The sequence below is a fragment of the Hippocampus comes genome, unplaced genomic scaffold (assembly GCF_001891065.2).
Source record: "Hippocampus comes isolate QL1 unplaced genomic scaffold, H_comes_QL1_v1.1 scaffold156, whole genome shotgun sequence".
In the NCBI taxonomy this organism is placed as follows: Eukaryota; Metazoa; Chordata; class Actinopteri; order Syngnathiformes; family Syngnathidae; genus Hippocampus; species Hippocampus comes.
The window spans coordinates 4613591-4685679 of NW_017805744.1; the positions used below are offsets into that span (position 1 = coordinate 4613591).

The 72089-nt window shown below is 42.3% G+C and overlaps 2 protein-coding genes and 1 long non-coding RNA gene across 12 annotated transcripts in view; 1 reads left to right on the top strand and 2 right to left on the bottom strand.

The window, feature by feature from the left end:
• Window positions 1-6029: 6029 nt before the first annotated feature.
• apln (apelin) lies at window positions 6030-30886 on the top strand. Its single transcript, XM_019884113.1, has 3 exons — window positions 6030-6235; window positions 24541-24713; window positions 27409-30886. Exons 1-2 carry the CDS (start codon window positions 6169-6171, stop codon window positions 24705-24707), a joined length of 234 nt encoding a protein of 77 aa, XP_019739672.1. The 5' UTR covers window positions 6030-6168; the 3' UTR covers window positions 24708-24713; window positions 27409-30886.
• Window positions 24678-27462, bottom strand: LOC109524333 (uncharacterized). Its single transcript, XR_002169940.1, has 3 exons — window positions 27388-27462; window positions 26232-26963; window positions 24678-24770 (listed from the first exon to the last, which is right to left on the bottom strand). It is a non-coding gene; the product is annotated as an uncharacterized LOC109524333 (long non-coding RNA).
• Window positions 30887-64773: 33887 nt separating the features above from the next.
• The window catches only part of LOC109524258 (proteoglycan 4), a 40900-nt gene continuing 33584 nt past the window's right edge, over window positions 64774-72089 (bottom strand). For all 10 annotated transcript variants that reach the window (XM_019883974.1, XM_019883973.1, XM_019883976.1 and 7 more), the window contains 10 exons: window positions 71474-71573; window positions 71166-71391; window positions 70619-71081; window positions 69671-70399; window positions 68995-69640; window positions 68280-68383; window positions 67930-68083; window positions 67726-67844; window positions 67433-67526; window positions 64774-66710 (listed from right to left, as the gene is read on the bottom strand). In XM_019883974.1, coding sequence (XP_019739533.1) covers window positions 66229-66710; window positions 67433-67526; window positions 67726-67844; window positions 67930-68083; window positions 68280-68383; window positions 68995-69640; window positions 69671-70399; window positions 70619-71081; window positions 71166-71391; window positions 71474-71573 — 3117 coding nt within the window. In that variant the 3' untranslated portion in view covers window positions 64774-66228. The remainder of the gene's footprint in view (window positions 66711-67432; window positions 67527-67725; window positions 67845-67929; window positions 68084-68279; window positions 68384-68994; window positions 69641-69670; window positions 70400-70618; window positions 71082-71165; window positions 71392-71473; window positions 71574-72089) is intronic.

Sequence of the window (72089 nt, forward strand, 5' to 3'; positions counted from 1 at the left end):
AGACACATCATGTCTTTTTTCTTCGGGGCTGTCGTCCCCCCTCGTACCTCCTCCCTACAAAACATTTGCTTATCTCTCGTCTGTCACGTCACATCTCTCCGTCCCGGCCTGAGTCGGCGAGCCCAGGCCCTGGCACGCTCAAGCCCCCAGCCTTACAGACTGCGTCCACAAAAAAACAAATCAGCCATTTCTAAACGGATCACACGTCTGATAAGAGCAACAATATTGGACAGCGAGAGAGAGCGCCGCTTTGGAGACAACGCCTCCTTGGCTTTAGTTTGTTTTGACTGTTTGATGCCGTTTTACAATGAAAAACAAGGCTGGATCTGCTGAGAAACAATGACACCAGCACTCGGGGAAGCTTGAGGTTGGTGTGTTTTCCTGAAAGGCTGTTAGGAGTTGCCCGAAGCCGGGACGTTGCCACCGGCTGCCCCCACCGCGGTCGCATACCGACGCACACGGGTGAGGTTAAAGGCCGAGCTTAAGATGGTTGCTGACAAGTGAAGAGGCAATCAACGGTAGCGGAGGAACAGGATGGTGCTGCTATCACCTGGCACCTGAACACACACATACACGCATGAGATCCCGTGTTCCGATTAGACTGATTCAGTGGCTATTTGTTGTTCTGTAATATCTGCCTTTGACACGCGCATGAGGGTCTGCAGCAGGTTCTGTACATGCTCATTGGGATGGAAGTGTATGTGTTCATTTTTACAGCGGGGCCTTGAGATACGAGTGACCCAAATTACGGCGCAGTGGTTTTGAATGTCAGCCTCGGCATTCCTGTGTGGATTTCAGATGTTCTCCTCATGCTTGAGTGGCTTTACTCGAGGAACTTTGGCTTCCTCCCACATTCCAAAAACGCTCATGTGAGATTGATTGGAGCCTCTCTCTGTTTAGAGGCTAAAATATTTAGTAATATTCTTATTGTAAAGACAGATGTGGCGAATGAAATGCCACCTTTCTTCAAATTTAGACTCAATTCATCCGTCAGGAAATAATAGAAAGTGAACGACTCTCTTTCCGGCTCAAAATGTTGTCATCTATAAAGGGCCTATATCATGCTAATCTTTCCGCAGTTAACTACAGGCATATATGTAATTGTATGTTACCTTTAGCACAATGGTGATTTAATATCTAATGAAATTCGAGTTATTTTTGAGGGTAGTTTTCTCATCCGGAAATAAAGCGGCTAGCTCATGAGATCCCACCTTCGCTCATGATGTCATCCTAACGCAGGCTGCTGCGAGCACCGCCTACTAAACAGGAAATAGTATTAATCAGTAAAGATGAAAGAACATATTATGGAGCCTGATGCCCTTGATCCAGAGTCAAGTGACACTCTTCATACAGCATTGCACCATGCACATAGTACTGATTTTAGTTTATTTTTGCACCACAAAATACGTCTGGCATACAGTATCGTGCTTGACAACAAAGCTAGCGAATAACACATGATCATTTAGCTGGCGGTTTAATTTACTGAGAGCTCTGCCCTCTCCAGCACGTATGATTGTGGGAATTGCGGCAGTTTTAAGGTTTAATCTCCCGTCCAATCCACTTAAGCACTGGCCAAGTTTCACCAGGCCATCTTCTGACAAATGACGATCACAGACTAACAGCTGCTGGATGGTCTGTCGCCGGGGAAGCCGGCGCTGCGGCCAAGATGGCCGCTCATAGCAGTTCTCTCCCAGATATATTTGTCCAGCATCTCGATGCTGGCTCGGAGAAAGTGGCTGTGTGTTTGGTCTGCAGCAGCGGAACGGGTTTGGCTCACGCAATCTTACACGTATAAGATTGAGTACCTAATTATTTTCTTGGATTGGCTAGAGCTGGTTATCAGAGCGCAGGAGTAGCGGGAACGCTCAGAAATGGGCGAATGGAGGAAAACACTACTTGGGGGGTGATTTTGATGAGGAATTAGAATTTTAACATGGCTAAAAGCTAAAAAAAAAAAAAAAAGTGGATTTTGCATGATATAGGCCCTTTCAATCTTTTATTAACTGTGCAGGTGGTCTTTTAAGTACTGTACAGTAACATTTTTCATTATTTACTATCATACACATGTAAAATATGTTAACTGTTCCTCTCCTCCCCAAGCATTTTCCTGACACAGTCCATCGGGCAGTCATCCAAACTGTATTCAATAGTACACTTAAAACTTTTCTTTCTGTTCAAATAGTCAGGGATGACTCAGGCTTGTCCTGTGTCGTCTCTTCGTTCTGCTGCCATAAAGCTTCGACTGCTGGGGGATCCTCGATGAACTGAGCTTTGCAAAAGACTGCGAGTTCTTGTGCAACTTTCGAGGAATAATGGTCACCAAATGCTTAAAATGGACTTGTATGACCTTTAGAAGCTATGCTGTCCTCCAAGACATTTCATGGCTAGATGAAAGCAGGGGACACAGTTTCGCCCTCAGAAGTGCAAAACACCACAAATGAATCTCCCGTCTCATCAGGAAAACGCAGTATTTCAACCATTCGAGAGAAGATGACTTTGTGTCATTTCTCAAAAGACATAATGAAAGACCTGACGACAAGTCATCACTGTTTCGATATCCAAATGCCGCCCTCCAAATAGTGGTGGAGGTTTTTCACTTTTTCTCAACAACAGCATCAACGTCTGTCTTCAAGTCAGCAAAACAACAATACGAACAAACATCCGAATTCTTCATTAACATTTCCGGCAATCGGCAACTTTTTATGGAGGCGGAAAATAAACAGGAAAAATCAATTATTTGTGTACAATCATGAGCTCATGCGCTTCATTTAGCCATCGCCTGAATCGAGGGGCCACCTGTTGACGATTCCTGCTGCGGACATTGACATCGGAAAAGAGGAAAAAGATGCCATTCTCATCATACAGTACGTGTTACTTGAGGAATGTCTATTATGAAGAAGTCAGGAATCAGGAAAGGTCATCAAATGCAGACATCCACGACATTCCTTCATGTGCGCTTCCTGTAAACAGCCAAGTGTTTCCTGTGTTGAGGCAGATGTTTGGCCCTATTGCTGCCTTCCGACCTCAACCCGTGTCCTGTTGACCCGAAGCACCCCGCTCCCCCGCATGTAAACGTGCAGCCATCCCCTGGCTTAGGGTTCAAGTCATGACAGACGTCCACCGACACACAGTGAGGAAACGCCATCTGCTACAGTTTCATTACACGGCTTTGCTCCGAGCTAAGACAATTAAAGCTAATAGAGTGCAAATGTCTGAGCTGGTACTGCCAACTTTACAATGTCGGCCATATTCTCATCCATATCCATATAACTTTTTAATGACTGCTAAGGCCACAGTCATGAATTATTAAGATGGCGGGTGTGGGTGGGGGCGACGGTTGGCGAGGGGGGTGTTCAAACACCTGGATTGGGCGCAACTGTTTAATAGCCCACTCAAGCACATTACTGTTCATTTGAAATATCTGCTGGCTCGCTTTACAATCCTTCATGACTGTTGGATTAAATTGAATTTGGAATTACTCCTAACTACTAAGTGGGCTGGTAATGGCGCCGTAATCCCCATCTATCCACCATTAGCGACGATTGGGAAGGATTTCTGTCAGTGATCAGTGAGCACATTTGAGAAGATGTCGTGAACAAATTATTCTAAAAGCAACCAAGCTAATTATCTCCTGGCTAAGAAAAAGGGCTTAGATAAGCATCTTGAGGGACCCCAAGAGGAGCTCAACACATGAACGGGGGCTGCCTTCAAATGCTACGTGTAAAAAATGGAAGGTGCTCCTCTTGTTGGATCTCCAGTGGGTGGCACAGACACTGTTGCCCCTACGGGACCCTTGGCGCAGACAATGGCCGGGTTGTTGTGACACAGGAGTTGGAGAGTTGAGGGACACAGGGCCCCTCTTCTTAGGTCCACACCACTAAAGTGTGACTGTTTAGTCACAACACAGAAAAGAAGCCTCGCTGATAGGGGGGGTTAGGGTCCGGAGGGTGGGACCCAAACGCGGCCCATCAATCAAGTGTCACTACGTGCCTTTGGGGACTCGGATTTACAACCCCAAATGTGAGCAGATCCCATTTGAGCTCACTTAATTAGGTAGATCTTCACAATGTAACATCTAATGCAAAAGATTAATCAAAAGGTTGATGATCATGATAATGCTCAATTCCAATGTACGTTAAATTGATACAAATCAACCAATGTAAGGAAAACAAAGTACAGTTGTGTCTTGAAATACGAGTTACCTGATTTAAGATTTTTTTTTCTAGATACAGTATGAGCTGTCAGTCGGATGATTTTATTTTTTTGCTTTGCAAACTTGAGATATGAACACTGTATGAAGGCAGTGAGCTCAACTAATGTGCTGAGCCTTTCAGTGATGCTCATTTTATACCCAATACTCACCTGTTTTCAATCAATCAGTTCACCCTTAGAGTGTTCCAAATGTGTAAATATATATTTTTTATCCATTTGACACAGTCCCAGATTTTTTGGATGCGAGAACGTTTTGGAAAAAAAAAAAAAAAAGAGAAAAAAAAACGTTCATCAGTTTGAACAATATCTTGGCTTTGTAGTGTGTTCAGTTGAATATAAGTTTAAATGACTATATAAATCAGGATCTGTCGAAGTGTTCACTATCTGTCAAGCTGCTGCTTCTGAACAGAGTCGAAGCGCTCGTACCTCAAATTTTAGCTTGCAAGTCAAAGTAAAAACTCAGTCAAATGACAACTCATATCTTGAAAGACTGGTAAGTCGGATCACTAAGTTTCTAATTATTTCAGTGAGTAGCCTAAATAACGGATTAAATTTGTCCTTTTTGGGCAAATGGGTTTTTGTAAGTTGATTGCAAACAAACGCAATTTTGGATACTTCATTCTGTCTTGGCATTTGTTTCAAGTGGAACCCTAAACAAAAATATTATTTTGGCTTAAGGTGCATTTGTGAGTTGTGTTGGATAGCATTAAAAGTTTGCCACATTTTTCCATGTTTCGACTCGACAACAGCAACAAGACGACCAGCCCGATGATGCAAATCAAACACTGCTAATGTTTGACATATTCTTCATTTTTGAAAACAGTTTTAGTGGGGAAAAAAAATACCGATAGTGGAGGCAGAAAGCATGTGGCCTTGCTGTCGCTACATGGCACGATGCGATAAGGAAACTCCCAATTCTCACAATTCATTGCAATAAAAATCAACCTTTCCTGTTTATTGTGTGGTAAACAAACGAAAACGAGATAAGTTGGTCTCTTATCGGCCTTTGTTTGCGAAAAGAATATAATAAATGTCAAAAAATGACTGCTTAAAGGAGGTGGGGAGCAATAATTGATACGTTTTTTCCTGCAGTGACTCCCCAACTGTCACGGTGGCCGACTTCAAACGGCGCGTGGTGATTTAAGCCATCCATACCTATTTAGCCGGAGGCACGCTGCTGAAAGAATGGAGCGAGGGTTAGCGATACAAAAGCAGGAAGCTCATCTCGCACCTTCCCTTCTTTCATCCGCGATAGCTTGCTCGCTTATTTTCATTCCCCCGAATTCCTGGCATGTCACCCTGCTTTGCAATTTCAAAAGAGTTTTCAATAAGAGCATCTGTTGGGCTATTATCATAAACCTGCACGCACCCCCCACGCTCCTTCCTCTTCTTCTTCTTCTTCACACCCCTCCCTCCCTTTTTGCCAACTCCCAGCCCATGCACACTTACTGACTTGGGGGGGAGGTGGCTTTTCTGTGACCTAGTGGGTCTGAGATACATAAGCCACATGACCAGACAGCCTCCTTATCCGAGGCGAGCAGGACTTCCAGAGACACTCACAGCTCCGCTGAACTTGGCTGCTCATTTTCTGACACACACTGTGGGGGAGCTTGGATAGAGACGTGCTTCCTCCAGTCATTGGAGTGGTCCTGTCACATATAACACACACGGATACACAAATACACATTTAGACAACACTCATTTCTTACACGCGCACAGAGACACGCGCACACACACAGAGCAGAGCAAACAGTCTCCCTCACTTGCTCTCTCTCTCTCCTCCCTCCCATCCACACACACACACGCACACACACGCACGCACACACACACACACGCACACACACACACACACACGCACATACACACACACGCACACACACACGCAATCACACACATACACACACCACTACAGTATATCAGCGAGCGACTAGCGGCGAGCCAGAGGGGAGTGCAGAAATGAATGTGAAGATTCTGACGCTGGTGATTGTGCTCCTGGTGTCTCTGCTGTGTTCTGCCAGTGCTGGTGAGTAGAAGCGAGGCACCGCTCATGCACCTTCTCTTCTTTTTCCTCCTTCTTCTATTTCTGTCCTGTCTATGCTCATGCAGGCTGATCTGTGTTTGTATGTGTGGTTGATCAGTTACCCAGCATGTGTGGGCTCTCAGCAGGATTATAGGAGCACCTGGCTGGGTACAGTACTGCACTGCGGTGGTTCAAAAGGCTTCAACTTGAATGTTGTTCTCCTGGCATAGGTGCATCATTATTGTCCCCTCATGAATCCCCCCGTCTCACCTTGATGTGAAGCCAAGCTGCAAATGGAAAACTGAGGGCTTGTCTGTGTCGGGTGATGGATGCATGGCAGAGTGTTGTTATGAAATGTATGCTATGCATGGCACATGTTCCACAAGCCCAGGAGGTAATCTGACAAATTGATTACTTGTGTTCCATCTGACCTGCATTGCATGATGATTATTCCATGACTTTGATTGTGCAGTAGAGCAACACACTGCCTATAGAAGCATTCTGTGGTGATGGTAATGAGGACTGTATAATTGTTGGATGGGTCGGTGAGGAGAACACACACATCCTGGATGCGTGGATCCTCTCTCCCGGGATTCGGTCTTGACGCCTTGTCAGAGTACATTTCCGTAAAGTGCCACTTTAGCCACTGTTGGACTATATCTGGATGCCTGTGAAGTATAATGTTGCATATTATTGCCTTGGGAGGGTTTAGGGGTGGCTTTTTTGGGGAGGTGGGGGGGGGGGGGGATGGGCCAAACCTACAGATGTGATGCAGGTAACACTATGGTGTGAAAAAACAACAGTTAGGCCTTGTGTAAACGTCCAAGCCATTCTTGGGATGACCACTTACCTCCCAACTACATTTGCTGGGAAGACAAAAACAGGTTTTAGGTGATTAGGGTTTAGACCGTGAGGTGTGATTGAGTCCATTTTGGTTGCAGTGATAAGCCTACATGCCTGAAATTTTAGACTTAGGTAGAAAAGAGAGGCTGTGCAACCAGGGTGCTTTCCATTCTGCGTATCGATCCACCAGAGCGGCACCTTCCACTTCCCCATGCTTCCCTGCACATTTTCCGTACAGCGACACACGCTATTTTTGTCCGACGCTACTGAGTGCACGACTAAATGAGAAGCAATTATCTAGCATCATGGCCAGTGTCGTTTTTCGCACCCCTGTGTGTGGCGAAGCATGTTCGCCGCCTCGCGTAGCCCCACGGAGAAAAAACAGCTTTTCACCACAGCTTATCCGTCTTAGTGTTTGTTCCAGTCATGCCGCTTATGTGCTTCCCATTCCTAGCCCTCCTAACCCCCGGGCTGCTACCGTATAGTACCAGAACTCCATTGATGGCGAGGAAGGGAGAAAAAGGGAGCTGGTAGAGCTGAAGGGAAGCAAGTGTGTTGCGACGGTGCTGGGTGTGGAGAGGGATACTAGCTGGAGTGTGTCTGCTCGGCACAAGCAGCATGCGCCGTCACGGAAAGGTGTCAGAAGAAGCTCTTCCATGTAGGCAGTGGGTGTGAAGTCTTTTATCTTGAGACAAATGCTCTTCCGATTCATTGGGCATCTGTCTAAGCCGTGTGTGTGTGTGTGTGTGTGTGTGTGTGTGTGTGTGTGTGTGTGTGTGTGTGTGTGTGTGTGTGTGTGTGTGTGTGTGTGTGTGTGAAAGAAGAAGGCAAAATGCACAGGGAAGCGACGCTGCATCCAAGGAATTGTAGTGTTGAATTATGAAGTGAGACTAGATTTTCAGGTTTATACTCATGGTGGTGTTTAAGCCAGAGGATATATTGACTGGAAACTTTGCATCATTTTGTCAATGAGAGGTTTCAACAATGGTAGCATCGTTGACAAAACGTTTTCCCTGCGAAACCGACTGAAAACACTGTAAGCACGTGACCGGCCAATCGTCATCGACTTCAGTTTGTGAATGAACACTATGTGATGGTTTGAATACAATTAGTCAACAATTTTTTGTATGGGAAGAAATCAATTTAGGACAACAATAAAAAAGTGCCATTCATAAAACCGTGTTTTTTAACCCCCCCCCCCAAATAAATAAATAAATCAAGAATTTGCCATATTTTGAAGGTTGTCAAAGGCTTTCTCAAACTACGTCGCTACTTGGAGCCACTGGGGGGACACAAAAACATGTTTTTGTTGGCTTATATTTGTTTTAACATGTTAAACAGCTCTGCTTAAAATTAATTTGAACAAAACCTTGCAAAAACATTAGCAAAAGTCTGGAAAATCGTACAAGAACAGCTGAAATTTATTGTGGGCTAATCAGAGGATGCTTTATCTTTAAACAGTGTCAGATGTGTGCTGACTCCCAAAAAACACGTCCCATATGAGGGTGTGCATACTTGTGCAACCGCATTCATAGAATTATTATTTATTTATTTTTATTTATTGATTTGTACACGTTATAGGTCACGTTAATGGTATGAAACGTTTTTTTACATTATATTACTAGGTCTTATTTTTTTGTAGTACAAAAACCTGGCATTTGAACAGGCTTTTGTAGAATTTTTGTATCCACTGCAAATATTTATCACCTCACTTGAGAAGTGATCTAAGGACAAATGTGACAAAAACATTGCGGTCCTTTTATTTTTCATCTTTTTTTTGCTTGTCAAGTGCCCATATAAGGCTTCATTTTCATTGAGAACCTCTTTTCGAAAAGCTCCACTTTAGGGAGCCTTTTCAAATGTTTACCCTCTCTTAAAAACTGTTGCCATGAAAACTAATGGCCAAAAAGACACTTGTAAAAAAAAAGAACTCAATCAATTTTCAGCTGAAATTGGTGTTGTGGAAATGGTAGCTGAGCACCTTGTAAAATTCAAAATCATCGAACAAAAAAGGAGCAGCCTTCTCCATGTAATACTGCCATCCTCTCGCTGTGCACTTCAATTACCCATCCTTGAAAAGCACTCTGGCTCAAGAGTCGGCTCCAGCTTTAGACATGAGGTATCCATAATTCATCCCTGTGGCCAATCGCTCTTTCTCACTCTGAGTCTTAAGACGTAAACAGTCCTTCCTTGTGTCTGTCGCATGAGCAGCCATCCATTTCTCTGCATCCCATAGCAACACATAATGACAGCTTGAACACACACACACACACACACACACACACACACACACACACACACACACACACACACACACACACACACACACACACACATAGATGTAATTGTTCGAGCTGGGTTACACAGGTGAGGTAGTCATGAGGCCCTGATAGGCTGCTTTTATCTGAACGAGAAATCGGCTGCCTGGAAAGCGGGCGATATCATGTGAGCCTGTCAGCGCTGCTATTATTCCGTATGAAACTTTGATGTATTGTTGGGGCTGGATGCACGCATAAGGCACCGCACTGCAGCGCGTTCATGTGCTCAACTGAGTGTTACAGGTCAAAATACAGCCCAAAACAGGAAGGCATCTCAGAAGGGGCCAGAAAACAGCGCCTGGTCTGGACTGATTGGCAAGTGTAAATCATTATGTGGGGCGTGCTAATGCAAAGAGGGTGTTTGTGCCTTTGGATGTGCTGACGGTGACTTGAGGAGAGAACAAATGTAGCTAAACGTTTCCAGATGCCTAGCAATATCTTCATAAGTGCTGGATGAAAGTGAGGTGGCGCTTTGGAAGAATGTTATCATGGGATTATTGGAGAAATGAAGGTGCTGTGAAACATATGCACTGGATATCATGTCACTAATAAACATAGTGGGTCAGAGCTAGTCCACTGCAGGAAGAATACAATTTTCCTCAACTAGAGCCAGCAAAATGGGTTGCATGGCAGCCAATAATTGACTCGGCAAGATACGCTTACACAACCATTCATTAGGTACACCTCTAACCAATGAGATCCAAAACAAGAGCAAGAAATTATATTATGAGTCTTGTTAGCATTACTTAAAAGTGTTTATCACTGTAGTTGTTGTGAAAATGCATTGCTAATATTTTGCTTCTCATGTAGCTAAAAAAATTATTAGAAATGGTGATGCAATATGTGATGTATAGTACAGCAGTGCCTTGAGAAATGAGAGAGCGGACCTTGCAGGTTTTTGGAGATTTGAGCTGATGTTCGCAAACTTGACATATGAGCGCTATGTGGTGGCAGTGAACTCGATTCCAATCATTTTGCATCATTATAAGTAGTTCAAGTAGGAGCACTCTTCTTTGTTTGTGTCGGCATGACTGTACAATAATATCCTGCCTCTCAGTGGCCAAGTTGGGTACACCAGAAGGAGCAGCTGAATGAATTTGATTGCAACATTAAATCATGATGCACAAACTGTTTAATTGTTATTTATTTTTATACAGTACATTGCTATAGAGTGCTATTTTAAGAGGAAAACTTTCATAAAAAATTGCCTAAATCCAATTTCCAATAGCGTGATACGATTCATACCAAGTTTCATCATCATCGTCTTTGTAAATGCAGGCTTGTTCACCAGCTCTTGCATTGGATGGCATGGGATTGAGACCAGGTGTACCCAATATTGTGGCCGAGTGTTTGAAGTAAAGAATGGGTTCCCAATGGAGACGTTCTGTGCTCAAATGAGCACATTTTTAAAGCCATGCAGACGTCTGTATAATACTGGCTGACACAAGCTTTGTGAATGGCACCCACCGCTGCTCCGGTGCAAGTGGGAGTTAAGGAAATGATTTGAGAAAAATCATAAGTCATTTGGTCGGGATATAAGGCAAACCTTTGGGTCGACGCACCCAGGCGATTCGTGAAGACTTTGGCATATGTGACTGCCGGGTCGCCATATTGCAATTCAGAACCGTTTGAATGAATAAATCTACTCACTTAGATATTCCCTGGAGAGCAGATGCAGCGGAAAGAGGGGGTGGGGGGGGGGCAAAGACAAGTTAAAGAAGAAAAGCTTAGGAACATTAAAATAAAAGGGTGGACTGGAAGGAAGCAAGGCTATGTGGGAGCTCGGAGGGTTGTCTCATCGATAATCGCACAGATGGTTCTAGCCAGCAGAAAGCTGACATTGATTTTGTGGATATGTGGTGCAGTCTCGCACCTTGGAGGACATACAATGTTCATTGAGACGCGAGTTCCATGATCATACTCATAACTTAAAACACTTATATCGCTAATCATGTCTCCTCATTGCAATGAAATGAAAATTCCATTCATCTGCTCCAAACAATATTTGAAAGGTGTTTTATAATAAATGAAGCACTCTCTAATATTCTTCTTTAAAATAAATAGAGGCTGTGGCTTAATAACATAATTTAATAGAAAGTAAAATATTTATACAGTTTTTGCATCATGATTTGATGCTTCAAGTTACTTGCAGATCTTGAGCCATGCGGTGCGTTAGGTACGTTACATATTTTTGGTAATAGTATTCAAAAATACTTGAACACGGAAAGATGTGATTTGTTCCATTCCGACCGTTGAGGAGTTGAGGTTTTATTTAATCTATATTAAACGTGCATCGTCCCTGTCATTTGATACACTGACCACCCTCTGCTGGGACACAGCAGTTAAGTTTAGTAAAGTGCTAAACGACATTTGCCTGGGTGTGTGCACCGACTGAGGAGCTTCCATGACATGTGAGGAAGAGACAGGTAGGACCTTTCTTCAGTGAGCGGTCAAGGGGCTGGAAGCAGGTTCTAAATGACAATACAAAGCACCTGTGAAGTGTGGTGCTTTGCCCTGGTGCATTGAGGGATTTACTGCTGACAGCAAGCAAACATAATGTCTTGATAGTGCACCGTATTTTCATGTAATATCACACAGTGGTCAACTAGTTAGTTAGCACGTCCGCCTCATGGTGCAGAGGTACGTTAATGGAACACACTAAATTAATTGTCCCTAGGTGTGATTGTGAGATGTTTGTCTAAGTGCACCCTGCGTTTGGCTGGCAACCATTTGAACACAAATGATGCAGCAACACATGGAGACAGATCATATAAAAATACTCTGTAGACAATGTAGGCTATGAACTGTCACTTCCACGGGTAAAGATGCCTGCCATGTTCTGCCCCCGTCATCTGAGCAACGAATCCAAACTCGCCATTGACCCTGACATTGTCACCCATTTACATGTGGCATGCTTTTCAGCCACATTCCAGTTCTTTGGCGTATTTTGAAAAAAAAGCATGACATGCAAACTATTTTAAATTGTGAAAAAAGCTTATACAGGGTTGCCTTGATTTTCGAGTGCCCCAACTTGCAAGTTTTTAGAAATATGAACCGTCACTTAGTCTTGTTATTATTCTTATTCTTATTATCATTTATTTATTTATAAACAGATTAACAGCATTTCAAGTTCAACAGGGAATTATTTCATGTACAAGTACATCAAGATACAACTCATAAATCCACCTTTAAAATGGAGAGGGCATAACCTGAGCTGGGCATGGGGCCGTATGGAATGGAGAGGGTCAGGTTCTGGCTAACCAGACCTCATGTGATCATCAAAACTTTTCCTTAGGGCCTGCCGTTCTCCCTTAATTAGAGCCAGATAGTCACCGCGCTAACCGCTTTCCACCTGTGCCCAGTGAAAATATTATTTACGACCCTCTGTTTAAACATTACGTGTTTATACGTTTCTAGCAGTAGTCCTGGCAGATCTAATTCCTGATCAAGATCTGAGTGGACACTTTTATTAACAAGCTACCACAGAATAAATATTGTGCTCTTTGGGAATGCAGGTGCTTTAATTGCTCAATTGAAAAAGACGTCAAAGAACTGCTTTGGGCATGCCGTTTTTGGTCGAAGCCCATACATATTTTTCATCAAGGCTCACCAATTCAGATGTGGCTAAAATCGACGCACAGCCGGTTGATTTGGGACTAGTCTGAATTGGGACGAGAATAAAGACGCGGGCAAAGAAAGGAGATCTCACCATTGTAGTGGGATTCGGTCTCAATTTTTCAAGTTTCCCCCGCGGGGGATGTGGTGTGACAGGCTTTGGGCAACGTGTTTCCATCACGAAGCTACTGTGGCGCCTCTCAAGTGGTTTCAAACTGTCATGTTCGCAGTGTTCTCACTTTGAATGAAACATTTGAAAATCACAGCATCCCTCCCGTTCCCCACGTAACTGGAGATCACTCACCGGAGAATGAAATCGTGCATTATTCATCAGACTCATTGCAACGTTGGAATGCATGTGTTGTTGTATGTCAGGTGACTATTTCACTGTTTAAATCTTGTCAGTCAAATGACCTGCCACTGAATAATAGTGGAGGTCTAGCCTATGCGCAGGTGGTTCCCCTGGATCACTACTGGGCCCCTTGCCAGGAGAATGGAAACAGATGTTTATAAAATTAGCAAATCCATTTATAAACATTTATCCACATAATGGAAACAGTTTATTCCAAGGGAGACCTTGTGGTTCATCTGCAACGCTGGTGGCTGTCACTGAGGTAATCTTACATCTCTAACCATCTATTTCATAGCTTTTTTTTTTGATGTACACAATCATCCATGTCAGTTATAGATAACCATGACTTCCAAAGATAATTGGGTTCGGTTTGATAATAAGTACAAATACATCAATGTGTATGGTTCAAAGCAACACAGCATCTTAAGCCCATTGTGTCCAGGTTAAGCATCTGAGCCAACAATATTCCTCTGGTGACGCAGTCTGATGCAACGTGGCTGCTATTTCCTGTCATCACAAGTGTATATACAGTGTGCTGTGGGGAGAGCCAAGGCCCCTGCATAGTGACATTTCCCTCCTGTTTCTCTTCCTCCAGCCTGTCAAATGGGAGAAGGCCGGTCCACAGCCCAGAGGGAGGTGGGATGATGATGACACAGAGAGAGAGAGAGAGAGAGAGAGAGAGAGAGAGAGAGAGAGAGAGAGAGAGCGGGGGTGTGTTTTCCCTTGCCCTTGACATGCCGTTTTTAAGGATGCTAGCCTCTCAGACAGCTGAAGAATTCTGGATGTATTGGGACTGCAATCCTGTTCCTCAAGATCCAACTTACACTAATGTGCAGTGGTGCCTTGAGATACAAGTGACCCGATTTACGAGTTTTTCGAGATAGTAGGCTTCATTCTGTGTAGTTTTTTGCTTTGACTTGTAAACAACAATTGCACATTGTAGCTTTGCCTTAGCAGAGTACGCTTAGCTTAATGCTAGCAAACGACAGAAAATGTCATTGGCAAAAACTATTTCTCATCAAATGTGATTTTGGAAGCAATAGATATTTGAACAAACATGATGGAGCAACACATTTAGACAGATGATATATCTATATATATACTCACAGACATATATTCTTTATCCTCTGCAAAAAGTGAATAATATGACATCATCTTTCTGGGCGGCTTATTTTTATTTGCAGACGTAGAGGAAGAAGTACTATTCTTCTTTGTTTGTGTGTGCATTACTCGTATCATGCTGCGACTAGGTGGCCAAGACACACCAGAAAGAGCAGCACAATTAATTGTATTGCAGCATTAAATTGTGATGCGTAACCTGTCAAACTCGTTTCTCCATGGTAACTATTACTCCTTTTTCTCGGGCCAAAAAGGGACATGTAGCTAAATCTCAAGAGTTCACCTGTGTGAAGAGTTTTTTTTTCTGTGAAAAACGGACCTATTCCCATTCACAGGGCTCTTTCACTTACGAGTGCAGTCAATGCTCTGGCCAATCGGAAAGTAGTAATTGGTGTCGGAAAAGTATGTTGAGGCGATACATCTGGACTGAGAGACAAAGATCTTTGTTTTTTGGGGGAGGAGCAAAGTCTAGCCGATGTAGTTACAGAGAGTCTTTGCCCATTTGGTGCTTCATTTTCAAAACTAAATCATCTGCAAGACATTTGTTTTGAAGCGTAACATTAGGAGTTTGAAATGGCATTGAAGTGTTTTGGGATGACAGCTTGTGGTACAGTTATTCTAAACTATTAATACAGGCATTTAAAAACATTTTCTGGGCATTGTAATTCATAGTTTCTGTCAGATTTCCTGTAATCCCCATATTGCAACAGCTATTTGCACACAAAAACAACTGCTTTGATTCAAGACCTTTTCATCCATCCATTATCCAAACCGCTTATCCTGACGAGGGCAGCGGGCGTGTTGGAGCCTATCCCAAAGTGAAAAATGGAGGATATGAGACATTTCATGAGAACTTTAAACAGCGGTCTGTAATCACATATACCCACACAGACTACAATTACCACATTGGTTCCATCCACAGAACCAAGGAATGGTTGCTGGCCTCGTTGGTGGATAACTTTGGTCTTGTTTCAATTTCTTCAGTCTTCCTTTTGGTGGTAATTATGCATATTTTTCTAAGACTGTAGACTTTAACTGGATCCATCTTCCATCACTGCTGTTTGGGCTTGCAGCAGGTGGAGCGAATTCAGATTCGATTGCCAGAGAAAAGTTTTGAGGAGTTACTTAGTCCTGCTGCCGGAGTACAAAGGCCCCCAACCTTCAGTAACCTTGTAGCCACAAATTCACCCTTCCAACTAGAAGTGTGACTGGGAATAAAGCGCCAGGCAGAGTCAAGTAGCGAGGGTAGTCGAGAGCTTCATTAGCCGGCTCAGTGCTGCTGCCGGCGGCCCTTTGAACTGGCAGCGCTCTGATCATCGGCGAGCACGCCGTCTCACACCTCATCATTTCATACGCTCTCTAATTCGGGCACAAGGCAGGCAGGCTGACTCAAAGGGACATCTGCAGAAAGTAGCGGGCTGCTTGTTTTTCATCTGAATTTTCTCTGAACCGTCACTCTGTGGGTATTATGGGGGTTGAGTTAGAAAGCTGCAATAAACGGGAGAAACTTTTCATGCACTTTGGTGCCCTAATGGACAAAGGCGGCCTTCAGCTTGGCCACAAGCGCAGCATTATCGCAGCACAACAATGCTGCATATCAAACAGCTCCCAGCAAAAATCAAAGACAACACAAAACAAATCCCCCTGAGGCTGCAGAGGAGGCTTAACATCACAGATAAGATTAATTCCAACTGTAAGGTATGCCGGTACGTTGATGAAATCTATGAGTTTAGAACAGTGGTGTGGAAACTCCTTTTCCACGTGCCAGAGGTGCAGACTGCCCCTAAAATTTGATGCAGTGCAACTAAATTCATCATCCATTCTCACTGGTGCTACCAGTACACCTGCTGATATAGAAAAACAATAGTTGTTTGTGAATATTTTTAGTTGGTGTTGCTGATAAACTTTTGCGATACCTATATCAGATTCAGTTCATTTCCATAAGGTGAAAATGTGAATATTCACTCTGCAAGGTGATTTGTGATTCATGTGTGGCCCTAAATTTTGTCCTTGCACCCCTAAAATTTCAGGTTAGCAGGCACTGTGCTCCTAGTAAAAAAATTTGAGAAAAAACATAGAGAAAAATCGAAGGATGAAAGGGCCACTTCTTCACCTTGAAGACACGAAAATCCATCCATCATTGTAGGTAAAGATATAAAAAGCAATTTTTAAAAATGATTAATAATTATTTTTATATATCACAACTGTCAGATAAAAATCTCACAGACTATGGTCAATTTCATATTGCTTTACAAAACAATACTGCTGGTCTCATGTGTACTCTGTTATTTTTCCGCATTATTAACCAATTTAGAGTGAGGATAACAGCTTGAGGAAACAATCTATTCACGCTCTTGAATGATGCATAGTCTGAGGAGTTTGGTAAAATTCTGCCCCTTCCCTCACTTGTGGGAGCAAAGATTGAAAGTAGTCCAGACTTTCAATCGAAGCTCGCACAAGTGAGCCAACAACAGTAACAATAATAACAACAATAATTTTAAACTATAACATGTGAAAATAGTTAGGTTAGATATATTTGAGTAAGCCTGTTTTGTTAGATATGTCACTTTAATTTTTTGATGAAGAAGGAACTGGTCAGCCATGAAGGTAAGTGTGAAGATTCAATTTTGCCTTTTAAACTGCTTGGTCAGCTCATCATTTGAATTATTATAGAACTCATGACTCTAAGCAATTTGAGAAACAATTTAGGAAAGGCTGAAACCAAGGTTGTTCAAGACTTTATGTATAGTCAGGGGGTCGGTGTGAGTGCAGATTTTGATGACTTTGAACAAAATTAAGAACAACCTGAACTAATCTGACCTTGACCCATTCACATCGGTCGAGATTTCGAATTGCGTGACTGCCGATGTGAAAGATGAGAACACATGTGCTCTTTTTGCCACCAAGTGCAGAAAGCAATTAATGTAATGCTAGCAAACAACATCGGCTGTGTCAATTGTTAATTATAGCATGTGGAAAGGAAAGCTAAAAAAGGATAACGAATTGCAAATGCTCCCTAGGCTGTAGTTTGGATACCCATGGATTATAACTTGGATGACTTCAACCGACAGTGTCATTGATTTTGCTCCGAACTGAACGTCTTCATGGTGGCTGCCATGGTAACGTGGTCTTAAAGTCAGCAATTGGTACCACTTTCTGCCGAGGCCCAGAATTACTGAGGGAGGTGAGGGGATGAGCGTCTGCGATGAGCATCATATCTGACACTAAATGTTGGATTGTGAAGAGCTCCCTCCTTGTTTCGACACCTTCCCATATGTGCAGGATGAACGTGTACGGCAAGACCTGGCAAATCCCTCATTGCGAAGCTGTGACAGCGTGAGGGCTTATTAAAGGCTAAGAGAATGTTAGGATTCTTCGAACACAATTAACACTTCATCCCGGCTAAATCATCCTCATCCGCTAATGTGCTTACTCGGTGGCAAGCATCTCAGGCCCGTCTGACTGTGCGGGTTAGCGTCTTTGCTAACGGTGTGGATTCACCGGCTAATGCCACTCACCTCCTTTTAGTTAATGAAGAAAGGGAGGCGAACGGTAGAGACAGAGGGTCTGCTCCTCCGACGTCACGCGATAACCATGGCTACACCCTCCAGGGAACTCATTCTTCCTCTACACAGTGAAGGCAAATGATGTTTGTTTACCCAGAAGGTTTGCACATTGCTCATATAATAGGCTGCGGCCACAGAGCGTGTTATTCTCTTGTTTATTTATCTATTTTATCATCGACAACAATTGTCAGGAACAAATTGTAATTGTGCAGTTGGAGAGAGACAACATTGACACTCAATTCTATTGTGTGACCAAAATAGACTCTTTGTACTGACCATTTTTATCCTTCTATCAAAGGGATCTAAAATTCAATCAAATACCAAAATGTATGCCCCATTTGAGAGAGGTGAGGTCTGATTTTTACCAACCCAAACACTGAACGTTTTTTTTTTTTTTTTTGCTTTTGCAAAAGCACCAAAGGCGCTCAGGAAGGCAAAAGTAATATCATTCCACCATAGTTCATAAGCTCGGGAGGAATCATTGCATGACACGTGGAGATGGCTATTATATTTATGAACCAGTGTTGTAGTCATCAACTCATTGTTACGAGGGCCGGCGTACTGTATGGTCTAGTGAACCACTATTTTTATCATCGGGGATATGTTTGTTTTAAATACACAACATGTAATTCTCTTCTCAGTTTAGTTTGACAATAAAGTACAAATGGGAGTGGAATTAAACAGCTGAAAGCTTCTTTGTTGAAAGTGTTGACTTTCGTTCTTACTGAATATTCCAATGCAACTGACTCGTGATCAGCCTAAAGCAGGGATGGTCTACTTAAATGATGGAGGAGGCCACAATTTTTCATCAGCGCTACTTGGAGACCACATAGGACCACGCACTTCCTAACCGGATGCACGACAAAAAGGCCATTGCAGGGATGGTCTACTTTAATGATGTAGGAGGCCACAATTTTTCATCAGCGCACGGACCTCGCACTTCCTAACCGGATGCACGACAAAAAGGCCATTTGAAATAAGGACAAAAAATGTGCTCGCCAGCCAACAGTGAAAATCCATGTGTAATTCATGGCCACTGAAATCAATGGACAAAAAATGTGAAAATCCATGTGTAATTCATGGCCACTGAAATCTATTGGGATTTTTTTTTGTTTGTTTTTCTTGTAAATTCCCCCAAAATTCTACAATAGATGTTGATAAAACTTCAATATGCATTTTCCACCAAACACTGGGGTTTGGCTTGTTTGTTTTTGTTGTAAATTCCAAAAAAATTCTACAATAGATGTTGATAAACCTTCAATATGCATTTTCCACCAAACACTGGGGTTTGCTCCCCAAAAATAAAACAGAATACACACAAAATAAACATTTTTGGAACATGAATAGAATCTAAACCAAATTAAAATATTGGAAACAAATCCGCATGTGTATGCTGGTGTCCGCTACAGTAGAGGAAACATGTTTATAATTTGGGCCCCAAAAAGTTTTTGGGGGGGTATGGTGGTGGATTACTCAGGAGTGACTCAGCAAAACAGGCCGCGGGCCACCAGTTATGCATCGCTGATCTTGAATGTACAGAATAAGAATGTATTTGTTTTTATTTATTTGTTTATTTCTTGACTAACATGCCAAAGTGCCAAATCACACCTTCTCTTGGCATTATAGCCACGCCACATTTGTCAAATAGCTGCTTGAAAAGTATTTTTACATTACGGCCACCAGTTATGCATCACTGATCTTAAATGTACAGAATAAGAATTTGAATGTATTTGTATTTATTTATTTATTTGTCAAATAGCTGCTTGAAAAGTATTTTTACATTTCACGCGGTGCCTAAAATCAGTACATAAAGTTAAATACACCCTGATGGCAACATTCCTTCTTCTTCTCACAGTTTGATCACGCACACATCTCTATAATCTATAGTCTGTGTCGCGGACGTGTCAGATAAACGATGTGACTTAGAGTAAAGTGAACGCAGCGGAGAGATTAAACGCTCGTGAGGAGCTCATCCAACCGTGAGATTTGATTTGATCAATGCGATTGCGACACGATTGATTCACACTTGGTCCGACGCAGCAGAGCGACAAGCAAGGCGGGTAAACAAACGGCCATTAAAATCCAAGAGACAATCAATGGGAGAATATGGAACATGGATTAACCGTCGGTGGCCACGGTTTACGGTGCTTGTTTTCATTTGCTGCGACGTTACCTCCGAACACAGCGGCCTCTGTGTGCTCGCCGCTATTGTTTCTCTCGCCGTCTTGTGTCTGTTAATCTTTGCTGCTCTAATGACAGAAAAATGTGTGTTGTCGCTCCATTTACGAGCGCAGTCATTTGTTATGTGGTTGTTTTGGCACTCGGTTCACACAAATCAGCTTTACGACTATTCATAAGCAGCTCGGGCCCATTGACAGCACTGTGATGTGCAGTTTGTTCTCACCAGTCATGAGGGCAGCTGATGAACTTGGCATTAAGCCAGAGAATGGCCGTTTTTTTTTTCCTTGGAAGTTATATATTATATGCCTTAATGCTGTGGTGCTGATGACAGCGCAACAAGGATGAGCTGTCAGCATTCTTCTTTGCACCCAAACCGTGATAAGATGGACAGCAGGCCATTTGAAGAAAGGAAACACATCGCCTCGGGATGTGTTTCGAAACCAAAGCGGAGAATCAAGCAGCTCCTCTTTTGCACCGACAACTATTTGCCACCCTACTTAAACTTAATTTGCATCCTACCACACCGCACGCTGTATCCATCTCCGCCGAAACAACCAACATTCTTCAAATTCTCCATGTATGAAACTTTAATTTGAGAATTAGCAACGGGAAGATAAGAGTTCAGAGACGAGAGAAGAGGGTGTCCAAGGTCATCAGAGAGAAGAGCTAAGAGGTTTCTTGATGTCAGACATATGTTACCCGGCGAGCTTCGTGCTTTTGCAGCTTAAGAGAAACACGGGCATCTCTCCTGGGAAAAAGATTAAAGCAGATAATAAAGGGACTGCTTCCAATTTCAGTTGTTTGTGGAGATAAACTATGCATATATGTATATATATATATATATATATTCTCACAAACACACACACACACACACACACACACACACACACACACACACACATATTTTTTTTTCCACGACAACAACCAAAATTCCTTATCCCGTTTCTCGTCTGTATTGCACAGGGCTGATATGTTGCTGTCTGTCAAATAAGTCACTCTGTAATACTTTCCTCACCGGTTGCACGTGTTTATCTATATTGCCAAACTGATCACTGGGCTGTTTTGACGGAATGGATTTATTGAGATTGGCCAATATGTTCCTCCCAGTGCACGGCGGTTGCTGACAGGCTGCTGTGCGGGTGGACTTCTAAATTGTCTCATTGCAGCCTTGGGATGAGATAGTATCAGTAACTGGGACTGCAGATGAGTTTTAGTGGTCTGATTGTGTCATTTTGTTGATCCACTGGACATAAAGGTGTGATGGCAGCTGTAGGCGCAATACCAAATCTTTAAATGATGGTATATGTTATATTTAGAATGTGTATTTCTTCCCCAAATCTGTGATAATCTTTCTAGTGCCATCAAAACTTTCCTATAAGAAAGGTCGTCATTGCCACCATTAGCTATATAGTTGTCTGACTTTTTTGCCAAATCCTCAGGTAACACCAATCAAAGCAATTCATCAAGTGTGTGTGATCAATATATTCATTGTTTTGACATTTGTCTTTGAGGCACAAGTGGACACCTTAAAAATTTTGAATGGTGCAAGCATGTTGTCTATGTGATTTAAAGGTGACTGTGCCTAAATAATGAGTTTCTTCACCAGACGAAAGGCTAAATCCTTCCAGGATGCTTCAATTTGCCCTAAAACCTAGCTAAACAAGGCGTGTATTAACGTTCAGCCTCATGGATTGGAAAGAAATGAGCAAAATATTTTAAGAATATGCAAACGTCCCTCTTTTATTCTGCATCGAGGAACAATAACAAAAGGATAATGTGCAGATTACAGCTCCTTGCGGCAAAAATGGGCTTTAGAGGCGGAAATGTGCAACAGAGATTTTTTTTTCCCTCCCCCAGTCTATGAATTAGCCTAGTGTTCTGCCGCAAATATAGCGTGTAATATGCTTGCTAAAGGGGATTAGTGTGGAAATGGAACTCGAGATGCCTGGCATTTCAGGGATAACGTACAAAATACTCAATGAACGAGCTCAGTGACACAGTTCATGAATGCCATTCAAATGCTCCCAGTTGTTCTTTTGACATTTCTTCTTCAGATGGTGCAGCTGAAGGTTGCTAATCATAGAAAAAGCTTCAAAAGCCTTCTAACCACTCATAAAATCAACCTTGGGGAGCTTAGAGAAGAATGTTTGGAGAGAATGAAGCTTCCACTCGCATTTTATATGAATGCTAAGTGTGTGTGTGTGTGTGTGGGGGGGGGGGCGGGGGGTCCACCTTCAAAATCAATCTACACCCTCGGACAGGGATGGGCAACTGGTGGTCCACATGCAGCCCCCACCCATCGTCTGAGTGAACCTTTACTAAAACCTCATATCACCTGAAAAAACAAAAGTGTGAATTATGAAGCTGTTTCTTTTCAGTTTTTTTTTTTTTTTGAAACTTTTATTTTTGGGAGGGTTGTTTGTTTTGTGTTGTTTTTTCCTGTTTTGGGAGGATGGGCAACCCCCGTTTTCCCTGGGAAATTCATATTTGTGGTTTATCATCTTTTTTCTGAAGAATTTTTAGGGGTTACAAACAAACAAACAAACAAAAAAAAATCTCATACATTTCACTGCGTTTCAATTATATGCGGATCTTCGCTATTTGAAGGCTGGCGAGATCCCTATCTCTCACGAATGCGAGGGATACGATTTTAAGTTGTCATGTCACCATTCGCCACTCGATGGAAGACATCGCTTGGTTGCGCTTACACTGGGCCTCATACCACCCTACACAGGAGTAGGCCTAATAATTTTGGAATGACATGCATATACAAATGTTAGGTGAGTTTATTTTGCAATTAGTATTAGTTTGCTACTCAGCAGTTTTGTGCTGTCCTTGAATGGTAATTGTGATACCTTTTTGCACAAGAAAAAAATATCACGATTTGTGGTTATTTTTTAAATATTTTTTTTTGTTGAAGGCTGGATCTTTTATGTATGCATTGAGAATGACATATATTAAGATACCGGAATGCTCTTTAGCTGAATACAAAAACATGCAGGTATGTTGTCCATGTTTAGAATGGCATCACTATTCTTCTGAATGTAAGGGAGGAAACTGCTGTGTGTATCTCACCAAAGCACAAATTATAAGTGGATCGGAGGAGACTCGCCAGGTATAAATGTTGGTAGAATACGTACCCATTAATGAAAGGTTGGCAACTTGACACCAAAAATTGGGCAAAAAAAAACCAACCAACCAACCAAAAAAAAAAAACCCCACAACATCCCAGCTACTTAACTTTCAGTCATGTCAATTTTATGAAAAATGCAGCAGTGTTTTTGTTGGGGTTTTTTTTTAAGTTTTTTTTTTTTTTTTAACTTCAGGCAAACCTTTTTTGTGACTTGAGCTGCTGCTTCCCTTCCAGCCTCACCTCTGCAGTCCACCCTGTGTCTTATCTCAAGCTGTGTCCTCAAGCGAGCCCTTGTAAAGCTTCCAAAGGTCACACTTTGGGAGCTCTAAAAATGGTGCCAGTGTCTCTGAGCAAACAGGAATGTCATGACCCCTATGTCAGTACTTTGAATCAGCTTTTGACGGTGCCCAGTAGGAATTGGTGTTCCCTCTGTTTTTGTTTTGAAGAAGTCTTAGGGATGCAGAGGAAATGGGCGAACTAAAATTGAAAAAAGGAAACAGAGGGAAGACTGAACTGGTTTCTAATAAGAAGAAATTAGACATCAGAAGAGAAACGCATCAATCATTTCAACAATTTATCCTCACCTCAGCTCAGTTGTACTACTATGTGTTCTATGGGGTGATAAAAATTTGATATGGAGTCAATGATTACTATAAATATCCCATTGCAAATCAGTGTGTTTTCAGTTTATGACATTTTGAGCACTTCGAGGCACAACAGAGGAGGACCACAGGCTCTTACACAAACCAGGCCAGACTTCAGCAATGGCTAAGAACATCTGGGATTACTCTCAAACACACCGACGTTCACGCGCGCGCACGCGCGCGCACGCGCGCGCACACACACACTCAGCCTCATTTCTAATCTTGGGACCAAACAAAGCGACAGGGTCCACCTCGGCAAGATTCTGTCACTGTGAGGTGTTTATTAGAATCTACAGGCAGAGTGACCGTGACATGAAACACAAGAGATGAGCTGTTTAAATTTGCTCTCTATTAGCTCCCGCCACACACAGTTGATGAACAATGATGCGGGGTAGGCTCAAAAAATGAAAATACCTATAGATTTCTCATGGCACCTCATCCGTTATCTCCTTGTTTTTTTTCCACATTCTGTTCGTAGAGCATCATCAAAATGTGATTGGAATTTATTGGTTGCGTATCTGTGTTTGGATCTTGCAGGTCCAATGGCCTCCATGGATCACGGCAGAGAGCTGGAGGAAGCAGCTCCAGTGAGAAAGCTGGTGCAGCAAAGCCCTTCGAGGGGCGGTCAGAGCCACAGGCCAGCCGGCTGGAAGAGGAGACGCCCACGGCCCCGTCTTTCCCACAAGGGGCCAATGCCGTTCTAGAGCAAGGTGAGGTTCAAGGCTCGTCACGTTTCTTGGGCAGCGTTCAGTCAGTTTGAAAGGTTCCTGAGCATAAAACAGTCAAAATGTCACAATAGTCCCGGAAAGTCTGAATTCACCAAAAGAATGCTATTGTTGACTTGAGAAGAAAGGGCATGTCTCAACAGATTAATGAACTTGCTTGCCTTTATTGTATGACAGAGGTGGGTCCTTCGGCAATGTCATTCATTTAACCATATGGGAGATTGATATTGTTAGAAACTTAACCTTTGGGTTGATTGCACTGGAATAAATGGGTTCTGTCCAGCGGACTGAGTCAATTATAAATAACTCTTTAACAGAGATAACACTTTCGAGAGTTGGGTTTCTCATCTTAACCTCCGGTGCTTAAAAGAATGTTTAACTTTGCTGTCAAGCCAAACAAGCCGTTGTGTGAAAAATCCCTGATCAAAAATCTGAGACAATATTTTACTTCTCACCTATTCAGTTTGATTTTCTGGGCTGAACCAAAGCAAACTCCCTGTATTTCAAAAGAAAACAGACGAGGCGTCACCGAGAAACTAAAACATGCTGAGGCAACATGATCAAATGTACAGTGTATACACATGGTTGGCCTATGCACTCGCCAGTGTTTGCACATTGCGCAATGTCTGAATGTAAAGTCACAGCAACATGTTCATATGTATGCGTTCAGAAATACCCAAATGTGCTAAGAAACAAGAAACATAGGAACAATATCCCCGCCTTCCGCCACTCCCCAGGAGGTTCCATGCAAAAAAAAAAAAAAAAAACACTGACCTGCAGAGGCCGACCATAAATTCAAGCCCAAGTGAGTCGAGGCTGCAGCCTGTTGATGTCTTGGCATGGTTAATCAGTTTCGAGGAATGTGAACGGTGAGGCGGAGGTTTTACAATCCGCAGAGAATTATGATCTTCATTGTGTTTTTCTATTTTTTAGTCATAGTTCCTTTTAAGTTGATCATCGTGCCTTCCATTCAGGACTCTCAAGGGCGCAGAACAATACTAAACAATGAGTGACATTCAGAAATAACACGCATTTGACAGAACCTTAGTCACCCGGTATTCTTGGTCGAACCATAAAAAAGAGAAAAAGGGAAAACCCTCAGAACCACTTGTGAGTGCTCAGTGTTTGCAACACAATAAGAAAGTGGCTCTGAAAAGTGAATGGTTCAGCAAATCACAACGCTGTCTCTGCAAACATCATTTAACACCCCTCTCTAGATCAAAGTCTGCTAATTTACAGACTTATAGGAAAAGGTTAGTTGGCTAGGGGTGGGGTCGTAGAACTAGCCTGGTAGTACCAGTAAATTTGTTATAATAAGGACCCTATAAGAGACTAAATCTCATTTGCTTCCGATCTAAAGTCATCACTGAGTATTCCTCAATTTTAGGACAAATAGAGAATATATTGCCTGCATCCTTGAGTCCGTTTGGCTGCAATGACTTCAACGCCAAGAATGCACAATCACAACCACTTCTAAAACCACAGCCGAGTCAAAAATTGTACCTGTAGTTTGAGGTGGTGATGGTAGTGGTGGTACCCATCCACCCTCTGAGTGCCATTGAGCAGCATCTCGCCACCCGAATATCCGAGGATCTTTGGACAGATCATCTTTTATTCTGTGAGATGCCGCGGGCAATGTGAACGTCTCATTCTGACATGTTCCAGATGTGAGATGAAAGACATCTTCTTGATCGCAAGCTCTCACATTCAAACATTCCGTTCGGCCAATTTGATAAAAGCCAAGCGTCTAAAAGCCAGGCAGACGACAGGATATTACACATTTTGAAGCCACGGGCGATTTCTGGAAGCCCTACGACGGCCTTTGTGAGAAAGCTTTGTGCTTAATGTTCCAGTGATTTTGTTTTTTTTCCCCCATCAAAAATGAAGAGGCGTTCTACAAGTCCTCCTTTGGGATAAGGGGTTCGGTTCCCTCTGTGGTTGTGAGTGTGAATGGTTGTTCGTCACTATATGTGCGTTGCGACTAACTGGCGATCAGCTCAGGGTGTAGTCTGCCTTTTGCCCGTAGTCAGCTGGGTTAGCCTCCAGCACCCTCCGCAACCCCATTCAGGATAAGCGGTGTTGAAAATGGATGGATGGATAAGGGGTATGACCTCAAGCAGCAGTAGTGACATCATTCTGAGGACCCAGCAAACAAAATAGATAGACAACTCTCTGCAGATCAGATCCATGCGCGTCAATTCACTGGGCATTACATGACTGCAGAACTATGCCAACCTGAAAGAAAAAAGAATGGGCCCTGATCAGTTAAAGCCACTTGTTTTCATGCAACAGAGCTCAAACTTATGGGGAATCTTGGGAAATGATCACAGGCTGGGCGAAGATAAAACGCTAAAGGAAGATAAAAGATATCCTTTTGGAGACGCGCTGATCCCGTGTCGCAGGTGTAGAATAAAGTTGGGTTTGTGTTGGAGATGAGACATATACTGTGGAACTCTTTACTAAAGGCCTTATGAAATCTGGTTGAGACATGTCTGGATAAAGCTTTACATCACTCTTTCTTCAAAGCAACACGTGGTGCCGCACAAAGAAAGTTCTGTTTGATGTCGCTCAACAGGACGGGAAATTGACATGTCTGTGTGAGTCATGAACAAAAAAAAAAAAAGAAAGAAAGAAACAAGAAGGCACGTGCCGATGAGACTTTTGTGTTTCTGTTTTGTAGGCACTGCTTTAAGCGCCCTCCCCCAGGTTCTGATTTCTATGCTCTTCCTTTGCCATGGGGGGCCTTGCTGCTAAAGGGCCTCTGCTTGCCCGGCCTGAAGAGTGATGTCCATAGCACCTGCTGGTTCTTCAAGCAACTCTGTCCACAAGAAAAAAAAAAATCAGGACAAGCCGCTCAATCCTTAGCTCGAAGGAGGAATGAGAGAGGGCAATGATTGGAGGGCGAGGGGAGGGGGGAGTTTTTGAGCCCCTAGCTATCTGAATCTATTCCTCTGTCACCTTAAATGACTTGAGCTCTCTGTCTTCTCACAAATGTTGTTTTTTTTTCCTTTTCCTATCATTTACTTTTTAGACACCGATCATAGCCGTGTCTTACACACTTAGCATGACATGGTTCAGACGCTCTCTCTTACAGCATCCGCCATTTCTCCATTGTGTCGTTTTCCTTCAGTCAGTGTAACTTGAGGTTACTGTGGGCCCCCGATTTTGTCACTGTGTAGCAGCTTAATGGCGATGGTTAAGGAAGAAGGCGCTAATCATACAATGGTTAATTAGGCATAGATCATTTTTATCATCATTTGAAGGTCTGGATTTCTACTATTACTTCATGCGCGATGATAAAAGCAGGAGTGTTGCATCTGACTGTGCTTTGCATCTTCGAATGCCATCCACATACAGCTTCATTTTCAACTGGAACTATGTCACACATAATATCCAAATGGTCTGTTTAAATGACAGAACTTCTACTATGTTTAGGAGATTCTGAAACCTGAAGCTTGTTCGGTGTTCGGAACTGCCCTCAAGCTCTGTAGCAGCATGCATCAACTCAAATGAGTCTTAAAACTCAAATCTCATTTTCAATCCTGACTCCAAAAGCCGAGCACCTTCCTGCCACACGACTGTTAACTGGCAGGGGGGGTCTGCGCCACGGACAGACCCGCCATGCCTTTTAATGAAGTGCCAAATAATGGAGCCTCTCCACAAATGCTGACTGCTTGTGAAAAAGTTACCTCTGTTTTTCGAGTTTTGAAACACTGACATGCATTTGAAGTCAGGGGTGACTCAAAGTTGACCTATATAATTTCAATTAGACTAAAATAATGAGAATGGCACGACACCCCTGGCCAAAATACTCCCGGTTTGGATCAGTTGAATTCTACACCTTCAAAAACAGTCATCTTCTTGATGCCTGGATTTATTGCCCTGCGTTACTTGTAAGAAAACCACACAAATGAGAAATCTCGCGGGATACTCACCCACCTTTACTCCATTATTCCTTGGTTTATGCGCCAAATCTAGATTAGTCCATCACTAATGGTCCTGCTGTCTAATCCTATCTCGCCTTTTAAACCTTTGATCAAACAATATGCCTTTGCATCATACTGGAATACATCACTGTTTATCTATTCGCTTTGTGTTTCAGTCTTTATTTTTTTTCCTCAGGGTGCTAGCATAGAGGCTTTTACTAGAGCAGTCTATCATATAAAACAATCATAGAGTTCGCAACATTTAAAGCTTATAATCGACATATTTTCGTAAACAGCATTATTCTCATTGCGTGTAGTACAATATAATCATGTATCCACGCCGGGGCCCTTTGCAGAGGTGATCTTTTGCCTACTTCGAGTCGGGTACAGTTGCCTTGCCAGTCCGCCAGCTCTTCCACAGCACAGGTGGTCGAGGCTTTGATCCTTACCCTCATTAAAACTCGGAGTTAATCTTTCTCAGATGGATCTGCTCGAGGCTGACCGGGATCTCGTAGACTGAATTCGTTGGTTAAATTGACTTAGACTGGAACCCCAGCATTCACCTCCAATCCCTCAATGCCCTCCGTCACTGGTTCAGTGTGTAACCGTGTCAAACACAAGGACCTTTCATCGCCATTTGTTAGGCATTGAGGACCAAAGCGCAAACTGTACCGTACTTTGAACTGTACCGTATTTTGAACTTCAAGCCCAGTCCTCCGTTTCAGTTTCGTTCTTTGTCACTGCGTCTCATGCAAATATTTTCATCAAATGAATAGGCTCATAAGCCTTGATTAAGAGAGCACCAAAAACCACCGTGGTAGTCAACACTGCCAAGATTATACCATGATGGAAAATATATTCAACCCTCGAGCACTGTGAAGCGTAATAATTCCAGTTCCACCGTAATTATTTTTTTTTCATATCCTCTCAGACAGAGATGTAGATTTCATTAACGCTCCTAGGGTGTGAGGTGTTCTATGATGGGGGAAGATAGCTGGGGGACAAAAGTCCTGATGTTGGAAGTTGTGACAAGGGGTTCGTATTGATATCCGCCACACCCCCACCCCATCTCGGAAGTTATTGTAAATGGAGCCGAACGTCTGTATCCGCACTGTTCGTCATGAATGTATCCTCACCATCTGCACCAGCCGCGCTGCCCTTCAAGAGACCCGAGCAAACCGACGTCAGCGCTTTTGGAATCTTGCTGGATCCAAAATTCAAAGACACGTGTCACACAGATCCAAAGTATACGGTTTGAAGTAATCTCAACAAATAAGCGTGGCTTTACGCCAAGGCCTCTCTGCATGGGCTCGCCAGGTTGCACTTTTGCAATTACATTATGCTGCTGGAAAAATACACCCTGAAAACAAGAGTCTCTTGGTTTGAAATGGTTTTCCAGTGTGTTGTGACAATTTTATCTTGTCTGTTTTGTTTTTGTTTTTGTTTTTTTTTTGTCTAGCTGGTTGTCCAAAGCTTACCTTTTTGACTACAGTCTGAAACGTTGTATCTTTTGTGGATGTAACAATATAAAAAAGTAGTCTGCAGCACAATATGTCATGGAAACGTGAAAGCTTTCAGGCATCCTCTTTTTTTTTTTGTAGATCGTAGCCCAGAGCACATCAGGTTAATGGGCCTTGTGGTGAGGAAGGACAAGCATGTTTGGGCTCGGCCTGAAACGGTAAACCAATACATTATGCTCGAGGAGCTAAACCATTTGCCGTAATGTTTTTTTTTTCCCAGAAAGACTTACACAAGAGAAACCCTACTTTGTCTCTCACTGTTCTCTCCGGTTCTTCATCTCTGTGACCGAGTAATGTTCCTATGCACTTGTTAGCATGTTTTCCTTCTCGAAAATGTTTGTTCTGACACCTTGCCCCCACGTTTTTGTTGTTCATATTCATTTGATCGGGAGTGAGAATTTACAATGATTTGTGTGTTATTAGTCAAGTAACACAACTTTCACTAAGCAAATTTGTTTTAAACCCAGTATCATTTCATACTTCGGCTTACAAAATAATGCAAAATTAGAGACAGAAGCTCGCACTAGACATTCCATCATTTTACCGAAACACATCATGTCAGCCTTCAGCATGGGTACCGTTTAATCCTGTGTATTCAAATCGTTTGGGCCACCCCAAAGGATAACTAGTTTTTTGTTTTTTTTTCTCCCGTGGGAAACGACTATGAACTGACATTATCTCGGAGCTCGGCAAATGAGACTGCCTACACCTAGAATAGCACACAGGCCCCCCTCCTGCCCTGATTGTGACACATTCTCAATCCATGTGAAAAGCGTTACGCCCACCGCGCGGGGAGACTTGCGGGCTGGCATAACAGTGTTACTAGGTCTCGAGCAGAAAGACAATGTATTACTCCTATATTCTGTTTGAAGGTGTGTGCGCAATATTACTCACCAGGCCAAATGTACAGTCCCCTGTCTCTGTTTTGATGTTGAACTGGGCAAAATTAAATGACAAATAAAATAAAACAAGTGTATCAGAAATGGTTGAAATACTGTGTACATATTTGAACTTTTGGTTTCTAATTTATAAAAGATAAGCTTTAGCTCTTGGAGTACTTATTTTATTTGATTTTTTTTCCTTTCATGCGTAGCTTTGTGTTTTTATTTTCTATTTCTGTAAAGTGTGTAAATATATCTTTATGATAATAAGTAATATTAAAAATCTTATTTTAAGAAAATATGGTGTGGAGTTGTCTTTGGCTGAGAAAAAAAAAAGCAAACAAAATGACATGGTCCCTTTCATGCAAGTGCTGAGCAGCTGATAGAATAGCTTCACCTAGTTGGAATAGCAGTAAGTTAAAAAAACAAAACAAAACGAAAAAAAACAGAAAATACATAATACAGTAGTTAACTGTTGATGGTGCAAAAAGACAATATTGCCAAGTAGCAGCAGACCCTCGTATCCCCTCCAAATTTAGCTTAGCTTAGTTTGGCATGGTTTGTTACTTCTATCAATTAGTGGTTGACAGAATGCTTTTGGAGTTCATTCCTGCATGTTTTGAAATGAAGTCATGTTTAAAAAAAATAGTGGCTATATGACTAACTTAAGCGGGGTATACACACAGATATACCGATACTCAGGCCAAAATATACCCCCCGCCCTCCCTTCCCAACTCCTATAAAAGTCACTAAACATCCGATTGTTGAATGTCTCCAAAAGATTATTCCAGTAATCATACTGTGGTTTGGGGTGTGTTAAGAGTTATTTTTACTGGCGTTTTTTCCACATGAAACAGTCATGCTTTACGCGTTATTTGTAACCCATAATTGTAGTGACTTAAAATATGTAACTATGAACACTGAACAGTGTTATGCTGCTGCATATCATGCAATCAATAAAGTGAAAATACTTTAATAATTTCAAACATTGGCAAATTGAAAACAATAGATCCCTCCATCCATCTTCTTCTGCTTATCCGAGGTCAAATCCCGGGGGCAGCGGTTTAAGACATGAAGCCCAGATTTCCTTCTCCCCAGCCACTTCTTTCAGCTCTTCTGGGGTGATCTCGAAGCGTTCCCAGGCCAACCGGAAGACAAGGTGTCTCCTGTGTGTCTGGGTCGTACCTGGGGTCTCCTCCCGGTGGGACCTGTCCGGACCCCCTCACCAGAGAGATGTCCAGGATGCATCCTGATCAGATGCCCAAGTCACCTCATCTATCAATGCAGCTCTACTTTGAGCTCAGATGACTGAGCTTCTCACCATATCCCGAAGTGAGAGCCCGGACACTGTATTCGGGAACGTGTTCTTTCGTTCACGACCCACAACTCATGAACATTGATGAGGGTCGGAAAGTTGATCAACTGGTAAATTGAGACCATTTCCTTGCGACTCAGCTCCTTCTTCACCATGAATGTTTTTAACTGTTCTGTTTGCAAAATAAAGAGTAAAAACAAATAAAAAAATACAAATATATGAATTTTTGGATTGCATCTGCAAATCGAATACACCAAATAATGTTTTTTTTTTGTTTTTTTTTTTGTCACGCTACTCTAAAAAGTTTATTACAAGAATAGCTATTCTTGGACTAAGGAGGCAAAGGCGATAGAGTTCTCATTTTGATGAACGCTAAATAAAACTTAAGTGAGCGCTATAACATGCCCCTGCCTCACCAGCAAAGAGCCTGCGCATTAAAATTCACTCCCTATCTTTTACAAATGTAAAACAACCGGGTCGGAACGCATCCCATGAAGACAGGTAAGCTGGTCCAGCATGTAAAGTGCATACTAAGCATACTAAGCATGTTAAACTGTGCTTTCTAATAAATGGCAGCTGCTGAGAGTACACTCACGCCACTGAGATGTCTACATGTCATACAGTATCTGGTCACCGCTTTAAACTGACTCGTATTGCATACAAATAACAGACCAAGTGAGGACAGCCTATAACTATAATTTTTGAAAAAAACGCAAATTGGACGATATTTGGACCTATGAGGTTTCCGTTGGACAGCGACAATATTGTGCAGCTATAAATCTAATGAGGTTTTAAAGATGCATGAAGTGAATATAAAAATTCAATACAACCGTGTTCAATTGCCAGATTTTTGTGATGTAAAAAGAGAGAGAGAGAGAGAGAGAGAGAGAGAGAGAGAGAGAGAGAGAGAGAGAGAGAGAGAGAGAGAGAGAGAGAGAATAAGACAAGGAATTTCAAAACGTTTTCCACCATTAATATGACATGCAGGCCAGTGGGAATTTTCGGGAGATTCCCGAATGGCCAGTCCATTGTCAATTGTGCACCCCAAAGACCAACCCCCTTGTCCCTCTCAACTGATGATGTGGCTGTATTCAGAATTAACCAATCGCATTTATCCATCCATCCCTTTTCTGAATCGCTTTATCGTCACAAGGGTCGCGGGGCACACTGGAGCCTATTGCAGCTGTCTTCGGGCAGTAGGCGGGGGATACCCTGAACCGGTTGCCAGCCAATCGCAGGGCACACACAGACGAACAACCATCCGCACTCACACTCACACCTAAGGACAATTTTGAGTGTTCTCTCAGCCTGCCATGCATGTTTTGGGAATGTGGGAGGAAACCGGGGCCTGGGACCTGGGGAAAACCCACGCATGCATGTGGAGAACATGCAAACTCCACACAGGAAGGCCGGAGCCAGGATTGAACACAAGGTTGACGCGCTAACCACTAGACCGCCCCGGGGCCCGGGACCTGGGGAAAACCCACGCATGCACGGGGAGAACATGCAAACTCCACACAGGAAGGCCGGAGCCAGGATTGAACACATGAGGATGACGCGCTAACCACTAGACCGCCGGGCCGCCCCCAATCACATTTAAATCCATGTTAAATGAGAGCCAGCACGCAACTGCCAGCATTTAAAATGCCTCTGAATAACCTCAAATACTTTTGAACTGCTCTAGTTGACTTTTCCTGTCATTTCTAGCAGAATCCAACAGGTTTTATGATAATATTGACCGCTATTTGTTATTTTTTTCCACAGTATAAAATGGATTGTGTTTTGTATATTTTATGTATTTTTTTCCATTAAAAGAATACATGTGAGCATCACTAAAAAAACAAAAATACGAATCAGGGTTACAGTTTGTGGTCTTGGGAAGGGAGGGTGGGGGGCGCTATGGGGGAAGGGGGACATTGCTGCGAGGCCAAACGTCCCTTGAAAGAGTTCAAGGTCCATCTGGCATTGTGACTCGGGTCCTGTTCACTGTCACTGTTGGAATGCGTGTCGCTGCCTGTCAGCCACTAGACTTCTGCTGAGGGGAGGGATGGCTTGGCGGTCCATGTTTGGTTGGCTGGAAGACAAAAATAAAACACTGGGTCCTCTACAGTGTAGATAATAAGACACAGTTGCAGTGTAATGGTTGACATGACACATTACACACATTATTCTTCACGCGTTAACTTTCACAAGTCAGCACTGTGTCTCTATTTCTTTACCCCCGGTATAATCATTGTCATGATTATTATTACAGTGTTGCCTTGAGATACGAGTGACCCAAACGAGCCGTCATTCGGATGACTTTGATTCGTGACCTCAAACTTGAGATGTGGGTGCGGTATGGTGGCAGTTAACTCATCTCAACTTACTTCACAAAAAGCAGCTTGGCATCTGGTCAACAGTTCTGCAAAAAAGAGACTTTAAGCTTTTTAATGTCACTCGTAGTTGACAGGCTTGCGGTCAAAGGGATCAAGAAACTTTCGAGATATGGGAACATTCGTCCTATTCCTGATACGTTGGCTTGTCATTATAATTTTATGATTGGTTGTCTTTTATGATTTCATAGCCTCAGTTTTGCTGCAACTGCAACATACAGTGACCATAAAGGCTTTCACTTCTATTTATGTTCATTCACTCATTCTGTACATCTCTTAGTTACAGTTGTGTCTCATTTGGGGTCTACAAACAAAGTTGAGTTGAGAGTTCAGCCAATGTCCTGTGCATCCTGTATCGTGGGAGCTGAGCCCCTACTTTCCACAGGATTTAGTGACAGCCCTCAGTCATGCAATCATTTGCTAATTTATTAATTTAACCCTTTCAGGGACAGCGTTTACTACAGTGGACAGCTTATCATGTTATCGGGTTTCAGGGTGCATAAAAGTGTTAATATTATTTCTACTGTTCTTACTATTATGATGTGTTTCATAGGTACAATGCAGGTCTTCAATTGGAAAATGACAGAGCTGGGTGATTCGTTGGCTGGCTGAGGCAGCGACAATTGAGCCTGATGACCAGCAACAAGTGGCCACTTGAGAAAAAAAAATGTCATCAGGTTTCATCAGTAAATGATGGGCACAGTGCTAACTCTACCACCTCTTTCCTCTCTATCAATACCACCCATACCTTATCTCTGGTACTACATTGCCAACAAGCAGTGGAATGAGTCTGAGCAGAGTTGCATTTTCATGTCCATTACCTCTGATTGAAGAAAGAAACACTTTGGGAAGTGTCACTTTGGGAAACACTTTGGGAAGTCACTTATATCAACTCAAAATCCTTCACAATCTTTCCTCATTTATCCTACTCATCATGTAGCATCCGGAGCAACTCGAGGTTCAGTAGCTTGCTGAAGGACACGAACATGGTCAGTATGGATGAGAATTGAACCCCCAAACTCTGGTTTGGAAGATGACCACTCTGTCCATAAGCCATGCTGCCCCCGAGTAAAAAATTAAAGTCACAGCTAATTGATATGGCAAATAAAAATTGTCTTGCAAATTGAATTAATATTGGGCTAAATTTGTTTTTCTAAGAAAGTAATGGTTTATCTTTCGACAGCGAAACTGGCAATAAAACAGTTACCCTGACTGAGGTAACCATTTTGCTTTTTAATAAGGACTATTTTAAATAAATGGCAGTACCCTGTTAATGGTGATAAACTGTTTAAAAATGTAACATTTCTCATTATAAATTTACATCATTAAATGTTCAGTAAGGTGAACGGCATCCTAATCTACTTCAAAATCATTAAGCATGGCCAGTGCCTGGTCCTCACTTCCCTAGTTAAAACCTTTTTCTTAACCGTTAGTGTTTTATTTAATCTAAAGCAGTGTATTGGATAAGGGCGCCCTCCTGTGTCTAGAAATGTGTCTTTTTCGTTCCTTTGTCAAGCAGAAAGGGTGGTCCTCGCTTTGTAGGCCTTTTTACTTGGTCTTCACTCTGCCACAAGTACAGGAACGCGTGTGTGTGTGTGTGTGTGTGTGTGTGTGTGTGTGTGTGTGTGTGCGTGTGTGCGTGCGTGTGTGTAGCTGAAACAGATGCAAGAAGAAACATCTGGATGGCTTTTGGCAGTGACTCCCGGAAACAACTCCTGCCTAATCATAAAAAACTTTTAGTGTTGTTGGCTCACCCGTGGTACCACCAAAGACCGACATTACACAGCTAGCCGAGCACCTGTACAGCGAAAGTTCACGAGCCCAGCGAAGATCAATCACATGTGGCACATAATGACCAGCAGGTGTTGCACGCAGTTCTCTTTTTGTGTCGATTCATGGCATTTTGACACTGTTGTAAAAGATTTTTTTAAAAATCATCACAAAATATCATGTGATGTCTAAATTTTAGTTTCACTCCATTTTCAATATAAATACTTTGGCTCTCTCCAATACCAGTCTAGCCAGTAATAATCAAAAGGCTTCTAAACAACATACCGTTACCCCAAACTATTAAAAGGGTACTGCAATGTATTTAAGAGTGTAAACTATGTATGTTCTATTAATTTTACTGCAGTATGAACAACTTGGGACCTCACCTTCAGAAAATAATCCTTATCAAATTTTACTGTTCAGATTATATGAGTCAAATTTGTCCCATGCCTCAAATCACTTCCCATTAATTCGCCCCAGACTTTTAAAAAAGTGTTGTTGTTTTTTAAGAAATTAGTATAAATATTTAAATATTAAGAAAAAATTAAATAGTTTTTGTCACACTTTGCATCACTTGAATGGCCATTGTACTGCTTCAAACCATGGCGACCTCAGACAGTCATAAAGAGTACTCTACATGGACTATATAGACGTCTCAACTCCTCTCACTTGGCTCGACTCCACGCAGAGGATACAGAATATATTACTGTGAGTACTGTTATATTAAATGTCTACATGTGTTGGTGTAACATGTGTGTTCAAAGGTCATTTACTTAAGCGCTTATTTGCTTATATTTCCCCATTCTTCTTAATATTAGCATTAAGCTAGCAGACTAAAGGCTAAGTTTGTTTTGAAAATGTGCGATTTTCATTGTTTTAAGTGTAGTTTGACAGTAAGTTTCAACTGGGGGTCGCAAACAGCTCGAATCACTTTTTGAAGAATTGTTCACTACAGTATTTGTTGAAGGACTGGCTGCCTGTTGTGAAGTGAGTTGAGTTTCGTGACCTCATACAAGGCTCGTATGACAAGTTTGCACTCACAAATCAAAGCAAAAAAAAAAAAAAAAAAAAAAAAAAAAAAAGTCGAATGATGGTTTCTACCTCCAAAAATGCGTAAATTGGTTCACTTGTATCTCGAGGAAGCACTATTCTTGCTTTAAAAGGGAATGTCGTTTTTAATGTGTGGATAGGAACACAGTATGGGTCTCTGAAGTGTGAAATTAAACAAACAAGCACATCTGTCGTCCGCTGCCTATTTATGAATGAACTTCGTCAGATTTTGGTGTAGAGTTGCATCTAATTTACATAATACCACCACATGCCGGTTTCTTGGCCGATGACTTGTTAGCTAGCTAATCATTATTTTCGCTGAAATTGTCACCGGGGTACACGTGGTTGAATTTCGATTACAGGACGGTGCCGAACACTACACTCCATTTATTCTTTACCGTTTGCAATTAAATCTGTTTTAGTATTTTAGCGTTTCCAGGCAGTACAAATCAGTACAATTTAGTCAGGCAGACGTTGTTCAAAGCAGTTGGCTTTTTTTTCACCATTTCCAAGCAGTTCAGTTTGGTAAGGATTACCGTTCTCAGAGAATTACTTCTATGTGCCAGTGGAACGTAAGAATGCAAGTAAGGATTTAAGTAGCTGACTCAGTATCTTTCCAGAAGATCTCCAACACGATCTCAGGGTTTTATTCATCCCATATTGCCACAAACCAAACTGAACTTTATCACTCAGAGCTGCAGAAATGGCTCTCAGTTTTCGGGTCTCTCGGTTTAAATCCTCGGGGCTTTAATTGTTTTCTTCAAATTTGTAAGAAAAGCGGCTTGTGTTTCCTCGTCCATAGGTCTCCTTGGAGACTCATGTAACCAAAGTCGGTTGCTAATGTTTCCGGGTTTAAGAGGAAAGAAAGTTCCCAATAAGAGGACACTTGACTTGGGGCTCGTGGGACGTATAGAGCTTTACAGCGGAGGCCTGTCTGTCAACAGGGTGTAACATTGTCATGATGGCAAAGTTATGAGGCTGATTGAGTTAAGTATTTTCCTTCGAGCTGCCCTTCACCATCTCCTTCCTATGTTGTGTTTGCCTAACCACGCCGCCTTTCCCCACATCTATTTTACGATTCGTCGCCGCTGACGAAGCTGCCGGTGTCAACACAGGTGAGGTGCATTACACCGCCAATTTGTTTGTATGTTTAACTCAGAAACCCAAATAATTATTGCGATGCACCTTTGTGGATGAAAGGGAAACCAAGTTAACTGACAAAAAAAAAAGTACTGTGGTACCTCAAGATACGAGTGACCCAACTTACGAGTTTTTCAAGGTACAAGTTGTGATTCAGCCCTTTGCAGGTCGCAATTTGATCCCTTCGCACAAAATGCATCCCTCCTCCCCCAGATGTGGCCTTCCACACAGTTCGCAAACCGTGTGTTTGGAGAGCGGATGTGACTGGCATGACGATGCCTTCTCTGTGCGACTGCTGCCATGATCAGGTTTCCACAGAGGAGCGCCAATTTGACATCAAGCTTTCTAAAATTGTTAGTGGCTTCACTCAAACTGCGTGTGGAAATTAGCGCTGGTGTTAGTTGATATTGTTTATCAATGAGGCTCATTTGCATGGAGGTGGGCAATTTCAAACCTATGCATATTACCTCAAATAAATATGCAGAAATACCATCAGCATTCTGCTTGGCACTGCAGTCTGTAAAGCATTTCACCATCTGTGTGTGGTTTGTAAATGAGATGCCTTTTGTTTGCTTCGTTTTTATCGATTACCATCACGCAAAAGCCATACAATCCAGTCCACCCATGCTATTTTCACTCGTTATTGTCTAAAACACATCCAGACATTCAATTCTACCGCACCGCTTCCACAATGTGAGGAAAGAGAAGGAATTTTATCGCACTTCAGACATTTTGCGCGTTGGAGAGTTTGAATAGCTTTATTCTCAAGCTATTTTCAACACTTGAGTCGGTTAATTTTATGTAGAAATGAAGTGGGGACAGACCAATCGTATCGATTTGTGAAAAAAAAATAGATTGACCATATTGGGAGGTAAGGGGTTTCCGCCTGACAGTGATGACATGCATTATATCGCTTTCATTTTGGCTTTGTTTTACTCTGTTGTCTTAGGCCAGGTCGGCATTGCAATTGAGAATCTGTTCTCAATTGCCTTAAATAAATTTTAAATGCATACCTTCCCAAATTGAAGTGATTCTTTCAGCTTGGCGGAAACGAGGCTTTTGAGGTCTATGCCCAACAAAAACCACATGTTTATCCAAGGCATGCATGGCATTGTTTTTCTCAGGACGCGCTTAGCTTTGCCATTTTTTACTTCTCCCAACCCCAAAGCAACAATTTGCCCATGATGGAATGGGGGATAATACGTGCAGTATTATCTTGTTAAGACCAGTTAAAAGCCCGTGTCTCTGATGACTGAGTCCAACCTGTCAGTAGACGTCACTTTGTCGTTGAACCACGAAAGCATTAACAGTGTGAGACAGACAGAACAGACAGCTACGCCAATCCCACCACTGACTTGAAGGTATTTCCCTCTTATCTCTCCGTGGCCTTTCAAGACTACATTGTGAGGACGTGCAGGTGTTCTTGTCTGAGACTGCAAACCAAAATCGTAAACAACAAAGGGTCTCCATCAGGTAGATTCCATTCTATCACTATCTCGCCACTTGTATTTGAGTAGCTTACCAATATGTGTATTCATTACAGTCTCCTCAGTTCTATCGTCATGAAAAAAAATAATACCAATGAAAGATTTGTTCAATAAACAGAGCACAAGCAAATGATCAGTCACAGAAAATAAATATTGGACAAAGTAGCTCTCACTGTGTCAGCAAGTAGATGAACGAAAAGAGAAAGAGATTACTGTCATTTACTTCAAATGCCTTTCACAGCTGCATACGTAAAACAAGCACATTAAATGCAATTTTATTGAGTGCCAATTGGATTAAAGAAAAAAAAGGTTATTATTGTAATTTCATTTGCAACATTGGTTAACCTCAAAGTCCTGGGGTTCTTGATTGAAATCTCTATGTTTGCAGGTTCTCCCGGTGCATGTCTGGCTTTTCTCAGGTCAGTCCAGATTCCGAAAACATGCATGTTTCATTTAGTGGTGGCTCATCAATGGAAGGCACTCGGGTGCCACCCGACTGACTCACATTTAAAAGGGACAAAAATTGATGAAAAATGACAAGAAAATACAGAAAAAAGTGCATTTGCTTTTAGACAAGCAGGATAATTAGTATTTGATGATTAAAATGGATTTGGTTTTCTCTGGCATCTCAAACAATGACATATTTCCAGTTTGTGCAAATAGAACATCACCGGTAGACTGAATAGACAAAGTGTGACGTGCAGCAGATCATTGTGCAAAATTCAATATATTTGGTGCTGTTGGACACTGAAGTCCACCCTCCATTGGTAGAATAAGTCACAAATTTTTGCTTCCTCATTGAAGCATTCAGTCCATTTGTGCGCATGGAAGTCACACTTGGAGTAGGAAAGAGAAGCAGCCGACTGATTGCACGGGGAGCCAGAAGACAAATATGGAAATGGACGACAACGGATGCCCACGGCTGACCTTTAATTACACACAGGGCCAGTGATTGGCCGCCTCTCGGAGAGCCCCGTGGCCCTAAAGGGGGAATGAGGGCTGTCTTGCAATTGCCCAGGATCACCAAATGGCTGTCAGATGCCCACTGGCAGCCCACTCCAAATCAAAGTGATTCTCCAATCAGCAGAAGGGTGACTTGGAAAAATGGTAGAAACACATAAGTGTGCTTCAGGTAGATGAAGCAGTCCTGGAATTGATTGATTTTTGTTGATTGAATATTATGAAGTAATTAGTAAACATTATTTCATTACAGTATGTTTTTAAATTAGCAGTCGAGTGGTTAGCACGTCGATTTCACAGTGCAGAGGCACCGGGTTCAATTCCAGCTCTGGCCTTCCTGTGTGGAGTTTGCATGTTCTCCCCGTGCTTGCGTGGGTTTTCTCCGGGTCCTCCGGTTTCCTCCCACATTCCAAAAACATGCATGGTGGGCTGATTGGACACTCCAAATTGTCCCTCGGTGTGAGTGTGAGTGCGAATACTTGTTCTTTTCTGTGTGCCATGCGATTGTCTGGCAACTGGTTCAGGGTGTCCCCCGCCTACTGCCCGAGGACAGCTGGGATAGGCTCCAGCACCCCCCGCGACCCTTGTGAGGATAAAGCGGTTCGGAAAATGAATGAATGAATCTTTTTTTAAATTGTATTTTTGTAACTTATTTCTTTAAAAGCAAATAGTTTAGCTAAATTAAAACATTCCCGACAAATAATAATCAACATATAGTGTACACTAAAAATAGCGAAGTATAAAATACATTATCACATAATAAAGACGACATTCTTAAGTACATTGTACATATACAATGACTATTTTTGTTCGGTGAAAAATAAATCCTTTGGATTTACTTCACTTAAAGATCATGATGCACACGATTAAAACTTGGTGGCATTATGGTTGACTGAAAAATTGATTCAGATCTTCATATTGCCATTTACACAATTTACAGTCATGGCAAGATGTGCGAAGCAATCCACTAATGAACACAGCATGAAAACATCATTACTGATACACTGAATCGGTGGGCGGCTTTCTCTTGAGTAGTTGGAGGAATTTGGTGCCTTGCTCGAGGATATGTCAGCCCTAAATGTCTATGACGGTTGAGGGAATTGAACACGCTTCAATTTTAAACCACAGGATCACGGCTGCCAAAAAAACATTTGCGCTTGTCTAAATCAAACATTCATGTGGAGAAAAGTTTACTGGAAAGTATTTGGGCCGCATCCAGCTGTGAATGAATAATGTGCCAGCCCAGATTAGGCGAAGTCTATTTAAACATAGTAGCAGATTTCCTTTACATCACTGGCCAAACGCCACCGTTTTATGGGCATCTGAGGATGCTCTGCAAAAGTTTTGCTGTTAGCCATCAGGCACTACGGCGAGTCTTTAGTGCAGGTCAAGCTTGCAGACTTGCAGCTGCTCCGAATAAAAGCCCGAATCAGCAGCTCTGCCTCTGCTGGCTTCCTTATCTGCTCGCGCAGCTGAGAAGCATGCGTGTGCCCACTGGCAAGCTTGCACGAGCACAATTACCCATGCAACCATCTGAGTGGTAAGAAGTAGGGAGGTGAATTTGAGCCTGTTAATAAAACAATGGTCGTAGGCATAAATTCTACATCCTATGCCAGGGATGGGCAACTGATGACAACACTGTGAGTGGTCCCTTGATTAATTTTCAGATTTTTAAATGTTCTTTATTTTCCTTTACAAACCCAGAAAATTCTTCAAGAAGCACTGATAAACATTCTATATACTTTTTTAGCTCATGAAAAACAGGGGCAAAAGGGGCAAAACCCACCGAAAAAAAGGAAAAATCCAACATATGAAAAAAACATTGAAATAGAAAAACAAATCTGCAAATCTGTGGGTACTAAACTGCAAATATACAAGGGGTGACTCTAGTTTGAAGTTGTAATATCACTAATCACCACTAGATGGAAGACTTAGGTGTCTTAGGTGACCTTACACTTGGGCTGTGTCCGAATGCCCACACTGTGCCCTGTATCGTGCACCATATAAAGGTCAAGCCATTTTGTAGGAGAGTCGGAATGTCCAGAGAATAAATCGAGTGCACTCAAAATGACCCACAATGCACTTCAAAAAGTAGTGAGCGTCAATGGTTACTCAACAGGTAAATGTAGACCACAACGCATTGCGGGCAGCTTTAATCTAATTTTTTAAAAGATTCTTCTGTTTTTTTTAAATGAATAGATAATGGTGCATTGTTAAATGAATATGTTTTACAATTGATGTCGTATAATAGGAGATTAAAATTAAATATGCATGCTATTATGGAAAAATGCGGCCAAGGACGAGGGTCAGTGATGCTCTAGGGCTGCTTTGCTCCACATGGCACATGGTCTTTTAAATCCATGCATAGTACAATGAAAACCTCAAGACTGCCAAGGCATTCTGGATAACAATGTTCTGCCCCGAGTCAGAAAGCTTGGTCTCAGTTCAGTTCTGGGGCTGCTTTGCTACATCCAACAATGACTGAACAAAACATCAGCCTGTTCTGAATTGCCCTGATTTAAACCTAATGAAACACCTGCAGAAGAAGCTGGAACATTCCGTTCGTAACCATTGGAGGTTTTCAGAAACAATTCAGTAAATATGTAGAATTACTCCAGACAAGCATTTGTGGAAAGTTTGCTAGTGTTCATTTTGGAACTGTACGTGTACAATAAGTGCAAACAAGAGCCATATGCAAATATCAGAGAATTGTCCTTGGCTGCACATTCCCGCTGGAGCCCCTCAACACCTTCCCATTTCTCCTTCAGGATGTTAATTGATTAAAAATTCAACATTATGCTAATTGGACAGAGACTGCGCTCGCAGGCAATAGTCCCCGCAGTAAATCAAAGTGGCGTCTTATCAGCTAATTAACTGCACCGAGTTGTTTTTCAAACAATAATAGCTGATTTCCTCTTCGGCAACAGTTGTGCATGTGTTTGAGTGTGTGGGGGTGTTTTTGCAGTAGGCGTGCATGCACATCAGCAATATGCGGTAGACACGCATGGCTCGCTGACCCCAAGGAAACCACAAGTGAGATGAGTCAGGACGGCTGCAACGTGCCAAGTATGACGTAGGTGCAGCTGGTTAATGCTGCAAACTGCAGATGCTGCTTTAACTTGACACATAACTTAATAATCTCATTCATCAGTCTATGGGTCACTTTGTGGAAAACTGCACTGTTCTGATGCATTAGTTTTACATATTGATGATGGGCAGCACCCTTAAAAATTCATGAGATAACTCTGTTGGTGTGAAAATATCAAAGGAAAGTTGTTAAAAATTAAGGAAATCGGCACTGATCTATCAGTTCACCCTTATTATCTAGAGTAAAAAAGCAAGCCTGTGTGTCCACAACAGGCACATTGTAAAAACACACTGCACCTGCTGCAAATGTGAATTGGGTCACCAAATTGCTCTGCTTTTTTTAGGACATCAATTTCACAGATGTTTTTTGGAATGTGTTGCAGCCTTGCGGACATCAAATTCGACATGAGTGAATATTTACCCCCCCCCCCCAAAATAAATAAATATCTATCTATCTATCTATCTATCTATCTATCTATCTATCTATCTATCTATCTATCTATCTATCTATCTATCTATCTATCTATCTATCTATATTTATCAGTTTGAACGTCTTTGTAGTGAATTCAATAGAATATAGGTTCCAAAGGATTTGCAAATAAGTGTATATGGTTTTAATTTACGTTTTACACAACATCCCAATGTCATTGGAATTGGGGTTTCTACTCATCTAAAAAACCTTTGCACAGTTTACGAAGGTCTATTGCATTCAAACGATTGCACATGCAAGAAGCAGTTGAAGTACTGACGCAGATAGCCCACATCAAGGCTCTGCCAGCCAATCAGAACAACAAGGCTAAAATCTAACCTACAGCCATTCTGGCCGATAAGATTTTACTGGTCAGCCATCTGGCCGTCTGGTAACACCCAAATGTTGATGCCACAATGACAGCACATTCAATAGGATCACCAGTGACTATCAGAGCAGAGGAGTAAGCGGACTCTTGTTAGATCAACAAAAGTCTTAAAACTGCTCCAGGGGTTATACTTTGTCAAACCGGACTGCTTGTTAAATCCCGAAATATGTTGAAGCCACACACATGGGGCTAAACAGAGATATACAGAAGAATTCAGTGGCACATTCTTAGCTAAAGTTGGGAGATAAATCATACTGTGTGTTTGCGTGTCTGTGCGCGCGCACGTGTGTGTGTGTGTGTGTGTGTGTGTGTGTGTGTGTGACTGTGTGTGTGTGTGTGTGTGTGTGTGTGTGTGTGTGTGTGTGTGTGTGTGTTGCTGGAGACCAACTCCATGTGTTCCTGTCATCATGGGTTCAAAAGCAGCACGTGACCTCTGCTAGATAGACTGTTTCCTTCCCATGCTTCCTTGTATGTTCCAAATGCGCGTTATCTAGCCTGCCAGAAGCTTCGTTAATGCACACACACTGATGTAGTATCTATAGCATGTCCCGAAATAGACACTGGCAAATTGTTAACATAATAATATAACTGCATCAGTCATTTTTAACATTTTTTTCAAACGGGGTGGTCCAGTATGGGTGATGGCGTGAAGAGTGACTAATTTGCATGGAACATGAACCCCGCCCCCTGGACCCCTGTCAAAACAAAGCGTGTACAGTGTAATACAGTGCTGTAATTCTTGATCCTTGGGGTACTTTGCTTAAATTAAGACACTTTTGAACCATCGTAAATTGTGGGGGAGAAAAACTCCCATCTCTGCTTTTCTTCCTGTCATTATGCATGCATTCATCATGCATGCGCTTCAACACTGCAAGGACGGTATGAATATCAACTATGATGCCGCTCGTCACCTGGCACACAATGCACACGCGTGTTATACATAACAACCGGCACGATTAGAGACATGTTTATGCAGTCGCCATGGCAACAGGGTGCAGCAAAGGCATTTCTCTCTCAGGAGAGTTGCCACTAGACTGGGTCAACTGCTCGAAGAGCGTCTTGTCATGTGTGAGAATACGGACACGTCATGTAAAATACAGACCGGGTTTGTTTATATATCATGTAAAAGATCGATAGACTCCATTTGGTTTGACATGTAATGCTAATTATTGAAGCTGGAAGATTTCTGAAATGTTCCCATGATTGAGAAGTGCATCCCAAAAACAGATACAGTGTAACCATTTCTGTCTTGAGAGGTTATTTCCTTCTGGATTAAACAAACATACCATGTGCTATAAAATATATTTCTCATAAATGCGCCTGCAAACAAATCTGCTTCCTTTGTTGCTTACCTCAACAATCCACATGGGCATTGTGTGGGCCTATTAAAAACGGCCTCGGGTTTAATGATCAATTAATTAGCTTCTTATTCCCTCTTAAATGCACACATGTGCTCCTTAAAAATCGTGTTTTTTTTTCCCCCCCATTGATGTCAAAATGCATCCAGATTTACAGGCAGTTTAATGCTTCATGTGAAAATAATTACATTTACGCTGAAAGCTACGGGTAAATATAGAAGTAGTTTCACCTTTGACATTTTAATAAAATTCCATTTAAACACCCTCGACTGTTAGGGGTTCAGATCGGCCATTCCTGTTGGGACCGTTCACCAAAAATGAGTCTTCATCTCCAGAATAGCTGCTTGCATGATGATTAAATGTGTTTTGATTTAGCGGGGCCATGTTGCAAACTTCTTGTGTGGTTGCACAGTCTGGCCTGGCATGAACACTATTATTATCCCAGCAAATTAGCTCTTGTTTCGAGCAGCCGCCTGCTCCAGATCACTCTTTGCTAACCCCTCATTTTTCACTCTGTCTGGACGCCCGGACCCCGGGATCACCCCTCCATTGACCACCAGCACCACCAACCCCATCCAGGCAGATCTTAACCCCTGTGAATATTAAGCAGGCTGCAGGAATGCCTCAACTAAATTGGCAGCAGATGTCGTTGAGGGGATTTGCCGCAGAGGTGTTTTGTCTATGGAGTAAGCTATAAAACATCGGCCGGTCTGACAGCTCCTCCGGCAAAGCGGCACAAGGTAGCCGTGTGTGTGTGTGGTTCGACTTGGACGAAAACATGGCGGAACGCTCCACCTTCTGTTGAATGCTCACTTAGGGAAGGCCTCGAGGGACTCGCTACTGTGTTGAGGGATTCTTATGAGTTAAAGTGAATCTTTATGTTGTCATTGGGTATCTTTTAGCTGGAAAGGGGGAAAAAAAGTGGCAGAATAATGGGTGACTTAGTGACTCTACACAATTCATCCTAAACCTTCCCATGACCCTGCATTGAAAATAGACAGACGGCCGGACGCGCACACATACACACGGCCGGAAGGACGGAGAGAGAGAGAGAGAGAGAGAGAGAGAGAGAGAGAGAGAGAGAGAGAGAGAGAGAGAGAGAGAGAGAGAGTGAGAGAGAGAGAGAGAGAGGAAATAATGTAACAAAATAAACATTTTTCATTAAAGACATAAATTGTGGTTGCTGATTGGTTGGGGAAATTATCGGTTGGTTGTGCTAGCTCAATGGGAACCACTGTGAATCTACACTTAGATGACCAAGTCCGGTTGCTGGCATTATACAGGGTTAACACACTAATATTAGGATATCGAACCCACTTTAAAACATGTTTGTAAATGAATCCAGAGATGACATTTAAAAAAAACCCAAAATAAAACAAAACATGATCTATGGCATAATTGAATTCACCTACAGAGACTTGGTAAGTGCTTTTACCTGCCGGTCACGTCACGTTGACGGGAAGCAGGCGCGAGTTCTCAGAGCGTCTGTGAAAAAAAGATGAATGACTGACTAAGAAGGAGAAAATGATTAGGTCATTTGCAGAAAATTCTAAAGCAGCAATTCCTCCAGGCTACTACCGTCAACATAAACTGTGATCCGTGATTTTTTTTCTTCTTACTCCCACGCGGAATTATAAGTGCTTGGAACTCCTGTAGAACTCTTGGCTCATAAGGCAGCAGGAAGACAAATGGGATGCAAGCTCAAATAAGTCAATAGAATCTAATAGGGGTTTCAAGTTTTATAAGAGAAAGGAAGCAGAACTGGATCCAGCACATAACCTTCCTTAATAATTTAAGTATTTAAGTAGTCACTAATTGGAATTGTTCCTAATTCCTTCCACCTCGTCTAAGGCCCCAGGTCCAGCTGAAGAAAAAAAGAAAATTCCACAACATGACACCTCCACCAGCCACCATGCGTCACTGCAGCCATACTAGTTTTTGGGGTGATGAGCAGTCCTGTGTTTGCACCAAACCAACCTTTTGCAATTTTGGCATAAGAGTTGAGCCTTGGTGTCATCGAATCATAAAACTCTTTCCCACTTTTTTTGAAGTTGTTTTTCTTTGCAAGACAATGTGTCCCTCTTGCCATACTACCCCATAGCCCAGAAAGATGAAGAAAAAGGTAGATTGTTTTCTTTTCATCAATTTTGGAAGGACATCAAGTTCTTACTAACATCACTGTTGAGTGACAGTTTTGTACAGTTCACCTGACTGACGGATTTGAATAATGGAATCGCTCGAATGCTGTGGAAGCTCCCTGCAGACTGTGGCTTTTACTGTAAAATGTGACTGCAAAAATGTCAGGCAAAGCCGACTAGAACTTTAGCGGACGTTAATCAGAGACACTTTATTGGGTGTCAAGTGCCTCGCTGACTCCCATTTAATATGAGTTTGAATTTGTCTGCAAGATTTAATTCTTTTTGTTCCACGTCGTAGAGGTTATAGATCAAATTAATGGTGGAAAAAGTTTGAAATGGTTTATCTTGGTTTCATTTAAAAGAAAAAAAAACATGGCGTGTAAACATTTTATATCCGGTGTACATGCATCCATTATCTGAACCGCTGCAGCCTATCCCAGCTGTCTTCGGACAGTCGGCGGGGTTCACTCTAAACTGGTTGCCGGCCAATCACACCTGAGGACAATTTAGAGTGGTCAATTATAATAATAATAATCATTATTATTATTGTTATTTTTTAGGATCATGCTATATTATTACTAATGCAGTCCTAGTGTCTGTGTTAAGCACTGTATACAATGGCTTTATATGTTCAAATCCACCAGAACTGCATAGAGGTCGAGGTTGAGATTTAAATTCAGTGGTGGCCAAGATCCATGCAGGCCTTCTGCCAAGAATATACAACAGCAAAGAGTTGGACGAAAGTAAGCCCCAAGACGACACTAAACTATCCACACTTGGAATATATACGGAAAGACCTGCACACATCTTGCTTAGTGTCACTAATGAATTATAACCGCTTCCATCCCTGTGAATGTTCCAGGTCCATTCACTTTGCATAGAGAGCTCTCCGAGTTGCTACCACTGGCGGGGTCAACATCACTCTGGTGTCCGAAGTCCTTCGGCAGCCGTCCCAAGTTACCACCTATGAGACGAGGGAGATGAGCGTCGGGGACCTCTGGAGGGCATCTTCTTCATGGTAAAACCCATGGGAAGTTTCAACAGGAAGTGCCTCGTCCTATTTTTGGAAACCTCTCGTTTAAGTCAGTGGATCTGGTCAGGTCTGTGCGCCACTTGCTACATTTTTACCACAAACGTCACTATTTCATTCATATGTACATCTGAAATTGTAAATATGGCTAAGTATTGTTGTAAAAAATAATATATGTGTACTGTATAAACTAGATATTTTTGACTTGATGGCGGCAAATTCTGTCCCAAGTCAAGTCACACTTATTTATATAGCCCTTAATCACAAACTGTCTCAAAGTGTTTCACAAATATAAAGTAGATCTCCTGACCGTAATCGCCAGGAGGGCAAGGAAAAACAAACAAACAAAAAAACAACATCTGGGCAAAAATAAGAAACTTTGGAGAAGGGCCGCAGATGCGAGAATCCCCCTTCCAGGATGACCAGGCTGCAATGCAATTTGACACAATATTATAGTACTATACGATGTTAGTTAGAATGAGATAAAAGTCCATTTAACAAGACAAGGGTGAGGCCCCCCGATGAACCCGGCCCAGTTGATCAATGAAAAAATCTTGATAACATCGCCTCCGAGTGGTCAACCAAGCCCTTGGTTGCTTAAAACCAGGAAATGAGCGTGTGCAGTGGAGTTACTTGTCGCATCGCTTAAAGAAATGTCTACACCTGTTGGCCAGTCATATGACAGTCACGTCACTGTCCTGCCCAGCCTGCGTTTTAGAATCGCCTCGGGGGAGCTTCTGAAGCACTTCCATTGTAACAGCCTTGAAAAAGTCGAAGCAACCACACAGGGTGGAGCCAGGTTGTTTCAGGGTGTAACTGGTACGACCTCCCTCCTGACTCTCTAAATCCAGGAACTTTGTTACTGACACTTGAATGTGTGTGTATGAATGTGTACAGTATATATTTTAAGGCTTTAGCTTTTTACCAATGGGAGCGGAAGAATCAAGTTATCAAAAATGGCAGCCAGCGGACACCAAAGAGGCGGCTGACGTCAGCGGGTCCTGGCACCTGCTTTCGGGCAATGGCAGGGTAAGCGTGAAGTCATGGCTGTCCGCAGCGTCTTGGTGAAAGCGGCGAAGTGAGACTGTAGATATGAGGAGCATGGGCTGAGTAGATAAGGGGGAGAAACAGGTAGAGTGATGATGTGACAGGCATGTTGGAGGTTCCACACTGACGCCATTTTCAAGTAGGTACAAAGTAGCTTTCCCCACAATTCCACATTTTCCACTAAAAAAAACTAAGTCCAATCACCAGTCATTTTATGCCATCATACTCCCGCGAATTTGCACCATTCAAACCTCCAAAAATTCACAAAATTCACAGCGTTCAGGCGAGTCTTCAAGGTCTTGCCACAATTCCAGATTTCAAATTCAAATCATTCCAACTTCCAACTCTTCAGCTAATTCAGAACACAATTATGTTTAACTGTGCCCGAGTTCCCACATTTTCACATTAAAATTCAAAAATAGGAGCTATTTTACATGTTGACCTCCTCTGTCCATATTTCTCATCCGATTGAAACCATCATAAATTCAAGTCTCATTCTACGTTTGAACAATTCCATTTATTCCATAGCATTTCAGTTCAGCATTGACAGGCAATTTCAACGGAAAGTGCGTTCTCCAGTTGAAAGAATGATGCTGCTTTAGTAAGTGTTGGGGGAGGGGGGGTGTAAAAAAGAGAGGGATGCCCAATACCCTCTAGTGTGCAAGCCCTGCCTCAGGGGAGAGCCCCACAATGTATAATTTGTGAAGAGATACTCTCCTTTGTATATTTTTACTTTTCTTATTTTCTTCCTCCGTCCCACCTCCTGTCCTCTCGTATTTATTTGCTTTCTTAACAGCGGCTCGCTTGTCACAAGCCGACATTTTTAATAAACGACCTCAGGGCTCGGCGAGGACGAGTGTTTATTTGCCGAGGTGAACCCGAAGGCACCCGATTATTTTGGAGATACCCACGTTTAGGCGACAGCCTGACCTTGGCTTGCATTACCTCTGGCCTTTAAACGCGTTCCCTTGCCGCTTGCTGAAGATGTTTGGACAGAGATAGCGGCTTGGGTGTCGTAAGTGTTAGACCAGAGCTGCCATTCTTGGAGGAAAGGCATTCCTGCACCGTGTGATATTAATGGCATGTTATGTCCTCCGCACACGTTGTTTGAAATGGTTTCCCTTCTGCCAAGCAAAGCGTCAAGTGAAGTCATGCTGAAAACGTTCAGTCCGACACTGAATGTTTTCTAAAGGGCCACTCACCAATTCTTTTGTTTGTTGCTATTTGTACGTTTTCCCCCTCCCCCCACGCTTTCGCCACGGTCGTCCACGGGAACAGTCAAGGCTAACTAAAGGCAGGAAAAGGCCACGTTTCTGCGGAGGTGCTGATCCATGACCGGCCTTTGAAAGCATGCACATTGAAATCAAGTTGTCCGCCTTCAAGGAGCAGGAGGTGCCACAGTGGTGTCACTGAGCACCTTTGAAGGGTTAATGCACATTTTTCTCACTTGTCAAGCAACTCGTGATGGGGGCACAGAATAACATAATGCTGAGGCCACCACTCTCGCACACAGAAGTTTTTCAAAATAGTCCATTGTGTTATGAAGGCAGCTAAAAACGTCTGCATTTTATGATCTGTATTACTTATGCTTTATCCATTTCATATTAATTTATTATTCCGCAAATTAAGTCTTTGCCAATTTGTGTGTCTTCATTACACTGAATGGACAGTGTTTCAATGACACAAGCGTGTGTGTGTGTGTGTGTGTGTGTGTGTGTGTGTGTGTGTGTGTGTGTGTGTGTGTGTGTGTGTGTGTGTGTGTCCATAGAGGCCCACTGTCCATAGACTCCCCGAGACGCTGAGCGTCAAATGGGCAGGACAAAACCAGCATTTATCCAATGACTTGTCTCGTTTCAACGCATTGGAACTACTCTCGATACGCCCAGCGTCCGCGCTGTAGACGCTCAGCGTCCACACAGTTTAAAGCACAGTGAAGCTGCAAGAATGAATGAGAAGAGAGTCGCGTCGTAACCAGAATGTACACAAAATTGTATGTACACACATGTATTTGATCACTTCTTTTTGGACATTTTAGGGGAATCTGAGCTTCCCTTGCAGTTTTAGAGCAATCCTCTGTGGATTAGTAGATTAGAAAAAAAACTATATAGATAGATAGATAGATAGATAGATAGATAGATAGATAGATAGATAGATAGATAGATAGATAGATAGATAGATAGATAGATAGATAGATATAGATGGATAGATACATATACTTACACACACACACACACACACACACACACACACACACACACACACAATTATTGACGTTCATCATAAGAAACTATGTGAACTGTGCTGAAAAAAATATCAACGATGTTATCAGTTCATTGACTTGACTTTCATCGCATTATAGGCGAACTAACTGTAAAAAAAAAATCTTTAGTCATTCAATCTCTATGTAAATAAACTTTCTTGGCTGGCTAGCTCATTTTATCAGGCCTTGTACTGTGCATATCGTGTTTTTGTGAAATAAAGTTGGATTTTAAAGTTGAAAATAGATCGCAAAGTGACGTGTTGATATTTGCAGTCAAAACAAACTTCACACTCAGTCTTTGCTACCATCTGCATACTAAAACTGCAATAATAAACATGTTGTTAATTTAATCAAAACTGACCATTTCTATCTGAATAAAGAGTTAATTTTCTGGCACAGCTCTTGCACTGAATCTCATTAGACTGATTAATACTGTTCGTGGAACAGTGCTGAAGTCATAAGATCTTGTGGATCTTCTCTTCAACGTGCATGATTTAGCGTTTTGGCACGGAGAGAGCAGACTTCAAGCTTCCTCTCAAATCAGCCATGTTTCACGTCAGGACAATTAAACAAGCCACCCAGTACAGTACAAGACCTCCAAGCTATTACACACATAACCGCAAGTTCACTGGCTGTGTGCTAATCTCATTTGATACATTACCATCCTCTTTACGGCAGTGCTAACAAGCCTCGGAGCTCATTAATGGCCAAGGAAAGTTCAAATCTCACGAAGATAAATGCAAGAGGGATCACTCGACATGAATCACCGGACTCCTTGCATAGTTTTATAGTGAAGGTAAAGCCTTAAGAACAGCGGCTCGCAAGTAAGTCTCTAATCCACAAAAGGAATCATGCACAGGATCTGTAGAAACATTTGATTTATTCAGGTTGAAGCCAAAGTACATTCAGATGCTTAAAAAAAAAAAATCCAAGTCTTATGATTCCACATAGAACTCCAAAAATGGACTGGAAAAAAATATTGTCACCTTGTCAAAATTGTAAGAAACATTTTTGTTTTTGAGGACAGACTGTTGCTTCTTTTCTGAGTACAAATGCTCGTTGTTAAGTTTTGACAGAGGTTTAAAAACAGTCGAAGCCACCGATATGCCATGGGTTAAAAAAAAAAAAAAAAAAAAACACCCCTTAATAATTTCATATTTTGGGGAAATAAAACGTGGGAAAAAAAAGAAGGTAAAAATAAACTGGAAAGTGAAAATAAACTGATAATGTAATAATGGTGTTGCACTACACTTTCTTATTGTGTACATGCAATGTGGCTGTGTTCAGAATTAACCAATCCCATTTATATTCATAATGAGTGGGAGTTTGCTCACACCCGCCACATCTCTCAGGTGTTACGGAAGCTCTCTGTGGAATGTGCTTTGTACACTAAGATATGATTACAAAAACGTCAAGAAAAACTTCAAGTTACTTTATTTGGTGTTAATCAGAGGCACTTTAAAGGGTGGCGGGTGTATGCCATGAGGTTGAATTTCAGTGAATAATTCTGGAAACAGCCACATCTCCAGTTACAAGTTGGTGTGCTCAATGGAAGCAAAATGTTTTTACTTCCCCTCTTGCAAATATTTTATCCAGGTTTTAGTCACATTAATGGTGGAATATTTTTAAATGATTCATCTTGGTCTCATTTTTTTTTTCACATCACAAAAAAAAGGTCTTTGAAAAAAAGGGTATTGAGCCTTTTTATATCCACTGTATAGCTAAAAAGGCGCCGTGAAGTACAGGAATGTGACCCTTTCACATTGCATGTAATCATTTCATCCCATTATTTGAAGTACCGGGGGATTTATTGCCACGGTGGTAACAGTAGCTTTTAAATTGTGGGATGAGTGCAACATAAATGTCTTCAGATATGAGCTACTTGTTGCTCATACACGAACAACCCAGTGATTATTCTCCTGCGAACCACTGTAACGTGGCTCAGATTAACAGTGAGAAGAAGAAGCTGGCAGTATTTGAGATACTTTCACGGGCGATAACGCGTCCAGTAATGGCAACTCAGAGGGTCATTAAGGTCTGCTGCGCAGACGCTAGGAGAATAAACAAACACACCTTCCACCAGACTTCCACTTGGTATTCACCAATTAAATCACGGATGACAACATTTCCAGTAAATAAAGAAAAAGGCTGGTGGAAATAAAAAGTGAGTTGGCGGGAGCGGCTTTCTGTCACTCACTTTCAGACACTTTGTATTGGAGTGTGGTGAAGCTACAATTGTGAGGAATGGGAAGGGGTGACTTTAACAGGCAAGCTTGGGAAAATGCTGGCAGAGGCCCAGCACCCATTCTAATGGGTTGTTTGCAGGGTCTCGGGCCTGGCGCGGGTTGAGGGGCGGGGGGGGGGGGGGGTTCCCTGGAGTTCCGGCGGTTGGTCAGGCGGTCCAGGTCATGGAGGAAGTGCGTGCTAAATTATGTCACTCCACATACCAGCATGGCAGATGGTTGAAAAGAGGTTCAATAGAAGGCTGGAATAGCAAGGAGTATCTCAGAGGAAATAGCATCACACTATGAAGCTGTTTCCTGTTTGTCTTGCAATGATGTAAATCCTTTGTTTGAAGAAAACATGTCAGTGGTGATGTCAACACAACAATAAGATGGAATAACACAAGAGTTTAAGGAATTCCTCTTGTTTTATTAAATCGGAGAGCACCCTCATTTGAAGCATGCAAACGTTTTATTATTTTTAAGAACTGAAATTGAGAATTGTTATGAAGCGGAATCGCCCAAATACAAACGATGCCCAACCCTAGAAGTCACCACGATTGGCTCTGAAAATGCTATATTTCATGGCACAACTGTGCAAACGCCCCAATACACCCAAGTCTACCTGTGCAAAGTCGAGCAAAATACCAAAAGAAAACTCCATCCATGCACAGTTGGACTGCACTGTGCGCTAGACTTGCGCTGGAAATGAAAGTAGAGGGACGACTGTAAATGGCACCTATTCAACAGTGTCGGTCAACTCACAATTCCAGATCATGTGCAATGGAAGACTTAGTCACATGGGAAGAATGTGTAAAATCAACACCAAGTGAAGTTAATTTAAATTGAAATGGAATCACTCCATGATCTTTACATTGCTCATAATTCTTGTGGACACCTTTAACCATAGCAAACCCTTCCATGGCGCACCATAACGGAGCATCTGTTTTCATTTCAGCCAAGATGGAGGATACACTTTTGTTTTAATGTCACGGTGTCTGACTGACTTTTTAATTGTAATTAGAAACAACAGTAGGTGAGGTCACAACGTTGCTCAGCATTAATCACAGAGGACCAACGCATCAGTGAAGTGGCCTGGTGCGATGTTTATGTTGAAACGGAAAACCTCCAGACTTCATGATGAGCCTGTATCTCCAGTTCATCCCTAACAATTGGACCCCAGTGTCCTAACGTATTCTCATCTCATTTTACCAAGATGTATGTGACATTATCAATCAAGCACGGGCTCGAGCCCTACGAGCCTTATTTTAACACCTGAACCTCTCAAGGGGAGGATGGTAATGAAGGTCATCGCATGTGGAGACGTTTTGTATAAACACTGTATAATGTAGGTAATATGAGCAAATTAATAAGATGTAACCTTCCCGTTTAACCCAAACCCGTCATGCGGTCTCATTCAAAAGTCCATCTGTGGAATTTTCTTGTGCCACCCCCACACATACATACACCAATAAAGTTCATTCAAATTGCCCTCGGGGCTGTCTTCATAGCAGTCCTTATGCACCACTCAGAGTAAAAATGAAATGGTTCGAGTGCAGCGGGCCAGTAGAAAGAGTATGTGGGGCCTTTTTTTCGACCGGCACCCGTGCAGTCTTCGTAAAGATTTTCCCCTGCACATCTTCATTTCTGTGCCGGGGAAAGTCGAGTTTACCGTGTCTGAGAGTGTGTTGTCTCTTGTTGGGCCTTCCGGCAGACGGAGCTGGTGCGCTTCCTCAGCATCTGACAATCTGGTAAAAGAAAGTAGACTGAGCTCGGTACAAACTGTAAAAAACTGGCCCATCTTAATATTCGTGGCGTTGCGAGTCTAGTTTTTGTGAATTTGGTTGACCGCAGTACACCTCAGCCGTTCCGGTGTATTTTATTGCACACCCCGGGTACATTTGGCAATCTGGTGACCAAATGTAGATTAGATTTTAGACTATACCTAGAATTGGTGTGACTGGTGTAACAGGATCTTGGCACGATCGACGGTGGAAGGTGGTCTCCGAGTGCCCATGCACAGTGGCCAACTTGACATCATATGCAAGGGGAGATATTTTTGCAGTTCATTTTTCAGGGCCCTATTTTTGTGCCTAGTACAAGTCTACCACACAGCGCAGTCGAACTGTGCACATGGGTGGAGTTTTTTTTTTATCTGTTGGTATTTTCCTAGACTTTGAAAAGGTAGAATAAGACATAAGGGCTGTTTGCGCTGTTGTAGGATGGAATGTAGGCTTCTGGCCACGCCTGCTTAACATTGCCGACGCAAATTGACTCGCTGACAGCCGAGAGATGGGATGGCGTTGTATAGGTAAAGTGGAAGATCTCCCCTTGCCGATGATGTAGTCAACTGAGCATGTTACGTCGGCAATCGGAGACCACACTTTCCTTCGCTGAACTGCACATCTCTTAGCGAGCTGTCTTTATTTTGCAAGGTCACAGTATAATGAATCACCGGTTAAAGCAACCGATCACACCCACATGCATTCTGCGTGAATGTCCCCTGAGTCTTTTTTTGACTGTTGATTATCTCTCGTTGCTTTGTTTATTTCTGTTGCCCAAGGTGGTCGCTCATCATGAATAACTTGAAAGGAAGAAATGTACCACAGTAATTGCACTCCAAGCCTGCTAGAGGAGGGTAAGTTTAACGAACTCTAGCACACACATCAGTCAAACATACCAGATTTTAGATGACAAGTGGGCCTAAGCATGGCAAGTACTGCCTGGTGGGAGTATGTCCTAAAAGTTGCATGCTGCTAGCAGAGTAGAAGGTAGCCCTTTGAAGGAAACCTTCCTAAGGCAATATGATTCTTGTCGGAATTTCCAAAGTTGTGAACAAAAGGGCGTAGATTTACCTATTAAGAACCAAGTTAAGTGCCAAGTAAGGAAAAGGATATATCTCAGTTGAGAGACAAGCTATGTCTGTAGGGGAGGAGCTAAGTTTAACTTGAGTTGTTCCCGGAATTTATGAGTCTGTGCTGCATGAAAATGTACATGCTAACTTCTGGTACTAATTTTTGATATCATCTGTAAAATCTTTGATTTCAGGGGTAATGTAAGATGAGTTGGAAGTGATATTGTAGTGTGGGATTGTAGTTTGTGGTATATTGAAGGTTTGTGGTATATTGAAGGTTTAAACTCTTAGTATAACTAACTATAAACATTTTTAATAATCACTTGCATTTTTTTCCCTTTGGACTATTCGCAGCAGAGATGGTCTGTAGCCATGTATTAGTAAAATGTTCCTTTTTTTTCAGTGTTACACATTTTTAAAATGAAATTTGTGCTTGACCAGAAGATAAAATGTGAATTGTGTGTGTGTGTGTGTGTGTGGGTGTGTGTGTGTGTGTGTGTGTGTGTTTCGAACTTCATTTTAAGTGTCCAACTGAAAAAAAAATAAACAAGTTCTTTTTTTCAGTCTTAAACAAATGCAGCATCATGTTGCTCCCCTTACTTGCGTGTGTGTGTGTGTGTGTGTGTGTGTGTGTGTGTGTGTGTGTGTGTGTGTGTGTGTGTGTGTGTGTGTGTGTGTGTGTGAAAGTGAGTGATTACAGCAATCTCACAAGTTGAGCAATTAGCTGAGTCGGCCAGATGGTGATCATGCAGCTGCGCAGGTCGTCTTTCAGTGAGATCATGTGAGGCGAGGAAGACTCTTAGCTCCTTCTCGGTGCCTGATGACAGCCTACCAACCTGGCAACCTCATTTCCTCACAAGCACACACAGACTCCTCCATTCCCTTTGGCATGACGTTTGGTGACTGAATGGTGGTGTGTATGTGTGTACACATGTGTGCAACCCATTAGGGTCTTCTTTATTATATACAGTTGTGCACCAGGGGGCTGATTCCATCACAATGTTTGTTTGGACATCTAGGAGGATACAGACCTGAGGCATCCATCACACATGAGTCCATCCAGAGCTGAGAGGTGGTCCTTGAGATGCACGCACACTAATGAGAACCAAACTGCTTTGTTTAGCGACTGTGGGTTGACCAGTGATGGACATGAAGGTCCATTACTTAAGATGCCGTGTTCAATCAAAGCCAGCTTGATTTCCTGGCCTTTTCGCTCACGTAAGGGCTTATTTCCGTTCTATTAGAAAAGGAAGTCTTTAGTCAGTGTGTGTGTGTGTGTGTGTGTGTGTGTGTGTGTGTGTGTGTGTGTGTGTGTGTGTGTGTGTGTGTGTGTGTGTGTGGAGTGACAAACCTGTACTTAATAATAGGACATCAAGGGTGATAAATCCTGAAAGTCCTTCATATCTCCTGCTGAAAGAGAGTGCACAGTCAACATGCCGGTCAGCGGGAAGTCGCATCCTGTTTTTACTCTGCTGCCACTCAACTGTTGTTCACTCCCTCACAGCCACACAGGGAGTATTTGTTTTTACGATAATATCTGGTTTAAAGCAAAGCCAGTTGTGAGATGTAAGGCTATTTTGGGAAACTTAGCCGTCCATAGGCCTCAGTTAGGTACAAGTTAGCTTCTGCTATTGGCATTAGTAGCAGTTTTTAGCCCATGGGCTTCTGGTAGCACCAGGTTAGCATGACCTACATGTCTGCAGGTAAAGTAGTAGACCTGTTGCTCTTTCTCCGCAGCATTCTTCTGTTTGATGACAGTTAGGTTAGGCTAGCCGGGACTTAGATTACCATCCAGAGTTGGTAGTGATGTGATAATCTTCTGGCCAAATGACCATTTAAAGACGTTTCGGTCATAAAGAAATGTATCAATCCTGCTGAGGTGTGAATTTAAGGTATTTTTTTTAACTTGAAATGTGCATCTACCTGTTCTGAGGTAAATTAAGCCTACCTCAAGTAAGACTTTAAGAGTTAGCTTTAATTTATCTGTTTGTTGTCACATGAAATTTCGGCCAGTCCAATTTGTACTGACATGCGGGTCTTTTGTGTTGAGAAAACCTTTGCAACCTCAGAATTTACATTGAAGGTCCCAGTAATATAATGTCCCTTACACAGTCATCTTTTAACTAAACATAAGGATTTAACAAATACGGGATGACTTATAGCAGAGATGTCCAAACTACAACCTGAGGGCCATTTTTCAGTGGCCCGCGGTACATATAAAAAATGACATTGACACGGCCCACAAGTCTAGTTAAAAAAAAAAAAAAAAAAAAAAGAGCGTATAGGTGGGCAGCGTGAGGGAGTAGGGTGTCGAAAAAAAATAGGTGCCACTACTACTCATAAATTGATTCACATTTTTAACAACTTTACTAGATAGGCAAAGATACAAATGAACTTCGGGAGCCTCTCCATCTCAGATTTCTGGAATAAATTTGGGGCCCAGTAAGACCCTGGTCCGGGCCATCAGATCTCAGCTGAGCTCACAACTCTTGCCGTTGTGTGTATAGCTCTGAAGTTTAGAAGAGCTAGCAACAGATATCCACCACAGGATTCTCTCACAGCCCGCTCAGGTTGTCCGTTTCTGGATGGGTGTTGTGTTCTTGAAGTGAGATGTTCAAAGCCGTATCTCCTTCCTGAACCATCATCGGAAATCTCTGGTGCAATGTAGGACTAAATGGCAGATGTTTGAAACAAAATATGCTAAACGGTGTGTTAAAAGCAATCATCAGACTACTTTCATGCTGTAGTGGGATCTGCCAAAAGCCACTGCATGCAATGAGGGAAGAGAAGATCTTTGCTCCTGACAGCTTTGCCAAAACCTCCTCAGTGTTTGGCAGGATAAAGCTATTCCTTCTTACTTGCTCTTTGGCTTTTTTTCCTGTTCACACACATGTGTACTTTTCCTTTCAAATGAACCACTGGCACCATTGGGTTACACCAGTGGGTTGGTTGATTGGCCTTTTTGATCATTCCCATAGTCTCTATCCTGTTCAGGTTCTCTTAAACCTTTATGGGTAGTCATTGCATAGGGCTCACCTCAAAGTGCCGCTCTTGTCAAATGACACACTCACTTCTTCACCCCTCATCACCAGGCCTAGTGCGATGGCAACCCCTTTGCCGACTGCCTCGCAGGTTATTCACCACTGAACCATGAACCTAAAGACTGTTTAAAATTCGCCCTGGTCATAAAACACCTCTCTCTGTCGAAACATTTTAAATGTCTTTTGACTCCTGATTGCGGCATCACACTCAGTGTCAATTTTGAAGGGGACCACCGGATCCGCAATCTGTAAAGCCAAAGTCCATTTCTGTATTTTGGCCTCTGTTTTGACTGTACCCGTATCAACTGATGCCTCTTCACTTATTACATCTACTTCATTTGCTTCTGTTGAAAAGCAACTTGGTTCCCGATGAATGGCATTTTTGTGGCATTTTCTTCACACTGAGCCAACAGCAGGACAAGGTCCATTGTTGTCCGTTGTGGGTTTCCACATTTGCCACATCTTGTGCTCCATGAATGTATTGGACTTTTCTTGTTTTTTATTTCCCCATTTCTGATTCGTTTTTCATCCTTTAAAATTACTTTTGTGTATGCTTTTATGTGTTTTTGTTTGTTTGTTTGTTTGTTTTGTTTTTTTGTTCATCACGTTTGGCTGCGGTTTTGGCGAGTTCAGCATGTTGTCAGAATATGTAATACAAGGCCTCCCCCTGCTGCCTGATTATAGCTCCTCATCCTCTGCTTGTCTGAGTGCTTGAATGGCTTTGTCCAACGTCAGATAGCAGTGAGCTGCAGTTTATTTGACAGCTCATTGTTGCATACCCCCACTACAAATCTCTCTCTATTTTTTTTCCGTTTTTATTGTCCCCAAATTCACAGTTTACAGTGCGTTCATAAAGATCTCGTTTAAATAGCTGCCTTCTCCCTCGGCTTTTGCGTGCTTTGGTGTACCTGCGCCCTCTCGTGACCAGTTCTGCTGAGAGAGTCTCTTACAGTATGATCGAATCAACTTTTTTTTGGACAGAATATTCAATTTTACAATTCAATAGCATTTCCTTTGTCACTATAACAACAAAGGAGAACAAAAAATAAGCATATGTATAATCAGACGTGCCACAATTACATAACAAACAAAGATTACACATGACAATAACAACATTTTCGTGAATACATAGACAAACTGTGGACAGACTTCAAATAAACACACTAGACCAGGCGATTCCTGTTACACCATCTTCAAATTTGATGGACTCACTGTAACAATCAATTTAATCAAAAACACCTTAAAACATGGAGTAAACAAATAAATCACCGGAGTCTACACTTCCGTACGTAGTCTACAGCAGGGGTCATGTGGTGCTTGGCACAGAAAGAATAAATAACTCACATTCCTTCCGTTTTATTCATTTCGGAAACTGAAATATCTTTTATTTTGAAAAATTACCGGATTCTCTGTTATATTAGTCTACAGTATCTCACTCTTGACGCAGGTGAATGCGCACTTTTCGGTCACGTGATAGGTTACCGCATAAAAAAAAACCAAACGTCTTTGAAAAGTTTTTTCGGGAAGGGGAAAAGGCCCAGCCTAAGCCCCGTTCACACGGCAACGTTTGGTCCGACGCAGCTCCGAAATAAATCGAGACAGAAGAGGAGCCAACGACTTCTAAGAAAGAGAAGGCTACATTTAATAGACTGTATCAGGAGTCCTATTTCAAATACGGCTTTATCTCAACGGGAGACTCACACGCACCAAGCCTACTCTGCATAATAAGCAACGATGGTGAGTCGTATTTTTCATGCACTTCTTGCGGCCTATCTTATTTTGAAGGCACGTTTAAATGTTACCATAGCGACCAGATAGGACGTTCCTCGTGTCATGCTTCGTGTTTATTATTATGTTTCGAAAATACCACACTTTCATGGAGGTCATATCATATTATATTGTTGCATCTATCCGACCTTAAAGGCTGGTCCCTGAAAATATTGTCTGACATGAAACCGGTCCATGGGGCAAAAAAGGTTGGGACCTCTGGTCTACAGAGCCAATAGATTTGTTAAGGTGGTTCTGTTTGTGAGCAACAGGTGGCACTGTAGGGCTCCTCCTGCAGTGGCACACCCGTTGGTCATTGTGTCATCAATTTTTTTTTTTTTTAAAGGACTCCTCGTCCGAACAGTCGGTGTCCGGTCATTTTGTGTTTGTGTTTGTGTTAAATACATTTTGTTAAATGCACCCTGCTCCTCCCTGCTTTCTGGGGTCCTCTACCTACCACCTCGCAAACATGACAAGATCCCTGAAATTCTAGTCACATATTAAATCTAAATCTACAACACTGTTTATTCTACTGTTCTGTAATTGACTCATCTAATTGGTTTCCCAAAACATGAATAAAAACAGAATACGATAATTTGCAATTCCTTTTCAACTTATATTCAGCTGAATACGCAACAAAGACAAGATGCTTAATGTTCAAACTGATGAACGTTTTTGTTTCCTAAAGTGTACTGTGGTCTGGCAAGTCTGGTCTGATGTGTCTGCATTTCAAATTGCTTTTGGAAATCATGGACATTGTGTCAGAGGAAAAGGACCATTCAGACTGTTATCAGCACACAGTCCATAAGCCAGCATCTGGGATGGTATGAAGTTGTATTTGTGCCCTTGTAATGGGTAACTTGCTCATCTTTGAAAGCACCTTTGCTGAAATGTACATATTGGTTTTGGATCAACATGTTGTCATCCAAGCAACGTCTTTTTTCAGGGACATCCCTGCTTATTTCACCAAGACAATCCCAAGCCACATTCTGCACGTGTTACAACAACAAAGTTGAAAATGTGTGGCCATCGAAATATGAAGTGCAAATTACAACAACAGAGAACCCGGACTGTTGAGCAATTGATGTGAACGTCAAGCAACAATGGGAGAGAATTCCACCTACAAAGCTTCAACAATTAGTGCCCTCAGTGCCCACATGCTTATTGATTGTTGGTAAAAAGGAAAGGTGATGTAACAGAGTGGTGAAATACCCTTCTCCCACCATTTTTGGAACATATTCATCAAATTCAAAATGCGTGAATATTTAGAGAAAAAAATAAACTACTATCATAAGTTTCACAGTCTGAACATTAAATATCTTGCCTGTATTCACTTAAATGTAGGTTGACAATGATGATTGTACTGTTTTTATTTTCATTTTACACAACCTCCCATCTTCATTGGAAATGGCGTTTGCGCATGACCTCCCAGTAGCCCGTGAGCTTCTGTTAGCGCCATGTTAGCGTCTGCTTTAGTGTTATGAGTGCTTGCACCTTTTCGTAGCCTAACAGCACACGAGAAATTCCAGGTGCTATCTGCGGTTAATATGTCTGTTTACTTTGTGGATCCTCAGTTATCCAGGTCATGCTAATCCACAAAGGTCAAACGATTCTGAGGCTGAGAATCTACACGGAGCAAGCAATTGTTGAAAATCTGCTATTGAACATGTAACCCTACTTTAGTTGAGAAACACAGGGAGAGACAGAGATTGAGGGAAAAAGAGAGAGAGAGAGAGAGAGAGAGAGAGAGAGAGAGAGAGAGAGAGAAAGACAGAGAGAGAGAGAGAGAGAGAGAGAGAGAGAGAGAGAGAGAGAGAGAGAGAGAGAGAGAGAGAGAGAGAGAGAGAGAGAAACTACACCCTTCATGACACAACGTTTGCCTTTTATTACATTTTATTCCATCCATTATTTTAATACCACCACCTATCCTGTTAATGGGCACGGTTAGCCTTTTTTTTTTAAAACCATTTTTCATGTTTGAAAATGTGAAAACCCCTGAAGGTTACCTGTTAATTCAGCTGAGAATTTAGCATGGTGTTTTTTTTTTAAATCAGAATGACACAAAGTAATTTTTTTTTAGCTCACATGATCATTGTCATTCTTGTAAAAGTCAGCGTAGAGAAAAAAGGGTGATGAGACAAAAACACAGAAAAATATTGTCATTTGTTATTTACTGCACCATGTATGTACACGAAAAATACTCAAAAGGCAATACGAAATAAAACAAACACATATAACTCATAGTGAGATAGATGAATTTGAAAGCAATGCAATCTCTGTTGTCTTTCTTGCTGGTTTTCTCTGCATTAGCAGAACATCAATCTCTAAATGGCTATTGACTGCTTCTTTATAAGATTATCTGCAATATTAGCATACTGTACATTTGGTTGTGATTCAGAAATTAAACAGCCCCCATATTGCTTCCAACATAATGATGCAATTAAAAAAAAATACAAAAAAAGACTTAAATCCATGTAATAATTCTTTTAAGATCGTGTTCCTATAGGATGACAAAAGACTTAAAAATACACTGACCATCTGAAAAGTAATTGCGGCCCGTTAAGGAAATGCAGGTTAAATCATTTTGGTGAAACACCAGCACAATTTTGGTCATTTAACTTAGATAATGTTCCAATCTGGTCACATTTCTCCAAAATGTGATTTTAGATTAAGTCCCAAAATAAGCACACTGTCTTGACTTGGACTCTTCGCTCTCTTGGTCTCTGTTAGGGCAGTAAACACTTAGCAGAGAAAAGTTGTACAATGTGAAATAATGAGAAAAAAATACAGTTGTGAGAAAAAAAAAATTAACATGACAAGAACAGCTGCAACATGAGGAAAAAAATGTAATTTACTAGAGTAAACTCATAACTTTTAAGAATTTTTCCCCACAAGCATGGTCGTATTACGAGTACAGGCTGTTTGACGGTGAAACATTTGAGGATCTTACTGAACCCAAAGTGTTGATTCATCTTTAATGTAGCAGGTCTGAGACGGCTACGTTGATGTTTTTGTGGTCATTTTGACAATTACTTGTAAATTCTCCTCTCCTGACTAATATTTTTTTCCTCCTCTCGAACAGGCACTTTATTATTAATAAAAGTGCACGTGTGGATCAACCTTCCGAGTTGTATCCGCAAAAAAAAAAAAAACAATTTGGGGGGGAGGGATACTTACCCTGTCATTAATGCAACATTGCTGTACATGTAGAAATAAAGAATTTGTGTGAGACATGCTTAGAAACAAGTTGCAAGAAAGCAAGAGAGAAGAGAACAATAACATTTCAATAATGTGCAAATGCATTATGGTCCATTTATACTCTTTGTCGTGTCAACTCAAAATGTGAGCCTGTTGGGCCTCCAACACACAGGTCACACTGGACCAGAGTACCCGAACTTTCTGTGAGGCCCGTCTGTCACTGAACTATCTGGGGCATTTCGCTCCAGGCTTTGGCCTTCTTCTTGGCTAGAGCCATCCACGGTGGCTCATCCTGGGGCAAAGATGGAGGTGGGAGACCGCGCTGAGATGCTGCAGATGGACCGGAAAGGCCAGGAACTCTTGAAGCCGGCATCGGAGGGTTGATTCTTGATGAAAAAGGAGGCGAGGAGAGTGTCGTGTGCGGGGTCTGCGCTGGCTTGGGTTCTGTGGGGGGTTTGGGGCCCGAAGGAGGTTTTATGGGAACTGGAACGGGAGTCGGAGGAGATAGGGATCGATGGAAGGGGACGGCCTGTGGTGCAGGTTTGGAGGTGGCTGAGGGAAGTGGGCTTTTGGGGCTGACAGGGCAGGGAAATAGCTGAGATTTAGGAGGTTGAGGTGGCACTGGAGTCACAGGGGACAGAGACTTCCTAGTCTCGTTTTCTGAAGTTGATGATGTCTTACTCATCTCTGATGAATTCACTAGAGGAAAGAAAGAAGATTCAGGTTCTTCTTTGATCGAGAACTTCATCAGAAATGTCTGGTTTTCAGACATTTTATACCAAGTACCCACCCCCCCGCACCCCCCCCAAAAAAAAAAAAAACCTGAGCGCTCCAATAACATCATCATGAGCAACATTAACATACAGCAGCCTAGTAGTCCGAAGTGGTCATCGAAAACGAGCCAGATGTTCTAATCATAAAATGTATATTTAATAATAATGTAATATTATTCACATTTATTTTATTTTTTAGCTCCAGTGTTTCCTCATGGGGGGCTTCCATGCTGGGAGGTGTGGTGGCAGTCATTCTTGTCAACGTGGATGAGCTCGCCTCGGGTGCTCTTTTCCTGATATGGTTGCTCTGTGCCTTGCCATGTCTTTTTTAACATAGCTCATCAGGGTGTGTGTGTTTATGTGTGTGTGAGAGAGAGAGAGAGAGAGAGAGAGAGAGAGAGAGAGAGAGAGAGAGAGAGAGAGAGAAAACAGTCATGCTTGTGGGGATATGTATCTGTGTATGTTGGGGGAGTGGGACGGTCCTCTTTTTATGTTGTGTTTTGTATATTTTAATTGCCCGGGATTCTAATGACTGACCTGTGCTATAAAGCCCAAACTCAGTGTACAGTATTGACCTCAGAAAGTGTGTGTGCATGCCTGCGTGTTTCTGTGAGTTCCTTTCTTGATGTTTTGTGTGTGCGTTCAGACCATTTCCAGTGAATTCAGGTGGTTTGGTGCCGAGTTCTTTCTTCAATGCCGAGCTGACATATGAAGGCAGCGAAGACTCCCTGTCTTGTTCCTCCTGATGACAAACGAGAGAAACACATTCATTTGTACAAGCAGCTCGAAATGTACGGCGGTGTCATCCATGTATGCAAACGCAGTGCGAGAGGGGAAACAAACAAAAAAAAAAAACACAGCATGGACAATCATCAAAGTACTTTTCTATTCCCAAACTGAACAGTGTTTTGAGTGAAGTTTTAGTGAAACCGGTGATTTACCTTCTTGACGGTCATCTCGTCCAGTGAATTTTCTTTATAGATCTTCTGTTTCTGTCTGGCCATGGAGATCCAGCTGGGACCCTCGGAGACAGCAGAAACAGCACGAGCTGCAGCAGGCTCTAAATGAGCCACAGGGTGAGTTTCATTGGATGTTAGTTATGGGCCCATGGTTTCAAATATGTGCTTTCGTGTGTTTGTCTGCACCTGAGACACGCTTGCTTTTCACTCCGGTCTCCCCGTGGACATCTGGTTTCTTGGGAAGGGCAGGTTTGGTGCCGACCGGTTGACTTGTGGAGGGCTTGAAACCGGTCACTTCAACTTTACAGCTAACAGGCCGCGCTGGAGGCTCCGCGGGTGCCTAAAATGAGGGCACATCAAATGCAGTTAGAGGTACAAGTTCATAGCTGCATGCCCATTTTGCGCCACTAGGGGTCACCAAATAAACACTGTAAAGTTTTAAGAGCAAATGAGTTCTTTTTTATGCAGTTTAATCCAACCTTAAAGATAAAGGAATGAACCTCAAAAGAAATCATGAATATATAAATGTATTTCACCTCCGTGTTTTCCTCTTCCGAGCTGAAGCGGTGAAGAACTGATGTCTTCCTCAGCCGTACTCCAAAGGGAGTGTTGTAGTTTCCCTCCATTACCACAGGGCTCTCTGTACATAGAAGTGGAGGATGAACTGTGCTTTGACATCTTGTAGGTATAGATGATAAAACACTTTTACACCGCCTCTTGGTTTCAAACAAAGTGTTACAATTGGGTATTAAATGTGCTTTGGGTATTTTTTTTCTGTAATTTGTCTGAAGAATGTCAGAAACCATATATATCAATTTAGGGACAGAGTGCTGCTGCGAATTGATCACATCCCGGAGTAATTTGCGCCCGAAAAGGTAAAAATGGCTGCACATGCCACATGATGGCAGCAAAGGACTATTTTTTATTATTATTACCCTTTTTCTTTTTTTTTTTTTTTGTCAAAGTAAAACCCCTGAACTGAAGTCAACATGGTTCCATGGTAGCAAGACTCGAGGGCAGCAAATTGATGCTTTTCAAACTTTGGCTTTAGCACAAAAGGAATCACTGGGTAAGTTTTTCCAGCTAACAACAGGGTAGGTTCCAAAAAAAGAAAATCAAGTGGGTGAATTTGTCAAACTGCACAAAATTGATGGTCACTCAACACCCAGGAAGATTGCACTCATAAAAAGTAAACACACATTTATAGCACATGCAATGGACTTATTCCGAAGCCCCGTTATGTTTGCTCACCTTCTTTGGCTGTTGCAGCTGAGGTATGCGCGCTGACTGGGTCCGGGACCACATTTGGCGCTTTGACAGCAGTCCCATCAGGCACTGTTGTTTTCACACATTTCTCCACCTGGACCTCCACCTGTGGGTCCTTCATGGTGGCCTCCTGGGCATCCTCATCTCCAGGCCCTGTGCTGAGGGGCGGCATTGGGGAAGAGGGCAGGATCTCTTTGGCCTCCCCACTAGAGAGAGATCTCTGCCAGGCGGGGGCGACGGTGAAGCGAATTTTGCTCTCATTGGGACATTCGAGTGACTGGTTGACTTCTTCCCCGTCAGGTGAAAGAGAAATGTTTTCTTCCACAACAGCCGCTGTATCACAGCTCGGGGTCACCTGCTCTTCTTCTATTTCTCTCACCTCGTCAATGGTCTCTTCACCATCCTGTTGCTCTGCTGTTGTATCGCAAGATGCCACTTTGGAATCTTCATCAGTTGCGGATAACTGAAAGGCAAGAGTGCCCAACCCTGAGTTTGGAGAGACAAGGTTCATGTGGATAGTAGTGGTCGCTGTGTTAGAGAAGGTCTCAGTGGGAATGTTGGTCTCAGCAAGAGATTTGGTCTCGCTCTGAGGGAGGGTTTCGGCGGAAATGGCGGCCGCTCCAATGGTGGCCGCTCCAATGGTGGCCGCTGATGTGTGTGAAGTCTCACGGGGAATGGTGATCTCTTGAGGAGTGACGATCCCAACGCAAGTGTCAGTCTCACTAGGAGTGCTTGGTGTGCTTAGAGCGAGGGGCTCACTGTCTTGTGAAGGACATTCAAAGTGTGACGAGGAACAAGACAGTCTAAGTGATGATGTTTGGTTGACTTCTATCTCTTCTTTTATCTCCAGCAATTCTTCCTGCTCCACATCTCCATCCTTATTGTGGTCTGCTTCTTCCTGTGGTTCTGGATGGAGCTCTGTGCACTTTAAGTCGTGATCCTGCTGCGCTCCTCCCTGTCTTTCTTGACTTTCACGGTCATTTTCATGAGGGGACATTTGGCTCTCGTGTACGGGCTCGGCTACCGGATCATTTGACTCTTGTGGCGTTTCGATATCATGTGTGCATTGGGTGTGATTCAGGGCATCAACATCTGCAGCTTCACTCTGCTCCTGCAGTATGGACACATTGCAAACCTCTTGGCACGTTTCATCAGGAAGCATTTCCCACTCTTCTTCTTCTTCCATCCACTGTTGTTTTTCCTCTATCTCCTCATCCACCCTCACCTCGGGATCCTCTCCCACCACTTCAACATCTGTCAGCTTCTGCTCTTCCTCACTTGCTTCAGTTTCTTGTTCTTCCCAGTGCTTTGATTCGGTTTGGGGCAGGTCGAATTGTTCTTCAGGTTTGGCTTTTCGTGGCGAGTCTGGTGGCGCATCATCTAACTGCATATGAAAGGAGAAACAAACAAGGTGATCTTTATGCACATCTTCATAAACTGGAGTTTATGGGATTCTGCAAATATATACAAGTCGTAGAAGACTTAAGAGTCTGCCTTTATAAACACAGTACTGTTCAATCAAAATCAAAACATACCGTAAATAAGGTAATGGTATCTTTTCTGTGAATGGATGCATTGATGATATGTTCATCATAAAAAAATGACATACGCAAGGCTGAGTGAATCGTTCCACGACAGGTTCTTCCTCCTCCTCTTCTTTTTCATCATCATCTTCACTTTCCTCCTCTTCGTCAACATACAGATGAGGACTCGTCGAAATCGCTACCTCCTCCTTCGTCTCTTCCTCGTTGGATTGATCAAATCGGAAGGTATCACGAGGAGCAAGATGATCAAATGCAGGCTCATCCTTCACCTCCTCTTGGTCTTCTGTCTCATTGTTCTCTTCCGTCACCTCCAGGACAACATCCTCCGAATCCACACATGAAGTGCAAGAAGGTAGGGGTGTCTTCAGGGAATTTAGCACTTCCTGCAAGAAGGAGCTGTCATCCTCCACACCTTCCTCGAATCCATTGTCTTCTGCCAGATCTGGTCCATCCGTGTTCTCCTCTTTTCCATTCACAAGTGAATGTTCCAGGAAATCTTCATGGTCAACGGGGGGCTCTGGCGTGGCTCTGAAAGCAGAAATGATCGGGTTTTATTCGTGGGAGAAACCATAACAATGAGAACAATACAATTGGGAAATCATGTTTAATCACCTGGGGCTGTCCAGAGAGGAGCTTCTGGCACTGAGATCAGGGGAGGGTGGAGACTGAATGTCGGCTGCTATCGCCTCTGATTGACAGGCAGTGTCCTGAGCGAGTGAAACATCCTGCTCTGCTTCCGACTCATCCTCTCCCTCCGCTCCCTGCAACAAGGGCCGCTCTTTCTCCGGATCTTCGTCTTCCTCCTTCAGCTTTTGTTCCAGCGCATCTCCATTTACATCTGGATCAACAGGCAGAAACAGATGAAAGAGACGACAGCGGTAGATGGGAGCAAGAAGGAGGTGTGGATCAAAAGCACCGACCTCTTATCTTCGCTTCCTCTTGTGCTTCTAAACCTTCTGGAAAGTGGATGCTCAGGGATCCATCCATCCCGTTGTGTTCCTCTGATTGAATTTCAAGCCTCTGCATGGACCAGACACAAAGTGGTACACAATAAAAATTTAGAACTGCTTTGGATGGTTCTGCTGTTTGGTTGTTGGTGCCTCCGCTTTTTATGATATAATTGAACGGTTTACAAATGCTTACTCCTGTTTATGAATCAGAGAAGCAAGTAAACTTGTCTAGATGATTTTCTGTGGCCTTGTTTTTTTCTCTAAACCTCAGGATTGAAGACTATAACTACGACTAATAATAGTAGTAATATATGTGATATATTTAGTAAAATTTTTGAATTAACAGATCAGCAACAGGTGGAATGTTTTTCCTGAAAAAATTATAGCTATAAATTACAATATATGATAAAATCCATATTGCGCAACCTTTTGTCGGTCAAACTTCAAAACAAAAGATGAAAATATCTAAAAAAAAAAAGATGTGTGTGATAGAAAAAGAAAAGCAAATGCATTTTTAATTCAATGTGAAAAATAAGCTAAGGGACACATAAAATTTGCTATTGACCAGTGTTATTATTTTATGTTA

Bases quoted from the DNA above. Each gene is read 5' to 3' on its own strand.
- apln (XM_019884113.1), top strand. From the start codon at position 6,169: ATGAATGTGAAGATTCTGACGCTGGTGATTGTGCTCCTGGTGTCTCTG. The intron at 6,236-24,540 runs GTGAGTAGAAGC...TGGATCTTGCAG, and splicing joins GCTGTGTTCTGCCAGTGCTG to GTCCAATGGCCTCCATGGAT.